The 72,089-nt window shown below is 44.9% G+C and overlaps 2 non-coding genes across 2 annotated transcripts; both read left to right on the plus strand.

Annotated features, from left to right (window-relative positions):
* The first annotated feature begins 21,774 nt into the window (after positions 1 to 21,774).
* trnac-aca lies at positions 21,775 to 21,848 on the plus strand. Its single transcript has one exon. It is a non-coding gene; the product is annotated as a tRNA-Cys (tRNA).
* A 334-nt stretch (positions 21,849 to 22,182) lies between these two features.
* trnai-aau lies at positions 22,183 to 22,255 on the plus strand. The gene has a single exon. It is a non-coding gene; the product is annotated as a tRNA-Ile (tRNA).
* The last annotated feature ends 49,834 nt before the right edge of the window (positions 22,256 to 72,089 follow it).

Genomic DNA, 72,089 nt, shown 5'->3' on the forward strand with positions numbered 1-72,089 from the left:
TTATTTTCGATCTGATTTATATGAATTTCCACCATGAAACCCAGGAATTGCAGGTTCAACTTTGTAATAGAATGACCACTGCGACATTACGTTGTAACTAAGAAAATGCAGGAGAATTGTTCATCAATGCATGATAACGCTAGTAAATGATCTACACCCTAATCATGTGCTTGAACATAGAACATAGATCATGACAGCGCAGTAGAGGCCCTTCGGCCCTTGATGTTGCGCCGAGCTGTGAAACCCCTCTAAAGCCCATCTACACTATTCTCTTATCGTCCATATGCCTATCGAATGACCTCTTAACCTTCTTCTCTCTAATGAAAACAGCATCAAATCCCTCAGCCTTCCCTCATAAGATATTCCCTCCATACCACACAACATTCTGGTAAATCTCTTCTGCACCCTTTCCAATGCTTCCACATCCTTCCTATAATGTGGCGACCAGAATTGCCCGCAATACTCCAAATGCGGCCGCACCAGAGTTTTATACAACTGCAACATGACCTCATGGCTCCGAAACACAATTCCTCTAACAATAAAAGCTAACACACTGTATGCCTTCTTAACAACCCTCTCAACCTGGGTGGCAACTTTCAGGGATCTATGTACATGGACACCGAGATCTCTCTGCTCATCCACACTACCATGAATCTTCCCATTAGCCCAGTACTCTGTCTTCCTGTTATTCCTTTCAAAATTAATCAGCTCCCACTTTTCTGCATGAAACTCCATTTGCCACCTGTCAGCCCAGCTCTGCAGCTTATCTATGTCCCTCTGAAACTTGTAACATCCTTCCGCACTGTCCACAACTCCACCGACTTTAGTGTCATCTGCAAATTTACTCACCCATGTTCTACGCCCTCCTCCAGGTCATTTATAAAAATGAGAAACAGCAGTGGCCCCAAAACAGATCTTTGTGGTATACCACTAGTAACTGGACCCTAGTCTGAACATTTCCCATCAACCACCACCCTTTGTCTTCTTCCAGCTAGCCAATTTCTGATCCAAACTGCTAAATCACCCTGAATCCCATGCCTCCGTATTTTCTGCAATAGCCTACCGTGGGGAACCATATCAAACGCTTTACTGAAATCAATATACACCATATCAACTGCTTTACCCTCGTCCAGCTGTTTGGTAACCTTTTCAAAGAACTTAATAAGTTTTGTGAGGCACGACCTAGTATTCACAAAACCATGTTGACTATCTCTAATCAAATTATTCCTTTCCAGATGATTATACATCCTATCTCTTATAAACCTTTCCAAGACTTTGCCCACAACAGAAGTAAGGCCCACTGGTCTATAGTTACCGGGGTTGTCTCTACTCCCCTTCTTGAACAAGGGGACAACATTTGCTATCCTCCAGTCTTCTGGCACTATTCCTGTAGACAAAGATGACTTAAAGATCAAAGCCAACGGCTCAGCAATCGCTTCCCTAGCTTCCCAGAGGATCCTAGGATAAATCCCGTCCGGCCCAGGGGACTTATCTATTTTCACACTTTCCAGAATTGCTAACACCTCTTCCTTATGAACCTCAAGCCCTTCTAGTCTAGTAGCCTGGATCTCAGTATTCTCCTGGACAACAGTGTCTTTTTCCTGTGTGAATACTGACAAAAAATATTCAATTTAGCACCTCTCCCATCTCCTCGGACTCCACGCACAACTTCCTGTTACTGTCCTTGACTAGCCCTACTCTTACCCTAGTCATTCTTTTATTCCTGACATACCCATAGAAAGCTTTAGGGTTATCCTTGACCCTACCTGCCAAAGACTTCTCGTGTCCTCACTTGGCTCTTCTTAGCTCTCTCTTTAGAGCCTTCCTAGCTAACTTGTAACTCTCAAGCGACCCGACTGAACCATCATGTCTCATCTTCACATAAGCCTCCTTCTTCCTCTTGACAAGTGTTTCAACTGCTTTAGTAGCCCATGGTTCCCTCACTCGACCACTTCCTCCCTGCCTAACAGGTACATACTTATCAAGGACACGCAGTATCTGTTCCTTGAACATGCTCCACATTTCCATTGTGTCCATCCCTTGCAGTTTTCCTCTCCAGGCGATGCATCCGAAGTCTTGCCTCATCGCATCATAATTGCCTTTCCCCCAGCAATAACTCTTGCCCTACATTTTATACCTATCCCTTTCCATCGCTAAAGTAAACGTAATCGAATTGTGGTCACTATCACCAAAATGCTCACCTACCTCCAAATCTAACACCTGTCCTGGTTCATTACCCAGTACCAAATCCAATACGGCCTCGCCTCTTGTTGGTCTATCTTCATACTGCATCAGGAAAGCCTCCTGCACACATTGGACAAAAACGGATCCATCTAAAGCACTCGAACTATAGTGTTTCCAGTCAATATTTGGAAAGTTAAAGTACCCCATAACAACTACCCTGTTAATTTCGCTCCTATCCAGAATCATCTTTGCAATCCTTTCCTCTACATCTCTGGAACTTTTTGGAGGCCTATAGAAAAGCCCTAACAGGGTGACCTCTCCTTTCCCGTTTCTGAACTCAGCCCATACTACCTCGGTATTCGAGTCCTCATCAAATGTCCTCTCAGCCACCGTAATACTGCCCTTGACTAACAATGTCACCACTCTCTTACCACCTTCCCCGAGCTTACTGAAATATCTAAACCCCGGCACCTGCAACAACCATTCCTCGCCCTGTTCTATCCATGTTTCCGAAATGGCCACAACATCGAAGTCCCTGGTACTAACCCATGCCACAAGCTCACCCACCTTATTCCGGATGCTTCTGGCATTGAAGTAGACGCACTTTAGACCACCTTCCTTCCTGCCGGTACACTCCTGCAACTTTGAAACCTTACTCATGACCTCACTACTCTCAGCTTCTTGTGTACTGGAGCTACAATTCAGGTTCCCAATCCCCTGCTGAACTAGTTTAAACTAGTTGTCTAGTGTTGTCCTTTGTTTGCCTCGATAATAAAGACATTTGGGTAAAACCTTTGACTCATACACTGGTTGAAAGTGTCTGAGAAGATTTTACAGATACAACATCGTATTTTTAACTGGGATCCAGGAGCTTCTAGAATTTTGCCCATATTTTTGATTTTCACGGACATATGAGCAAGTGATTCATCCAATGACCTCTTCGGCTCGCCTTCCAAACTCTGACGGTGTTTTCCTAATTCAGCCGCTCCAATGCGGCTGCTGTTGGCAGCGTGTTCAACGTTGGAGAAGGAGGACTCGTGCCCGCCATCTTGCAGCCCGCCGAGTCCTGCGAAGCCTCGGAGTCCCAGGAGTAAGTGCGGCCCGCTTCTCTTCCATTCTTCTTTCTCGGCATTATCTTGAAGTTTGTGTATTTATCTGTCGAGTATCATAGAATCTCCAGTGCAGAAGGAGGCCATTCAGCCCATCGAGTCAGCACTGGCTCTTGGAAAGAGCACGCTACCTTTTGTAAATCCATGCTGACTTTGTCCGATTACACCACTGCTTTCCAAATGCTGTGCTATGAAATCCTTGATAATGGACTCCAGCAACTTCCCTCCTACTGATGTCAGGCTCACTGGTCTATAGTTCCCTGTTTTCTCTCTACCTCCCTGTTTGAATAGCGGGGTTACATTCGCTACCCTCCAATCTGTAGGAACAATTCCAGAGTCGAAAGAATTTTGGAAAATGACCACCATTGGGTCTCCTATTTCCCGAGCCACTTCCTTAAGTAGTTTGGGATGAAGATTATCAGGTCCTGGAGATTTTATAGACGGATATAGATAGTCTAGGAGATTGGGCCAGAATTTGGCAGATGGAGTTTAATGTAGATAAGTGTCAGGTTATCCATTTAGACTGAAAAAATAGAAAGGACAATTATCTGAATGGAAAACAGATTCAAGATGTGTTGGACAGGGGGATCTGGGTGAATTTGTGAAACTCGCTGCCCCAGAGTGCGGTGGAATTTGAGTCATTAAATGGTTTCAAGAAGAAGATAGATATATTTCTGATTATAAAAATGGATTAAAGGGATTATGGGGAACAGATGGTGAGGTGGATTTTAGACCAGGAACAGATTGGCCATGATCTGATTGAATAGCGGAGCAGGCTCGAAGAGTAGAATTGTGTACTTGTACTAATTCTTATGTTCCTATGTACTATCCAGGATCAAATTAATGTATTACATCTGCTCCTGTGGATCATTTCAGTGGAAATATGCTCTCGCTCAAAGAGTATCAGCACACTGGAGTGAACATTGGAAGACTGGCCAGCCCACAGAGAAACCTTCTGACCCCCAACTTCACCCACTGTCAGAATGACAATGGTTCAATCCTGGATGTGATCAAGAACAGCAAAGATCAGCAGAATCCAACCCTTATAATCACTTGTGAACTCGCTGGTGTTTCTGCAGGTAGGATGTACTACTGAATCCTCTCCCACACCTGGAGCAGGTAAACGGCTTCTCCTTAGTGTGAACTCGCTGGTGTCTGAGCAGGTTGGATGAATTAACAAACCCCTTACCACACACAGAGCAGGTGAATGGTCGCTCCCCAGTATGAAATCGCTGGTGTGTTACCAAATTGCATGAATTAACAAACCCTTCCGACACACAGATCAAGTGAATGGTCTCTCCCCAGTGTGAAGTCGCTGGTGTGTCAGCCGGTTGGATGAATAGATAGATAGAACAGTGCAGCACAGAACAGGCCCTTCGGCCCTCGATGTTGTGCCGAGCAATGATCACCCTACTCAAACCCACCCTATCCCCGTATGAAATGAAATGAAAATCGCTTATTGTCACGAGTAGGCTTCAATGAAGTTACTATGAAAAGCCCCTAGTTGTCAGATTCCGGCGCCTGTCCGCGGAGGCTGGTACAGGAATCGAACCGTGCTGCTGGCCTGCTTGGTCTGCTTTAAAAGCCAGCGATTTAGCCCAGTGAGCTAAAGAGCCGCTCTGGCTGGTTAAACCAGTGTGCGTGAGTCTCCTCCGGGTGCTCCGGTTTCCTCCCACAGTCCAAAGATGTGCAGGTTAGGTGGATTGGCCATGGTAAATTGCCCTTAGTGTCCAAAATTGCCCTTAGTGTTGGGTGGGGTTATGGGGATAGGGTGGAGATGTTGACCTTGGGTAGGTGCTCTTGGGCTGGTTTAGCTCACAAGGCTAAATCGCTGGCTTATAAAGCAGACCCAGCAGGCTAGCAGCACGGTTCGATTCCCGTATCAGCCTCCCTGGACAGGCGCCGGAATATGGCGACTAGGGGCTTTTCACAGTAACTTCATTGAAGGCTACTCGTGACAATAAGCGATTTTCATTTTTCAGTTTCTTTCCAAGAGCCGGTGCAGATTCGATGGGCCGAATGGCCTCCTGCTGCACTGTAAATTCTATGAAAACGCAACGCTAATAACTAAATTATAGATGAATGCTCATTAATACTCACCTCTGGAACAATTTCACTGTTTTCAAACAGAAAACCTCCTATGGAGTCTGCAGCTGGAAATATATCAGAAGCACTGGAATGAGAGAAAAATCACAGTCTTCAAATCCTCTAACTCCCTGTAAAATGAGATTACAAGAATCATGTGTCAATTGTGGTCAGAGATTAACATTTTTTCTTTATCGCAGATTGCTTCATGTAAATCCTCCCCATCTATCTCCCTGTAATCTTAGTTTCCAAAGTCCAGGATATAAATTCATAAAACTCTCTCCATTTCCTGGCCTAGGATTAGGCCTAGGAAACCAGGGTCTGGTTTAGCTCACTCCGCTAAATCGCTGGCTTTTAAAGCAGACCAAGCAGGCCAGCACCACGGTTCGATTCCCGTACCAGCCTCTCCGGACAGGCGCCGGAATGTGGCGATTAGGGGCTTTTCACAGTAACTTCATTGAAGCCTACTCGTGACAATAAGCGATTTTCATTTCATTTCATTACTTAAACTGGGATACACTTACATTGGAAGCAGTTCAGACAAAGGTCACTCAGTTGATTCCTGGCATGAAGGGATTTGTTTTCTGAGGAAAAGCTGGACAGGGTCCGCATATACTGATTGTATTTTAGATTAATGAGAGGTAATCTTACAGCAGCAGAAAGTATTCTGAGGGTGCTTGACAGGTGCTGAAAGGATGTTTCTCCTCAACAGGGAATCTTCAACTGCAAGGGAAGTTTAAAAATGTGTCGAAGACAGAGATGAGGAGAAATTACTTCTCTCAGAGGGCCAGTAGTCGGTGGAATTCTCGACCCAGTGAGCAGTGGAGGCGTGGCCATTGAATTTATTCAAGGCTGTGTTATACACCATTTTTACCGGCAGGGGAGTAAAAGGTGAGGAAGGTTCATTGTCTGAAGGAAAATGGAGTTAACAGAATGATCAAATGAGCCACGATTGTCCGAATGGCCTCTTACTGTTAATAATTATGATAATCTTATTCTTCTGTTATTGGGATGGGCGCACATGCGCTTTGCAGTAGTCCCCCCTCACGCTGAAAAGAGGGCGCCCGTTCTCCCGGACCATTCAATCAATGAGTCAAACATTTTCTCTCCTGGTCACCAGAACCCTGAAGCTCCTCCTACTTTCCGTGACGGCACCAAGAATCTTATTCTTCTGTTATTGGGATGGGCGCACATGCGCTTTGCAGTAATCCCCCCTCACTCTGAAAAGAGGGCGCCCGTTCTCCCGGACCATTCAATCAATGAGTCAAACATTTTCTCTCCTGGTCACCAGAACCCTGAAGCTCCTCCTACTTTCCGTCACGGCACCAAGATCATGCGCTCCGCTCCCCGCTGAACGAGGATGGCGGCGATGGAACTGGGCCTGATCTGGATAAAAGCCCCGCAGATGCAAAGGCGGGGCCTGCAGGGTCTCTTCCTGCCGGGGGCCTTTCCCGGGTGTTTATGAAGCCTCCGCTCCCTCCCCTCCCCCCGGCTCCAGGCTCCATTCCTCCCTCCGCCGCTCACCCGCGGAAACAGCCCCTTCAGCACTCGCAGAGCTTCGAGCAGGATGGCAGTGCGCATGCTCCAGATACAACACTGTGCATGCGCACTGGGCTCCTGTGGAGTGAACAGGGCACATTCACAGCCACAATGGATGCTGGGTAATATCAGCACCATTGAAACCTCAAACAACTAATACAAAATAACAATTTTGCCATTTGACCTAAATAATCTTCAAAAATCAGAAATTGTGAATTGATGATCTATGTTACATTTTTCAGAGTTCTCCTGTGCCCATGTAGTGGTTTTAAAGCTTTTCTACTGTTTCTTCTCTCTCTAACCTGACGGTGCTAATTCTGGCTGGGTTCAATTGCAGAGTTATTAATTTCTCTCTCTGCTGAATATTCATTGTTTTTTGAATGATAATGCACAGAGGGCAACCATTTGGTTCATCATATCGGCTAGCAGTGTCCGAACCTGATAGAGTTTAATTGAATATGTCTGCAGACCTACAACAGTGACTTTAGTAACAAAGGGCCAAGGGAGGATGTGTTCAGAGTGGGTGAATTGTGGAATTACAAAGAAAAGGCATTGATATGCTGAATCTTCAGAATTATCACTTGACTGGGATGTTTCAGCATGAAAAACTCCCTTGTACTTGTCAGAGGCCATGCCCCATGGACCTGTTAGACTGGGCTGGGCTTTCTGTGATCAGGACTCAAGTTTTATGAAAAAGGTCTGTATCAGACTGGAGATGTGTGTTTGAATCCTTCCCCATAACAGTTTTAGTATCCTTAGTAAGTACACACCATGACAGTTGGCCTACAATACGGTAGCACAGTGGTTGGCACAGTTGCTTCACAGCTCCAGGGTCCCAGGTTCAATTCCCGGATTGGGTCACTGTCTGTGTAAAGTGTGCACGTTCTCCCCGTGCCTGCGTGGGTTTCCTCTGGGTGCTCCAGTTTCCTCCAACAGTCCAAAGATGTGCAGGTTAGGTGGATTGACCACGCTAAATTGCGCTTAGTATGCAAAAAAATTGGGTGGGGTTAATTCGTTACGGGAGGGTGGAGGTGTGGGCTTGGGTAGGGTGCCCTTTCCAAGGGCTGATGCAGACTCGACAGGCCGAATGGCCTTCTTCTGCACTGTTAATTCTATGATTCTATGAAATCTCATCTTGTTGTGATCACAGCCCCTTAGACAGTTACTGACAGAATTATTATGTATTCCGAAAGCTGCTTTGGTTCTAGCTTCCATAGTGAAAACCTATCTCTCTGGGAGAAAGAAACACAGCTTCTCCACAGCAGAGAGTAAATCACTCGCCCACCACTCCAATCTGTACATGATTTCAGATAATGCTGGTAAGTGTCCAGGGCAAACTTCTATTGGTAAGGTGAAGGGACAGCAGCAGGATTTAGTGAAGAAGGTAATAACCAGGCAAATTCACTCACCAGGAAAACTGCTCTGGAGGAGATTCAATGGGATCCACCCAAAACACAAGATTGGCATCCCAACCAAAACACAAGGTTGGCACCCCACCCAAAACACAAGGTTGGCACCCCACCCAAAACAAAATAATTGGCACCGGTACGACAGACTCCAGCTAAACCTCATTTAAAAACATGTCAGGACACTGACCCTGATGTAACTATGATCAAAGAGGCCGTACACCATAGCAAAGACTTTCCCTGATAGTAAGTCAGGACTCACTCTTCCTACTAGATTAGAGTTTCGACCACAAGGATGGTTTAAATTTGACGTTGGTCACATTTTAATGGCTTAGAAAAGAATCAGTATTGTTGATAGATTGGAGCAAGGCATTTTTCTCTTTTTGAGTCCATGATATTTTATATAATTACTATCGGTGGCTGAGGATGCAGCAGCATATCCATCGGCATCTGAATATGTGTCTCATTCTGGTGAGATGGTCCAGAGTTTTCATCCCTCTGCAAAACAGATGCTGAAACAAGCTGCTCCTTTGAAGGTCAGTTTGGTTTACTCCCTTCGCAAGGAACCAAAGACATGATCTACTCTGCGTGACAAACCCAAGAAAAATACAAGGAACAGCATCAATTACAGTTCTTGGTCTTTTTTGACCTCACAAAAGCACTTTGCACTGCCAAAAGTGATCTTTTATTCAGTATGTTGCTCAAATTGGATTGGATTTGTTTATTGTCACGTGCACCGAGGTACAGTGAAAAGTATTTTTCTGCAAGCAGCTCAACAGATCATTCAGTACATGGGAAGAAAAGAGAATTAAACAGGATTCAAGAAAATACATGAAAATACATAATAGGGCAACACAATATATACAATGTACTACATAAGAATTGTCATCAGATGAAGCATACATGGGTGTAGTGTTAATGAGGTCAGTCCAAAGAAGGTCATTTAGGAGTCTGGTGACAGTGGGGAAGAAGCTGTTTTTGAGTCTGTTCGTGCGTGTTCTCAGACTTCTGAATCTCCTGCCCGATGAAAGAAGTTGGAAAAGTGAGTAAGCCGCGTGGGAGGGATCCTTGATTGTGCTGCCTGCTTTCCCCCAGCAGCGGGAGGTGTAGATGGAATCAATGGATGGGAGGCAGGTTCGTGTGATGGACTGGGTGGTATTCACGACTCTCTGAATTTCCTTGCGGTCCTGGGCCGAGCAGTTGCCATACCAACTGTGATGCAGCCCGATAGGATGCTCTCTATCGTGTATCTGTAAAAGTTGGTAAGGGTTAATGTGGACATGCCGAATTTCCTTAGTTTCCTGAGGAAGTATAGGCGCTGTTGTGCTTTCTTGGTGATCGCGTCGACGTGAGTGGACCAGGATAGATTTTTGGTGATGTGCACCCCTAGGAATTTGAAACTGCTCACCATCTCTACCTCGGCTCCGTTGATGCTGACAGGGGTGTGTACAGTACTTTGCTTCCTGAAGTCGATGACCAGCTCTTTAGTTTTGCTGGCATTGAGGGAGAGATTGTTGTCGCTGCACCACTCCACTAGGTTCTCTATCTCCCTCCTGTATTCGGACTCGTCGTTATTCGAGATCCGGCCCACTATGGTCGTATCGTCAGCAAACTTGTAGATAGAGTTGGAACCAAGTTTTACCATGCAGTCGTGTGAGTACAGGGAGTAGAGTAAGGGGCTAAGTACGCAGCATTGCGGGGCACCTATATTGAGGACTATTATGGAGGAGGTGTTGGTGTTCATTCTTACTGACTGTGGTCTGTTGGTCAGAAAGTCAAGGATCCAGTTGCAGAGTGGAGAGCCAAGTCCTAGGTTTTGGAGCTTTGATATGAGCTTGGCTGGGATTATGGTGTTGAAGGCGGAGCTGTAGTCAATAAATAGGAGTCTGATGTAGGAGTCCTTGTTTTCGAGATGCTCTAGGGACGAGTGTAGGGCCAGGGAAATGGCGTCTGATGTGGACCGGTTGCGACGGTATGCGAATTGAAGTGGGTCAAGGCGTTCCGGGAGTAGCACTTGAAGCACTTCATTACAACTGACGTCAGGGCCACCGGGAGGTAGTCATTGAGGCACGTTGCCTGGTTCTTCTTTGGTACCAGTATGATAGTGGTCTTCTTGAAGCAGGTGGGGACCTCGGACTGGAGTAGGGATAGGTTAAAGATGTCTGAATACCTCTGCCAGCTGGTATGCGCAAGCTCTGAGTGCACGACCAGGGATCCCGTCCGGGTCTATCGCCTTCCATGGGTTCACTTTCAGGAAGGCCGATCTGACTTCGGAAACTGTGATGGTGGGTATGGGTGAATTATGGGTTGTTGGGGCACTCGATAGCGGATTGTTGGTTACCTGCTCGAACCGAGCGTAGAATGCATTAAGTTCATCGGGGAGGGGTGCGCTGCTGCAGAGATATTGCTCAGCGTCACTTTGTAGCCCGTTATGTTGTTTAGTCCTTTCCACAACCGCCGAGATTCTATCTGTGACTCTAGCTTAGTGTGATATTCTCTCTTGGCATCTCGGATGGCTTTGCGGAGGTCGTACCTGGATTTCTTGTATGGGACAGGGTCGTCTGCCTTGAACACCTCAGATCTGTCCTTCAGTAGGGAGTCAATCTCGCGGTTGAGCCATGGTTTCCGGTTAGGAAACGTACATACTGCTTTCTTTGCCATGCAGTCGTCCACACATTTGCTGATGAAGTCAAAATAAATGGCAGGCAGCATCTGTGGCGAGGTGAACAGATTTAACCTTTCTGATTGAAGACCTTCAAACCGAACAGTTTATTTAAAATGCGGCATTCGCCTTTTCATCGCATTTTTGCATTCAATTTCCTCGGGAGCCACTGGCCAATTCCCTATCTGCATTAATTAGATATAAAAAGAACAGTGAGCTGATAGACTTTTTGATTTTTGATTTGATTTATTGTCATATGTACCGAAGCACAGTGAAAAGTATTTTTATGCGGCCGAGGAATGTACACAGTACGTACATAGTAGAAACAAGAATAATCAACAGAGAACATTGACAAATGGTACATCGACAAAACAGTGATTGGTTACAGTGCGGAACAAGAAGCCAAACAACGCAACAAAACAAATATATGACTAAGAGCAGAAAGAAAACATAGAATAACATAGTTAGTAATCATATAAGATGAGGAAAATAGTTTTAGTAAGTCAGAACGCTGATAGGAGACAAAAGAAAAGGGACACGGGGAGAGAGCTCGCAGAGAGTCGCCATGTTCCGGCGCCCTGGTTGAATTGAAAACAAAGACGGTTTTAGCTGATTGGATGTCATCTGATGATGCTGTCAACAATGACTCAATCAGCAGAAACCCGGCTGTTACTCAACCCCATGTCAATTCTTGACTAAAACATTTTCAGTTTCAGTCGCTCTGCTCAAATCCACCGCCAGCTCTCTGCAAACATGCCGCCTGTTACTTTGTCTTTATTCCTCACAGCTGCAGCTATTTTAACAGGTAAGTTCTTAAATTACAAAGCTCTGTTTTTCACATCTTCTGCGGGCATTACAGTTAATCGAGTAGTTCACTCAACGCAGCTCGGTTTCACAATTAGAAATGCCATCGTTATTCACCATATCCCAACACTACACTGAGAGTAGGCGGGATTCCCGGAGTTACGCTGGGACTCTCGGCTCCATTGGTGCCCATGAGGGACTTTGACAGATACAAAAGTTCGAACCAAACCCAGCGACCGATTCCAGTTTCCCCTTCAAATTACAAGAGATGAAGAAGCGGAACTGATCTCCACAGAAGGTGCCAAATGTTCAGGAAATTAACTTTGATGTCATTGGTCGAAAAACCTTCCCATTACAGCCCCTGTGCTGTTGGAAACTTATTCATTTTTAACAGTACCGATATATTTCTCAGAATCATGTTTACGATTTAGGGGATTAACATAGTGAAGTGACAGCCTTCCATTTAATATTGCTCTGGGTTCTTACAGGATGTTGTCGAGGAGATTCAGTGTTACAGACACAGGCTGCAATAACAGTGATTGAAGGAGAGAATGTTCAGTTGTTCTGTAATTACACCACTGCAAGCAACAATATTCCTTATCTGCACTGGTACCATCAGTATCCCGGCGAATCCCTGAAGTTTCTAATAAGGAGAAGCAGATACACCGATAAGACAGATAGATTTCCAGGGGACCGTTTTTCAGTGAATCTCGATGAATCAATCCACGCCGTCTCGCAAGATGTGTCTAAAACAGAGCTGACAGACTCTGCGGTGTATTTCTGTGCGCTGAGCCCCAGAGAGACACAGAGCTGGGCTGAACCTGTACAATAGGTGTCAAAGTGTCACTCAGCATAACAGCGTTAGGCAAACATTACGATGAGGGGTGAGTCTGAATTGGTTCCCGAAATCATAGCGATATCCATGCTTCTAATTCTAACATGTGACTTTGCTCTTAACACATAAAGTATTAAAACATTTTAATGCAGATTAGTGAGTGGAAATGTAATATTTGGATGGCGCTTTTCTTTATGTCCCAAGGTATCGCTTCTCGGCCTTTTGGCTAAGATCGAGCGTAGATTGAGCCTTTTGGCTCAGATCTGGTATGTCTCCCTTGTGGGGACCATAAATTGGATTCAATTTGAATTGGTTTTTGGAGCAGGCAAGGAGCTGGATTAGGTGTTCGCCTCTGATCCACACTCTGAGCCCTGGCTTTGTAACTCAGATAAGGTAATTTAAAAAAACAAAAAAACTTTATGTCCCAAGATGCGACACCGTCACTGTGACAAAGAAGTGCAGAAAACTCATCAACCGATTCTGGCCTAGAAGATTATTTCAAACAGTGGGGTTTAATGAACTGTCTGTTTCAGGGACGTGATTGACCTGGACAACGTCCTTGCTCTTCTTGGAAAATATTGCCTTGTGATCCACCACGTTCTAAAATAGAGGAAAGACAGCGCCTTCGATTGAAAATCTCATCCGAGAGCGATGCACCGCTGCCTGACAACTGCACAAAGGTACCAGCATAGACATTGGGCTCACGTCTCTGTACAGGGAGCAGAAGTCTGAAGCTTTTGATTCAGAGACGAGGGGCCGAACATCAGAGCGTCGCCTGCCAAATGGCGTTAGCAGCTAAGCACTTGTGCTGTTAATTCTTAGATCCCTCTATCTTTATGATGAGAAACATGAGATGAGCAGCTAGCTGATTACAAGATTTTATAGAGTCCGACTAATGTCTGACAGGTAGTTGTCCACTCGCTCTCCCTGAATACCAGGCAGGTTTCCATCAGGAAAGATCCCGGATTCTTGTTCCTGACAGACTGCCGGGGGTCCTGTTAAGCAGAATGAATCTTAAAACAGAGTTTGGAGGGGATTCGAGAAATCGCAGGAGCTGACCACAACCAATCAAAGCAATCCGGGAACCGCAGATTCAAGTAAAGAAATGGAAATTATGAAATACACTTTACTGATCTCGGCAGAAACAAGTGGACAATGAATTTAACACAAAAACCAAATATCGAATGAATAGAGACAAAAGAAAATTTTATAGACTCCGGATGTCTGTAAAATCCTGCAACCACAGGAAGCACATTCCCAGTGTAATCACTGTCGCGATGTTCGAAATCTGCTTAACGCAGAGGACGGTGGAAATGTTTAATTCTCTGTCAGTAAGAGTTGTCATTCCGATCCTTGAGTAAAGGGCTTTCCTTATTGCCAAAGTGAGCCACATATTTTCCGGATAATTTGAAGACGTGGCAAATAACAACCAGAACATTTTGTAATGGAACGATGGACGCCCTTTTTCTGTTTCTCGCTCTTTATAGAATTTACAGTGCAGAAGGTGGCCATTCGGCCCATCGAGTCTGTACCGGCTCCTGGAAAGAGCACCCTAACCAAGGGTAACACCTCCACCCTATCCCCATAACCCAGTAACCCCACCCAACACTAAGGGCAATTTTGGACACTAAGGGCAATTTATCATGGCCAATCCACCTAACCTGCACATCTTTGGACTCTCTCTTATCTCTCTCTTTACGATAAATTGAGGATCTATATTGGTCAGCAACATATGCCGTCTCATTCAGACTACCCAGTGACTTTGGACTACAATAATGGACAGAGTTCACTCCCAGCCTCCTGTGCCATCCTACGCATCTCCCAGGTACTAGACCTCAGGTGGCGCTCGATGACCCTGGAATTCCCTCAGATTGGCCCATGACTTTTCCTGACAAAGTGCTGCAGTAGTTTCTATTGCCTCTTGCAGCATGGCTGACCAGAAAACTCTCCAGCTCTTACCACCTATCATTAGTCATATTGGAAGAACTTGCAAACAGATAATCGTCGTGTGTGGCCAGGCAAGGAGCACAACCTCTGCAGCCATAAAGCCCTGGAGTGGCATTGAAACGCAGAACTTCCGGCCCAGAAGACGTGCTTCAGTGCCTGAGAATCCGCATTTCACATTTTTATTCTTGCCCTAAATGTGGTTGTGGTGAAGCGTCACAGATATTTCCTGTAATCTCAGTTGCCACCTGTAACAGCGGTGAACTAACTGACAGCCCTACAGGCTTAAACCAAAGAGAAGATCTCGGAACGTTAACTAGCGGAATTCTGTCTGTGAAACATCGATTCTCAATGTATTCCCGAATATTGCTGCAGGATATTTGTGAATTATTATCATCAAAGTGTTATTATTGCTTTGGTTGCTGTATCTGATGCCTTGTTCGTTGTTTTTCTTTTGCTATATTTTCTATTTAATATTGAGCGATATCACTTGTCTCAGTTTTCTGACGTGCCTTCTTATTGCCAAAGTCCATGTTCATTTGAATAAATAGTTGAACTGAAAAAACTCATAAAACAACTGATAAGTTTGGACGTTCATTTGGAAAGAATTGAAGTCTTGAAAGCTCGGTAAACATCAAACAAAGATGCTAAATAATGTAAATAAGCCATGTATCAAAAAGTGATTAATATTGTTCTGTGGGTTAATCTGTTAGTTATATCACTGGAAATAACATTTTTAATTCCAATAAATCACGCGGATGAAAAACATTTGGTTCTACATTTTGTTGGGCTCATACTCATTTCCACTGCACACAAGCTGGTTGGCTCCACAGTTCTCAGGTTGAGTGAGTCCTTGTGCAGGTTCCTCATCTCTTTGTTTCACAGTGTCTCACTGCACTGTAAACACCGCAGCATCTGACAGCACAACCGTGTTAACACTGAGAGTGATGCAACCTTTCTCACTGTCCACAGATACTTTAAACCTTCCCTCAATTCTTTCATCTCTGAATGTGGAGACCAGATTCTCGGGAGCCTGATTGGAGAACTGCCGGTACCAGAATACACATTCATTTCTAGCAAAGTCGCGTTGATATGAAGCGAGATGGTCGTTCATTCTGTTACCCGATACATCGATATGTGAAATGTCCCCGAGTGACAAGGAATAGCTGTTAAAACAAGAATAACATTAACGTTATGACACATACAGGGTCAATTAACTAAAGCGTTTGAGTACATAGGGAGAATAAACTAATCTATCTGTGTATCTACATATATATTCGCCTGCCCGCCTGTCTGTCCGTCCATCTATCCACCTACTGACAATCTGTCTCGCTACATATTTGTTTATCTAACTTTCTCTCCCATATCTGTCTACCTGGCATCTGAGAAAGTTCATTGTTCCGCCTGCCTCTGTGGAACTAACAAAACAAATAATATATTTCGACATTCTGCATCAATAATAAAGCTGATGGATATTGTAACTATCCAGGTGAAGGCTTAAATATGGGAAAGTAATCATTCTGATAATCAACGTCATTTCTAAAGGTTCTGGTTTGTGGAAATGTAAACGGGGCAGCAGACACCCGGCAGTGAACAAGATATTGTACAGCCGAATCCGCTCTGTGTCTCGCTGTGTCTCCTTCGCACAGAGATACATTCCGGAGTCCTGGACCGCGCTGACATCTATACAGATGGTATTGGACTTCTTTGTTCTCTCCGAGGACAGGGTGTAGCGTCCTTTGGTCTCAGTCCCCTGGTAAATGGAGGCGATAAACGTGGGAGCCTCTGTCGGTGTCTGTCTGTACCAGGCTACGGTATCGCCTGTACCAATGGAGATCCTACAGTTCAGTTCAGCCCGATCCCCTTCCCGGGACACCACCTGCTCAGGGTGGGAGCTCTAATCCTCACACAGAACAGCTGGGAACAAAAGAAAATTCTCATAAGTACGCGGTGTTATAATATTGTTTTAAAAATGCATCAGATAAGAAAATAAACTCACCCAATATCAGCAGCATCAGCGCTCCAGCTGGAAACAGCTCTTTCCTGGGATTCCTGGTCACGATGATGGAAGTGGACAAAAGGCGGATCAATCCGGGTCTGATTTCCAGACTGGGACTTGCTGCCGAGTCCGGGACTCAATGTTGTGCGGGTGAGGAGAGGAGAGAGCTTTACATTCTTCCCCAGAATGTGAGACTGATCCTCACCGATTGGACTATTATTGGATGTCTTTATTTGACGTTACACACAGTGCCATTGAGCGATTGGTTGTTTCTGAATTCATAGAGCGCGTGAACTGTCACTGATTGCGAACCTCTCTGCTTCCTGTGTGTAACACCAGGCTAACATGATTCATATAGTCAGTGCCCTATTGGCTTTCTAACTGAACAGAGCAATTGATTATCTAAACGTCATAATGTTTTACAGCCCAAACAGAGGGAATTCGGTCCATTACTTCCGTACTGTCTCGCTGAAAGAATTATCCACTGTTTGTTTCAATACATTTCATTATTTTTACATTTCTATTTACTGGTCATATGTTTATCCACTTCTCTCTTAAGCTGACTGATGGATTCAGTTTTGGCACAGTTTCTCGTGCACTTGCTCCAGTTGCTCCAAGTCTCTGCTCAGGATTATTGTCTCTCATCCCTGCTTCACCTTTCCCAATCCCTCCCACACTCTGTGAAGTTAATACCAAATGAAATAAGAGCCACGGCACCGATTCATGTGTTTGAACAGCATTCCCAACAGTGATCTGTACCTATTTATACTGTCTGTATCTGTTCTAATATCTGCATCGCTGTTGATAAAACCTGGATCCTTTAACTCTTTAACGTCCTCAGTAACGTGTAGCCAAATTTCTGCATTTGAACCCTGAATACTTTCTCCTCTTTGACTCATTATATTTACTTCTTAGTTCCTTCCTCATTCCATCTACTTTATGTATTTATATGATAACAACAGACACAGCATTTACGGTTGTGCTTTAGATCATCAGCTCTGTTGTTCCGTGGTTATTCAATGCAGGAAATTATCTTCTGACGCAGACATACAGATTCCTGCACAACTGTATTGTTTACAGAACCAGTGATAGGAAGGGGCCAGAGGCAGCGATGTCTCCAACAAAACAATCGGTTCAGATCGAGAGCAGCAAACGGAAGCTGTTGCCGGGGACACCACAGACTCTAAACTGATCAAACTGTGCGGCGGTTACCAGCTGCCGTCACAAGTGCTGGAGCGGAAATAGCGACGGTTGAACCTGCAGAATCTGTGACCAACCTGCACCTGCTCACTGCACAAGAGTCTGAGAACAAACAGTGTGGGAGTGACATTAACGGCACAGAATCATAGAGATTTAGGGAACGGAATGAGGGTTCAATTTACCTGTGTTTATTTGGAAATGTTGTCCCAATCGCCTTTTACACCCCACATTACCCATGCTGCTTTCCCTTCTCAAGTTATTACAATTCGCTTTTGAAAGTTGCCGTTGAATCTTCTTTCTTCGGCATTCATGCGTGGAATTGCGGACGTTAACATACCTTAATGTAATAAATAACATTCACCTAATTTTCCATGAAATCGGGATGATTTTGTCTGCTGCTTTTGGAAACAATCACTTGTGATCTATACTACCAAAAATACATCATTTTATCAGATCAATTGAGATCGCTTCTAATTTCTTTGTTAAAAAGAAATGAAAGCAAGCTTCGCCAACCTTGTGCAAAGATTGCATTATGCCTTCTATTCTGATATATAACGTCCGCACTTTCTCCGACTTCTTAACAATGTTCATACTTAGTCCTGCACAGGATTTGGCCAGAGCCGACATAGAATTCTACAGATTTAGTGTCACTTGACATTTTGTATCATCTGACATGAACACCAACAGCACTAAAAGCTGAGTCTAAGAAACTCCAATTGGTGTTTCTGGGAACCATTCGTACCTTCTTGTGTGGTTCAGTGCTCGCGGAATTCTTTCAATCGCCGCATTCTAACAGCAATGAGATAAATCCGGCAGCAGAGGGCGCCATGTTCAAACAGGGGCGTGATGACGTCATGGGGTTTGCACTGTCAAAGCCGATAGGTTTGGGAGACTTGGTGATGTCATAATGGGTTTGGTAGCCTGGGTGATGTCACAATGGGCCTGGCCCCCTGCATTGTGTGGGTGGAACAATGAACTGAACAGAGCCCGGGTTCCCTCTCTCCTCTCAATCTCTGACTCACCCAATTCCCATTCACTCACAGAGATTCAGCCAGACATGTTTCTGGCGGTAAGTACTGGATAATGTTCACCATGTCAGATTAGCTGACAATAGATTGTAATAATTAATGATCAGAAATGTCTGTCTGGTGGGTAGAGTGGAGGTTCCACAAACCCACACATTTACAAACAAATTTAGGTCACTTATGTTTAAACTCTTGATATTTAATTCCTCCACTATCGCAGGCGGACAATGCGCAGATCCAGTAACTCAGTCACCGGTGACAAAACCCGTATCAGAAGGGGATTCGGTGCAATTCCATTGCCAATATTCAGAGCCGGACACTCGCTACATCCAATGGTATCATAAGGAAGCGGCACAGCCACCAATCTGGATTATTCGTAATGTATTAACTCTGAAGAAAGATGCAGTTTCAGGACGACATCTGGCGGCTGCTGACAAGCCTGAACAGTAACCGTACCTCAATATAACCGTTAAGGCAGCACGGTCGCATGGTGGTTAGCATCAATGCTTCACAGCTCCCGGGTCCACGGTTCGATTCCCGGCTGGGTCACTGCATGTGCGGAGTCTGCACGTCCTCCCCGTGTGTGCGTGGGTTTCCTCCCACAGTCCAAAAATGTGCGGGTTAGGTGGATTGGCCAGGCTAATTTGCCCTTAGTGTCCTAAAAATAATGTTAATGGGGGTTGTTGGGTTACTGGTGGATACGTGGGCTTGAGTAGGGTGATCATTGCTCAGCACAACATTGAGGGCCGAAGGGCCTGTTCTGTGCTGTACTGTTCAAATTAAGCGCCCTCAGTATGGAGGGCTGAGCGGTCAATTACTATGCAGTGAGGCATAGCGTTGGCTATGACCATAACGACCCGGAGAAAAACCTCAGCGAGTATTTACTGGACAGCCAAACTTTATTTAGTGTCATTGCTTGCGGGAATAATTTCACGAAGCAGTCAGGTCTATCTATCGCAGTTATACTGCTGTCTCTGTTCAAGTCAACAGAGAGGCAGTTTGGTAAATCATAAGTCTCATCTCCATGCGGCGATTTCCACAGTAAATTTAAACTTGAAATGCCCAGTACGAGCAGAGGTAGTGAAAACTATCTGATGTGGAGCTAATAATACCGAAAATTATGGATATTCTTTCCAAAACTTAACTCAGGTGGGCCCAAGGCCGCTGAGTCTCCGCCATCCCATCCTGTAATGAACCTGAAAATGTGAGAAAGTCTGCAATGCACAATAACTATTTCAACAGAGCATCACCGAGCAACACGATTATTATTATCGTGCAGGACCATGTGAAGTTTTGGTGTACGGTTTAGCCTTCAACAAAAATATAACATTTTCGATCGATGTCGACCATTTCTGCCCAATGTTAAGGCGCCATTCAGGTCAGGGGCAGACTTTACCAGCTAAGAGACGGAGAAGCAGGTTGAGTGCGTCCCAGGGGCTATGACGACACCAGCAGTTAGAAAACACCGGAAGCGCCGCAGATGTGAATTTGTGCGGCCCACACAGCTCCTCACATTCTCACACTTGCTGCACTCTCGCAGTTGTTGATTAATCTGCCATTGACTGCTCCTCCAGACATATCTTTTCTTTATTTGTTTCTTCCATTTCTCTGACAGAGAGGCTGGCACAGACACGGCGGCACGAATGGCCTCATTCTGTGGTGTAATCATTCTCTGATTCGACGCGAACCTCACCCTGTGCCCAGCGAACCCAGGGCCTTTTCTCATTTAATCTCCCCTATTAGAGCCTTTTCCTGTTGTTCTGTTTCCTGCCTCCGGGGGTTCACTTGGTTAAAACGTCCGACATTTCTAACCTGTCCCGGTTTTAATAAAAGGTGACGGTGAAAGACGAACTTTGTTTTCCTGTCGACAAATGCCGCCTGAGTCCCTGAGTAGTTCCAGTATGTACGGCTTTCTCCGCAGAGGTTACATCGACTTTCTATGGCAATGACAGTATGCTGCGGTTACTTCCCAGTGGCTCGTTGGTCTAGGGGTATGATTCTCGCTTCGGGTTTTTGAGTCTCGGAATTTGCGAGAGGTCCCGGGTTCAAATCCCAGACGAGCCCTTTAATGAGGTTTTCTATTGGTCAATGTTTTCTTCATTTCTTTGCAGCGAAGACGGCGGGATTCATTCACATTGGGGTTGCTTTGAGAAGCTGAGCTCACACTGCATGGAACCAATACGTTCCCAAGAGAACCAAGACATTTTCGAAAGGCTTGTCTATGAGTTCACACTTATCTCTATTCACTAATTCTGGTGGATTCAGGCACCTCTCTGTCTGTTTCATTTGTTTCAGTTCAACAACTTCAGACTGTGAACTCTCTCCTCCCCCCCACCACCCTGCTTCCCTTTCTTCTGCCATTAACACATTCTGACCGCTTGATGCTGCCATTTCGCTCCCCAAAGGCTGTCAGACCTGCTGAGACTGTCCAGTATTTTCTGTTCTTGTTTCCGTTTGAAGCATCCGCAGTAAATTGCATTTGTCATACATTTAGACATGTTTGAGATGGCGATTAAATATGTTCATTTGTAAATCGCTGAAATTCTGTTGTGGATGAACTAGCTGCTAATATCCGAGCTGTGCCAAGGTATGAAAATTTTTCACCTCTGATTGCCTGCCGAAAATTCAGTGCTTGGGCCTTAATATTCAATTCAGTTTAGTGGCTCATGTGAGACGAAATCTCATAGTCCTGGAACACACGAGATTCCGGCAACATTCAGGAACATTCGGCCTCTCAGCCGAACCATGCGAAGCTGCAATAAGGCCGTTGAGTTGAAGGTGACACAGGTCCGTTGGAGTGTGCGCTGCCAGCTGTTTCTGTAGTGTAGTGGTTGTCACATTCGCTTTACATGCGAATGGTCCCCAGTTCGAAACCGGTCAGAAACATCAAGGTGTTTCCAGATTTGTCCTATCGCTAAATATTACCTCAATCTCGTAACTGGTCTTCATCATCGAGGAATAACAAAAGCCTATAACTGCTGTGGGCCAGTGGCGCAATGGATAACGCGTCTGACTACAAATCAGGAGATTCCAGGTTTCGACACCTGGCTGGCTCGCAGTTCCTAGTTTTGGCGTCCCCTTTCGTTCAGTGGGTTGGACAGCTGGTTCCCGAAGCAGAGCAAAGTGAGCAGGGCATCATCAGTTCTCGTTTCAGCTGTGGTTACTTATGAAAGCCCTGCCCTCTCAATTTCACTTCAAGCAAAACATAACTTACCTCCAGTTCAGCAAAGTTCAATATCTGATCCTTTGATAAGTTGAGACATCAGTACTGTATTAAAGAAACTGCTTCTTGTAATAAGTTACATGGCCTCTCAGCGGAACCATTAGAAGCTGCAGCACCACATTGAGGTTCAACATTACACACGTCCACTGATGGCAAGGCTTCCAGCGGTTTCTGTAGTGTAGTGGTTATCACATTCGCCTAATACGCGAAAGGTCCCCGGTTCGAAACCGCGCAGAAAAATCCCTTGCGGCTCATTTTGTGTGATGAATGTTTACACAAAATACCTTTCTTCCTCAATCTCGCACGTTCGAGGAACATGAGATTTGGTCTCGCATGAGATATTAAAATTCCTGCAACAAAGTCAGAAATGCTGAATTTTCAAGACGCCAGGGAAAGAAAAGCCTTTCCTACTTTGCCACGATTCGGATATTAGCAGTTTGTTCATCCACCACAGAATCTATTGGATTTACAGATGCAGATGAACATATTTAATCTCCATTTCAAACATGCCTAAATGTACGATAAAAGCAACTTACTGCGGATGCGTCAATGGGAAACAAAAACAGAAAACACAGGACAGTGTCAGCAGGTCTGACAGCCTCTGTGGAGAGAGATGGCAAGTGTCGTTTCGAGTCTGGGTGACTCTTTGTTGATGCTGGACAACTGGATTTTGGTCAGGTGTAGACTGACGGTGTGTGTGGGGGAAGGGGCGGGGGGGGAAGGGGCGGGGGGGGGGGGGGGGTTGGGGGGAGCGTGAAGCATTTGGCTTCGAAAGACGGCCAGCGATGGGTGGAGGATATCAAAAATGTGTTTACCGAAAGAAAAAGGGAATGTAAATGTTTCTAATCTATGTTAAGAACTGTGCTGACAGAGGCGATTAGAAGATTAGAATGTGTTAATGGCAGAGGACAGTGAGGAACAGGGCCGGATTTCCCAAGCGGGATGCGATTGGCTAGGGGAATGGGGGGGGGGGGGGGGGGGGGGAGACAATGGGAGAGGAAGACATATCAATAGAAGCAATGAAAATAAGTTGATGGAAATAAACATGTGGGGAAGTGGGAAGAGTGATTACACGGTGCGAAGTTGTTGAGCGTACTGTAAAATCCACAAGGCTGTACCGTGCCTTTTCGGAGGATGGGGGCTGTTCCTCGGCGTTGTGCTGAGCTACATGGGAACATTGCAGCAGGCCAAGGTCGGACATGTGGCCATGAGAGCAGGACAGTGAGTTCAAATAGCAAGCCACAGGAGAGTCTGCCGCCAGCTTGTCGATGGAGCGAAGGTGTTTTGCAAAGCGGTCATCCAGTCGGCATTTAGTCTCTCCAATGCAGAGTAGATGGCATTGGGATCAGCAAATGCAACAGGTCAGATTGAAGGATGTCTTATAGTCATGTGTACTCAAAAGGACAGGCACAAACTGACTTAGAGGAAATCCCAGCTTTGGGAAAGAAAAATTCTCTTTCTGATGGAGAAACATGAAAAGCCACTGTGGGAATCCAGGCTCAAAGTTGATTTGTTATCACCCCTCCTTCCTTATATTTGAAAGGTATTTAGGCTGTAGCATGTGACACACCGAAGAACAAAGAGGTCTAATATAAGAAACACATAATTGTCCATTCTTAAACTCAACTTAGCAAAAGTCATGTACTGCTGTGGGCCAGTGGCGCAATGGATAACGCGTCTGACTACGAATCAAGAGATTCCAGGCCTGACTACCGGCTGGCTCTGAGTTCAGAATATTGGCGTGCGTTTCCACTCAGTGGGTTGGACAGCTGATTCTTGATGCAGACCAAAGTGAGCAGGGCATCATCAATTCTCCTATCGGGTGCAGTTATTTATGAAAGCCCTGCCCTCTCAATTTAACTTCCACTTCAAGCAAAACATAACTTATCTTCAGGTTAGTAAAGTTCGATATCTGATGATTTTATAAGTTGAGATATCGGTTTGATAGAAACGGCTGTCTTCTTGTAATAAATGACATGGCCTCTAGCCGAACCATAAGAAGCTGAAGCAACACAGTGAGGTTGAACATTGCACAAGTCCATTGATCGGTGCACTGCCAGCGGTTTCTGTAGTGTATTGGTTATCACATTCCCCTCACACGCGAAAAGTCCCCGCGTCGATAGCGGGTAGAAACATCAAGTGCTTCTCATGTTGTGTGAGGAATTTTTTGCACAATGTACTTGTTCCCCGATCTCGTATGTCCGAGGATTATGAGGTTTAGTCTCTCCTGAGACACTGAAATAATTTGAACATTAAGTCACAAGTATTGAATTTTCGACAGGCAATGAGAAGAAAGGGATCTTCCTATTTTGGATTTTCTGAGCGAGTTCATCCACAACAGAATTTTATGCATTTACAAATGCAGATGAACATATTTATTCACCACCACAAACATGTCTAAATGAACGACAAATGCAACATACTGGGGATGCTTCAATCAGAAACAAAAACAGAAAATTCGGGACATTTTCAGCAGGTCTGACAGCCTCTGGGGAGCGAAATGGCAGCTGCCGTTCCGAGTCTGGGTGACGCTTTGTCAAAGTTGGAGAACTGGAAATAGAGTCAGATTCAGACTATTGTGGCTGGGGCGGGGTGGCGTGCCGTATTGGGCCTCGACAGAGTGGTCAGCAACAGATGGAAAATGACGAAAATGTCTCGGACAAAAAGAAAAAGGAAATGTAAATGAGGCTAATCAAGGCTATGAAAGGTGCTGATGGCGCATCAAGCGGTCAGAATGTGTTAATGGCAGAACAAAGGTAAGCAGTGTGTCAGAGAACAATTACAAACAGGGATCAGATTGCTGAAGTAGGATGGTATGGGCTGGGGGGAGGGGGCAATGCTGAGGGTAAAACATATCAATGGAAGGAATGAAAATCAATTGATGGAAATAAATTGGTGGTGGAGGGGAAGGAGAGAGTTCACAGTCTGAAGTTGCTGATCTTAATAAACTGAAACAGACAGAGAGCTGCCTGAATCCACCAGAATTAGTCAATAGAGATAAGTGAATACTGTATCCACTCATAGCCAAGCTTTTCGAAAATGTTTCGATTTTCTCGGGAACGCCTTCATTCCCTGCAGCATGAGCTCAGCTTCTCAAAGCAAACCCAATGTGAATGAATCCCGCCGCAAAGAAATGAGCAAAACTGTCGCTTGGTTTAATGTTTAAATGTTTAATGTCAAGGGCATTCAGCCTCTGCTCTCCGTGTAAGCGTTCTCCAAGGCGGTCTTCAGGACACTCGACAACGCAGAATTGCCGAGCAAAAACTTATAGCTAAGTTCCACACGCATGAGTGCGGCCTCAACAGGGATCTTAGATTCATGTCGCATTACATCCACCCCCCCACCATCTGGCCTGGACTTGCAAAATCCTACCAACTGTTCTGGCTTGAGACAATTCACACCTCTTTAACCTGGGGTTACCCCCTATCTCTGGATCTGTAATGATTTGATTACCTGCAAATGCTCGCATTCCAAGCATTGTCCAGCATCTCTGACTTTGTCTATATAAATGTTTCTGGATCATACCTCTCCATTCACCTGAGGAAGGAGCAGTGCTCCGAAAGCTCGTGTTTGAAACAAACCTGTTGGACTTTAACCTGGTGTTGTAAGACTTCTTACCATCCTCAATGTGTTGCTGCAGCTTCTGATGGTTCGGCTGAGGGGCCATGTCGCTTATTGCAAGAAGAGCCATTTCTTCCAAACTGATGTCTCAACTTGTAAAACCATCAGATATCAAACTTTAATGATAGATAAGTTATGTTTTGCTTGAAGTGGAAGTTAAATTGGGAAGGCGGGGCTTTCATAAATAAGCTCATCCTTGCGAGAATTGATGATGCCCTGCTCACTTTGCTCTGCATCACGAATCAGCTGTCCAACCCACTGAGCTAAAGCGGAAGCCAAAACGGTAAATGCCAAGCCAGCCAGGAGTTGAAGCTGGAATCTCCTGATTCGTGATCAGGTCTGCAATATATTGCGCCACTGGCGCATCACGCTACTTTCTCATCAATTTGTTTTGTGAAATATTTACATTGTATTTTGAATTTGAAACAGAACTTTGCAGGAAAAACAAAATCAATACTGGAACAACAATAAAAAGAACTATATACAGTCTGTCACCATTCGACTCAGCGCGAAGTCCTCCCCCCTCTCGCCAGTCTCCCCGGGTCCCCTCAGCCTCCCTTGTGCCCTCGCTGGTCGGTCTGGGGTTGTCTTCCCCCTTCTCCTCTCCTTCCCCCTTTCTTTTCACCCCCTTAGGCTTCGACCGTGTCTCTCCTGTGGCTGGGGGTTTGTCCCCTTTCCCCCCGTTGCCTCTTTTGTGCCTCTCCAGCTCTTCCTCCTCTACCCCCCCCCCCCCCCCACCCCACTTTCCACGGGGTGTGTCTTCCTACGGTTCCTCCTTGTCTTTTTTCTTTTTCTTCTCTCTTTTGAAAAAAAACTTTCCAGTTTCCCAATTACTCGTTTCTGACCTCAAACAGGTTTTGGAACAGACCAACAAATGGCCCCCATGCAGTCAGCAAGCCTTCCTCCGATCCTCGCATGGGGTATTTTATCTTCTCCAGGTGGAGAAATTCCGAGAGGTCAGCGGGCCGGCCTGCAGCTGAGGGTGGAGCTGCTGATCGCCAGCCGAGCCGGATTCTCTGGCGGCGATTAGGGAAGTGAAAGCAAGGGCGTCGGCCTTCTTTCTCATCTGTAGGTCTGGCTGCTCCGACACCCCGAAGATTGCCATCTGTGAGCACGGCTTCACCCTCACCGCTACAACATTACACTTTCCCTCGAAGAAGGCTTTCCAGATCCCAGCACATTTGACCACATGTGGTCTCCAGGGCCCACTGGTACCCTACTCTCTCCTTACTGAGAGAATGTTTCATCTGAAAGTGCCTCATTTCCCTGTCCTATCGGCAGTTCCCATTTCTGCGTCAGTTCGTTCATCGTCGTCTGGTTCCCTATGTAGAAATCACTGATTGTCAGAGTATCCCGGCCCTGTCTCCATTTCTTAAAGATGGTGTCTAGCATGGCCGAGGGAATCTGTGGTTACCGCCGATGGGGGCCATGGGGACAAGCCGAAGTGCTGTCTTAATTGGCGCCATGTTTTCAGTGTAGCCGCTACCACCGGGCTGGATGTATATTTTGTCGGGATGGTAGTGCTAGCGGAGCTCGGGCCCGGAGGACTCCTCCATCCACACCGACTCCGAATTGGTTTCGGGTATCCATCCCCTCACTCTGTCCGCCGTTACAGGCCAGTGCTAGTACCACAGAGTTGGGAGTGGCAGGCTACCCTTGATGTTCCTCCTTTACAGCGTTGGTTTGGGAACTCTCTGGTTCACCCCCCTCTCCCCCCCCCCCGCCCCCCCCCCCTCCCCCCCCCCCCCCCCCCCCCCCCGCCTTCCAAACAGCCACAAACGCCATATTTAAGGGATCCAGATTCTGGAAGAAGGCCTTGGGGATGAAGATCAGAATGGATCTGAACAGGAAGAGGAACCTCCGCAGCAAGTTCATTTTGATCGCCTGCACACTCCCCGCCAGGGAGAGAGGGGTGCGTCCCACCTCTGTAGGTCTTGTTCAGCTTCCTCCACCAGGCTGGTCAGGTTCCACTTGTGGATCTGTGTCCAGTTTCTGGCTATTTGGATCCCAGGTATCGGAATCAATTTTGGGCTATTTTAAACGGGAGCCCCTCCAGCCTGTCTCTTCCCCCATTTGTGTTCACTGGGAATGCCTCACTGTTGCCCAGGTTGTGTTTATAACCAGAGAAGGTTATGTACTCTTTCAGTATCTGCATTATTGCCTATAGTGTTTCCTAAGGCTTTGAGACATAGAGGAGCAGGGTCATATAGATTAAGACGCTGTGCTCCCTGTCTCCTCTCTGGATGCCCTTCCAGCTTTTTGGTCCCGCAGGGCAATCGCCAAGGGTTTGATTGCTCGTGCAAACAGGAGCGGGGACAATGGGTATCCCTGCCTTGTGCCTCTTTGCAGCTTGGAGTATTCAGAGCTGGTGGTATTGGTTCAAACGCTCGCCTTAGTAGCGTTGAACAGGACTCTCACCCAGGCAGCGAAACCTGCACCGAGCCCAACCGTTCCAGTACCTCGAGGAGATAATTACATTCGACTCTGTCGAAGGCCTTTTCTGCATCCAGGGAGACGATCACCTCTGGTGTTCTCTCATCAGGGATGGGGGCGGTCATTATTACATTCAATAGCCGGCTGATGTTCGCAGTGAGTTGCCTACCTTTGACAAAGCCCGTTGGTGCCTCTGCGACCACCTGTGGTACACAACTCTCCAGCGTTTTGGCCAGGTCCTTTGTGAGTATTTTCGCGCGCGTCCGCATTTAACAGTGAATTGGGTCTATATGAACCACAATCAGTCGGGTCTTTGTCTTTTTTGGGGATCAATGAACTTGTGACCAGCGCTAGTTGTATTCGGCAGAGTGCCCCTTGCCAGTGAGTCCGCAAACATGTCTCTTAGCTGTGGGGCCAGGACAGGTGCGAAGTTTTTATAGACGTCTGCCTGGAACCCATCAGGTCCCAGCGCCTTCCCCGCCAGCTGATGCTCTCCATGATTTCTCCCAGATCTATTGGTGTGTCCAGCTCCCCCCCCCCCCCCCCCCCCCCCCCCGTCTGTTCTCCCCAACTGGCATTTCCAGTCCGTCGAGTAACTGTCCGTCAGGGGAGATCGAGGGTGCACAGTCCGCGGTAGAAGATACTCGCTTGACCACTTTTTGTTCTGCTACCAGTCTGCCTCTGCTATCCTTTACCTACTTCCCTCGTGGCTGCCTGCTTCCTCGGCTGGTGAGCCAGTATGCGGCAAGCCTTATCCCCATGTTCACAGAACGTCCCCCGTGTCTGGCGGAGTTGGTACACTGCTTTCCTAGTGGAGACCAGGTTAAAATTTGTAGCTTTTTCCTCTCTGCCCAACTCCACCAAAATGACCAGCAGCCTTTCTGGGATCAGAACAGAGTTCCCTCCACGGGATTTTCAAAACCATTTAAAACAACTGACCGTGCCTTCATCTGCTGCTGGACTGGATTTCCCTGCAGTTCAATCTGGCTGTGCAAAGAGAAAGGTTTTTACTTTGAAGTGTTAGGCAGAATCCATCAGGTGAGAGGTCACAGGTGTCACCCCCGAACTTCTGATCAAAGCAAAACTGAACTCAAGGTAAAGCCTCTTTGTCCTGCAGAACACTCCAGAACACTCAGCGCCAATAAACATCGAGTACCAGCAAAGTATCAATGTACAACAGCTTATTGGCCATCAGCCAAGTCAATCATAGGAGTCATCACTGTGTCAGACCAAACAACACATCCTGCAGGATTTTCCTGTTTCTAAATTAAAGATAAAGTCTATCTTAAAGACATAGGTCCCATTAACAGTCCAGGTACAAAAATTGAACGAGCAGAATAAATTAAATTAAAAAGAAGAATCAAGGGACAGACAGGAATTAACAGGAAGATCCTTAACATGGAGAGGACCAGTTGATTTGAGTCCTCAACTAAAGGTTATTGGCCCACAGCTGACGTCATGCCTGGGCGACTAGCCGATCACAGCACAGAAGAACATCCCTCGCTTTCCCAATGAGTGAAAACTGCCTCTGATCTGTGTTTACTCTTTGCCTCTGATCTGAGTTTTCTCTTTGCCTCTGATCTGAGTTTACTCTGTGATATGAGAATAGAAGCAGCAACATATTTCAAACAGTGTCACTGTTTACTGTCCAATCAGGAACCATGTGCTCCCTGTGTGCTTTACTGATAATCATGGTCTTGCTGCCCGGTGAGTCTGAGCTCAAATCCTCAGTGTGTGTTTCATGGGTTATATTTACTCACAGATTTCGCACACATTATATATCTTGTTACAGGAACCAGTGGCCAAAAATCAGTTTCCCAGGAGCTGCAGGAATTACTGGTTCAGGAAGGACAGCTAACAACATTGAATTTTAATACACAACAAACTACACTGTGTCAACTCTCTTCTGGTACATCCAGTATCGCGGGGAGTCTCAGAGATATTTATTGAGGTGGCACAGCAGGTGGCAGGGGCATAGGTCTCCAGATTGAGGTTCACCTGTGCACTATTAGGGATGGACCAATCGGGATTGCGGCCTGATGTCACTCAGCATTTTCCCAAAGCGACTGAAACAATTCATTTCCAACTCACCGTGTTCAAATTCACAATCAGCTCTGCAGTAATGTTGGACGTTGCTGCTTTCTCATTCGGGAATGCTCATTGATGCGGTTTCGGAAAGCGGCAGGAAAGGTCTAGTCGCCACATTTTAGGAAGGATGTGATTGCACTGGAGGGGGTACAGAGCCGATTCACTAGAATGTTACCTGGGTGCAACATTTAAGTTATGAAGAAAGGTTTGATAGACTTGGAATGTTTTCGATGGAGCAGAGAAGACTGAGGGGTGACCTGATCGAGGTGCACATAGACACGCCCTTAGTTGAAGGGTCACTTACGAGGGGACACACGTTCAAGGTGAGGGACAGGACGTTCGGGGGGATTTGAGGAAAATCATTTTCACCCAGAAGGTGGCATCAGTCTGGAATGGACTACCTGGGAGGTTGGTAGAGGCGGATTGCCTCACATCCTTTAAAAAGTACCTAGATGAGCACTTGGTACGTCATAACATTCAAACCTACGGGCCAAGTGCTGGCAAATGGGATTCGGTAGAGAGGTCAGATTTCTTTCATGCGTTGGCGCAGACTCTATGGGCTGAAGGGCCTCGTCTGCACTGTATTATGCCGTGAGTCTGTGGCGGATGGATTGGTGAATAGACATGTAGATTGTTTTATACTGCTTTGTACTCAAGCATTTCATTGAATCATCCCTGTGTGTACGGTTACTTTAATTCTACCCTTGTTTTAGCAGCTGTTCTTTGTTACTCGGGGCACTTGAGATATCGATGGGCCCGACCAACCGATGGGCAAGGACAGACCATTTCGATTCATCACAATGCTACATGCCCAACAAAGGACTTTGTATCCTGGTCCCAGCAGTTATTTAATCAGGCTCCCGATTATCTGATCTTCACAGTCATGGATGGAAGAGTTGAAGGAATGTTTAAAGTAACTGTGGACCGCGAGAAAAGTTCCATCGCTCAAACTGTTAATACGGTTGAGGTGTCAGACACTGCGGTGCATTAGAATAACGTGAGACACTGGGAATCAAAGACACGAGGAGCCTGTAGAATAATTCACTCGACATGGGGACTGTGGGGGACAACCAGTCAATGGGCATTAGAAGTGAGTGTGATACAACAAAATTGTTCTTAAAATGTTCTTCATCGAGAAAGCTATGAAATTAAAGAATCTAATTTGTTATTGATAATAATGTAATTTGCAGGTTCACCTTCAGTAGAAAAAATAAATAACTCACCTTGAAGCTTTGGCTTATTGAACTTTGATTGACATCTTACTGAATGTTCAGCAGCTTGTAAGCCTTCCAGTCTTTGTAAATTGACAATCCAAATTTAGCAATTGTGGATTCAGCAAAATGCATCTATTTATACAAATGAACATGTGCTGTGCAAATGTGGGAATAGCAAAACAATCAAAAAGGTCACCGATAATAACCCCAATTCAACCAAACCTATAATAATCTGACATAATGACAATCTAGCAATACAATCCAGCAGTATTCCGGAATAAATCGAGAATTGCTGTTTCACAGACGGAATGCCAGTAGATGGCGCTCCAAGACTTTGTTTTTGACGGAAACCTGTTCAGGCGTCAGGTCACCGCTGTTGCAGCTGACAGCTGAGAATTCGGGGCCAGAAGTTTGGCGCCGTTATTCTTGGTTGCAACGATTATGTATTTAGGGCAAGAGTCTCTCTCTCTAAATTCCGGATTCCATAGCACAGAATGAAGTCTTCTGGCGAAGTGATAATGACCGTACCTCTGGTTCAGAATCTCTCAGTTAAAGTCCTATATCAGGCCATGATGGCTGTAGAAGGCACATTCCAAACGTGATCAAACAGGTTGATTATCCGCTTGTAAATACTTCCAACAAACCTGCTGGCAGGCGATATGTGCAGGAGAGATTCGTGGTCAGCCATATTGCAGAATGCAACGGCAAACTACCGCAGCACTTTGTCAAGCTTAATCATGCCCGATCCAATGAAAGATTCTGATCCCCAACACCCTTCAAGAGTGATAAAGCAAATTATTGTAATATCACAGGGAAGTCCGAATAACAGGTTTAGCACAATGTTTCCAATCGATATCATTCCTTACTGTTTCATAGAGAGAAAGGGTTTTCATCTGTCCATTATTTCGCTCCCGAAAGTTCTCGTTCGTCTTTGCTACAAGGTCAAATTAAACGGAAGATAGCTGGACTCACAAATCCTTTTCTCCACGGTACGTTTATCGTTTCCGGCCGAGAATTAAACATTCCCACTGCCGTCTGTGTCAATAATATTTATAATATTTCCAACATCACAATAGCGACTTCATTGGAAACTTACTCCCTGAGGTTACCATGGCACCCGGGGTCAGTAAAACACCCTGCATCAACACGAATTGATTTTCTCTTAGCGACCGATATTGGATTCCTGGGGTTAAGTCTACTGTCCGCCCATTGTTTTTTTTAAAAATTTCCTTCTTTATTTCAAAATGTTTCTTACCCGGCTTCGGTTGATAAGTGATCACCAACTCTTGTGATTTCACGGATTTTCTCTCCAGTGTGCTCATCACTTTCCGCTCCACAGGACACTGGCAATGTGCCTGGAACAAATATTCGGGCAGTTTTTTCGGTGACCCTGACGGAAATTGACCTTCTATTAAGGGCGAGCCAATGGCTGAGAGACTGATGCCCCATCTGTCAGTCAGCGCCCTGATCAACTGCATAAACACATATCGACCTGCACGTCCTTTCATACTGTATGTTAATTAACTGAAATGTACAGATACCTAATAATTAACAGCTCTGAAAATATTATTTAACAGACGAATATCAACCCATTACATCCGAATTTAGAGTTTGGGCGTTCCAGCTCCTTTCTAGAGTCATGACCCTCAGGATCAATGGTGATACCCCAGTGCAGTCCTCGGGGAATGGTGAACTGTCAGGGAGCCCGGCTTTCAGCTGAGATGTGAATTCGATTATATTGTCCTCTCTGTCAGGTAGGCGGGACAATCCTGGAGAGTAGCTATCCACCATTCACCGTCACTGAAACGACAGACATCACTGTTTGAAGGATCATGCGGGGAGTCAATGGGCTGCTTAGTTTTCTTCATTACATTAGAACACTGTCTATGAAACAACTGGGAACATCACAAATGTCCTTTATTAATACTGTATTTTACTTCACTAAGCTGTCCACCTGAGTAGATATGATGTTATTTGTAAATATATTTATATATATAAAATATTATATATATATTTATATAAATATATATACATATATAGAAATTACAAGGTAACGGAAATTTAAGATTCAGTTCAGACTCGCCACTGATCAAAGTGTTTCCCTAACACACAGTTATCTTGATCGCCGCTCTGACAGTTTTTGTACAGGTTCAGCCCAGCTGTGTGTGTCTGTGGGTCTCAGTGCGCAGAAATACACCGCGGAGTCTGTCAGCTCCGTTTTCGACACTTTCAGGGGGACGGTGCTCTTCACATGATCAAACTCCGCTGAAAAACGGTCACCCAAAGATTTCTCTGCGTTCTCGCTGTATCTGTTTCTCTGCAGCAGAAACTCAATGGACCCGCTGGGATACTGACGGTACCAGAATAGGCCAGGGTTGTTGCTTGTAGATGTGTAATTACAGAAGAACTGAACATCACCTCCTTCACTCACAGTGACTGAACCCGGTGTCTGTGTAACAGAGTCTCCTCGACAATGTCCTGTGAGAGCCCAGAGATGTAGTAAATTACACAATGTTCACGTCACTCTGTCTATCACCCAGAAACTGCCTGTCACCCCCAGTAGTTAAATGAGAAATTAATCAGGACATTTAAACAGAAATACATTTCCCACAGCCGAGCGACTGTAACAGGAAGGTGGTCGAATCGATTCAGTGAAACATATTTTACTTAGCATCTTGGATCTTCCAATGAGATCAGTTTGTCCCTTTTCCTATATTCTGAATGAAAAACTGAAAATAGTCGATGTGTTCAGAAGATTCGTGTTTGTTAACGTCCCTCACTCGCCCTAGTGTGTTCTGGATTCCCAATTTAAATCTACCGCGTTCATTCCCTCGAGGAAGTTGATCAACCTCCGTGTTTGGAGAAGGTGAACATTGGATTCCTCCCAGCACCCCCACCGCGTTGAGTAAACAATGCGATTAAATGCAGTGCCTGCCAAAGGTGTAAAATTCAGAACTTGTGACCCTACCTGTTAAAAGAGCTGCCGCTGTGAGGAATAAACACAAATGCATGTTTGCAGAGAGCTCGCGGCGGATTTGAGAGAACTGGTTGAAGCTAATATGTTTTAGTCAATATTTGTACCTGCCGATTGGTTCGTTGCTGAGAGCATCATCGGTGGCATCCAATCACTTAAATCCGCTCTATTGTTTAATCCAACCAATGAGCTCACAGCTCATTTGACCGCGAACACAGTGGAACAAAGTAAATTTGTTATCCTCAACTCAGGGACAGCGATCAGAGCCAATATTAGTTCAATCTGTAATGCAGGGACAGGTGAACAATTTATGTTTATAGTAATAATAAAAATCGCTTATTGTCACAAGGATGAAGGAGCAGTGCTCCGAAAGGACCTGGTGTTGTAAGACTTTTTACTGCACAAGGCTAAATAGCTGGCTTTTAAAGCAGACCATGGCAGGCCAGCAGCGTGTGTTCAGTTCCTGTACCAGCCTCCCCGAACAGGCGCCGGAATGGGGTGCCCAGGGGCTTTTCACAATAACTTCATTTGAAGCCTGTTTGTGACAATAAGCGATTTTCTTTTCATTTTAAGTATGAAGTTACTGTGGAAAGCCCCTCGTCGCCACATTCCGGTGCCTGTACGGGTAAGCTTCGTTCTGCATCACAAACCAGCTGTCGAGCTCACTGAGCTAAACCCGCCCTTTAATAGTATGAGTATTAGTTCTGGAGACCACAATGAAGGACGCTCTGACAATGAGACGAAAGCCGACACAGGTGGCTAGTAGGTGCTGATGGATTGGCAGAAAATAGACGAACGCCACATTTTATTTCTATTTAATGATTGAGGGTGGGGGTATCTCTTTGATGTATTTGAACAGAATAGGGCGTGGACAACACAGGGCTCAGTGAATTTGAGGTGAGTTTGTTAGTACAAATATTTTGCAACATCTTTAATTTTAACAATAACGTATTCCCACAATAGAATCACATCGAACTCCTACAGTGCAGAAGGAGGCAATTCGGACAAACGAGTCTGCACCGACCCTCTGAAAGAGCGCCCAACGTATCCCCAATTACCCTTCCTAACCTTTTGGACACTAAGGAACAATTTAGCATGGCCAATCCTGACTTGCACATCTTTAGACTGTGGGAGGAAACCGGAGCACCCGGATGAAACTCACGGGGCGAAAGTGAAAACTCCACACAGATAGTCACCCTAGTCTGGAATCGAACGCGGGTCCCTGGCGCTGTGAGGCAGAAGTGCTAACCACTGTGCCACGCTGTGTTATCGTAGTAACTTATTAGTTATCCAACTAAATCACATTCTTCTATTGAAAATTGAAGTACTTAAAACTTTGAGTAAATTTACCTGTCAAGTCTCCTTCAACACCTTGTTACGATCCGGCGATCTCTCCGATCGAGAAGGTTAAGTACAGTAGATACATAGGAATACCAGAATCTTCAAGTTTCACTTCAAGTCACGCACCATTCTGACTTTGAAATATATCACAGTTTCTTTACATCTAAATTCAGGAATCCAGTTTACGAATTTTTTCTTTACGACATCGTGCAGAGGACAGAAAATTAGAATTGTAAATGAAAGAACGTGAAACATAACAAAAGCGAAATACACATGCCCGAGAATGACATAAAGAAAGAGGTTCTAAAATAATCCAGAATGCATTTTCCTTTCGTCTCACTGATATTTGATCCTATTTATGTAATTGAATTGTTTGAAACAGAGCTCTCAATAAAATGCCCCTGGAAACTGCGCATTAACGAACTTATAATTTATCGATGATGCAGACATTATGCAATTCACTGGATCACCGTCAGAGGGCGCAGTTGTCACATGTTTCTCGCTGTTCCAATTGGAAATGATTGAGACAATCATTATCGGACCATTGCTCTTAGCAGTGACGGGGGTGGGGGGTCGGCACTGACGTCATTGTATATTTTTCACATTGGTATCGGACTGAATGTCAATCCTTTCCGTTTATGTCTCACAATGAAACCAGAGTGACCAGATATCCATTTGGACGGCGCAGTAAATACAAGATGGATGAGAGAGGAAATAAAATAGGAAAAAAATGTACAAAAATATTCAGTGATTCTTGTGACAATATATATATTGTAAAGTAAATGAAGGGCTAACAATTTAATGTGAATGCATCCAACCACCAGATGGTGATCAAGAGCATCCACGTGAATCACGTGATACAATTGGTTCTGCAAGTAGGTGATTAGGCGGGACAGAGCGTAGTCTTGTTTTCAGAAGCTCTGTAGGTGGAATCGTAGTTTTAGTTTATCTGTAGTATTTATATCTTAGTAATCAATTCGAATCTATTTCGTTAATAAATAGGGCAGCACGGTAGCACAAGTGGATAGTACTGTGACATCACAGCGCCAGGGTCCCAGGTTCGATTCCCCGCTGGGTCATTGTCTGTGCGGAGTCTGCACATTCTCCCCGTGTCTGCGTGGGTTTCCTCCAGGTGCTCCAGTTTCCTTCCAAAGACGTGCACGTTAGGTGGATTGGCCATGCTAAATTGCCCTTAGTGTCCAAAAAGGTTAGGAGGGGTTATTGGGTTAGGGGGATAGGGTGGAAGTGAGAGCTTAAGTGGGTTGGTGCACACTCGATGGGCCAAACGGTCTCCTTCTGCACTGTATGTTCTATGGTCTAAATTAGCTTTGTTCAAAACATAACTTGATGCTCTTTGCGAGACACTACACTTCGAAGCCATCCTTCGAAGCCACAAAGCAAAGAACATCACAATTCTGAGACACTGAATGAAGGACAAACAATTACATTTTATGATCTTGGCCGTCGATGATCATTGGAGTCTGAAGTACGACATAGATTAAACCTTTCTGACCATTCACTCTCTCGCCACAGAGTAATTATTTAAGACATCATTGTTTTGAAACATACAGTCCCTGAATGGGACTTTGAATGACGTCTGGTGGCAACATCCAATGAGGTGAAAGGAAATTGGTGAGAATGTCAAACATCAGTCTTTCACTTCCGAACAGAAAGTAAAACTCACCTCTCTCCATCTCTTCCCACTATTGAGAGTCCTGGACTTGGCAGCAATTCCTGGCCTGGAAATCAGACTCTGATTGATCTGCCCTTTGCCGACCTTCTTCATCATGAGCGGAAACCCCACAAAGAACTGTTTCCTGTTGGAGCCCTGAAGCTGTTAACATAGTGTCAGTTCATTTATATTAAAAGACGCTTCATTTTAAAAAGAGTTAAACAATACCGTGTTGTGGTTGAGTGATGTTATTTTGTTTACAGCTGTTTAGTGTGAGGTTCAGTACTCTCAATCTGGGAAGGGGGGCATGTTGAACCGAATGTTGTTTCTCCAATGTTACTTGGATAGCGTAATGTATGGTAAAGGTGTAAAAGACAGAGTCGTACACTGGCTGAACCTACCGGCTAAAAGAGCTGCCGATGTGAGGAGTAATACAAAGTAGCTGGTGACATATTTGCAGAGTTCCTGGCACATTTCAACTGAACGGGTTGAAGCGGAAACTGTTTCAGTCAAGAGTTGAGGAGAGGGTGAGTAACACCCGGACCCTATTGATTGGTTCATTGTCGACGGTGTCATCAATTGGCATTCAATGATCTTCCTCTATCCAATTGTATTCTCTTCAACCAATGATCGCAACCTCCTTGGATGCTAAATTCCTACCATCAGAGCCCTGTGAAAGGAACAAAGTGATTTAATTCATCTTTGAAATGAGTAAGGTCACGCGGAATTAAACCCAAAGTTGACCCATTAAATGGTTCACCATGTAAGGAGGAGACAAGGAAAAAAAACTTCAAATCGTTCGGTTAGGAAAGCCGGAGCCTCAATTAAAGAAGCTGCTCTCGGCCTATCGATGCATCCCCCAGCCGACACAGGAAGCAACTGGGTCCTAAGAAAACTGAATACAGAAATACGGTAAATAGGCTAACACGATATTTTAAATCAAGTATACAGTGGTGGGGAAAAGGGGATTGACTGTGTAATACATGTGAACAAGATGGGAGTGTGTGTGCAACGCATTGGCGCAGCGATTTGGATTAACTGATCATCAGAAATATTCACAGCACACTCATAATAAAAATAACTTTCACGTATATTTATTGGTTAAAAGTCAGAGCGCCAAACGTCCATTCGATATTGATTCCTGAGTTCAAATTTAAGAGACTAAATAAACAGGTCATAGGTGAGACTGCACCACACAATACCACAATCTCTTCTTCGAGATGGTGCATGGGACAACCAGCACCTGACTGGTTCCTTCATACTTGCACCAACCTGACTTATATTATCACCATTTCACTGTCATTCGAACAGAGGACAGTCTTAGGACATAGGAAAACAGGAATTAGCAGCAGACATAAGCAATTCAGCCCTTCGAGCCTGCTCTGCTATTCAATCAGATCATGGCTGATCTGTTCCTGGACTCAAATCCAACTCCCCACCTGTTCCCATATCCCGGTAACCCGTTTTTAAAATCAGAAATATATACACATCCTTCTTGAAAACATTTAATGACTCAGACTCCACCGCACTGTTGGGAGGCGAGTTCCACAAATTCATCACACTCTGGAGATGCAATTCCTCCTCATCTCAACTCCACATCTCAACCTATATCTGTGACTTCTCGTTCTAAATTGTCCCACAAGAGGGAAGATTTCATCTAAGTTTAATTTATCAATCCCCTTTAGGATTGTAAATACCTCGAAGAGATTCTGAACTCCAGCGAGTATGAGCCCAAACTGTTTGATCTCTCCTCATACGTCAACCCTTTCATCCCTGGAATCAATCTGGTGAACCTCCTGTGAACTGCCTCCAAGGACACCACATCCTTCCTCAAATAAGGAGACCAAAACTGGACACAATACTCCAACTGTGCTCTCTCCAACACCCTGCACAATTGCAACATCACTTCTGTACTTTTATACTCCAATCCTTTTGCAAGAAACACAAACATTCCATTTATCTTTTTAATTACATGCTGTACCTGCATACTGACTTTCTACGATTCATGCACAAAGGCACTCAGGTCCCGCTGCCCAGTCGCATATTGAATCTGCTTTCCTTTTAAATAATAATTCGCTTACCTATTTTGTCGGCCAAAATGGATATCCTCACACTTTTCGCTGGATCAAATCCCGGGAACACGCTCACTTACAACAGTATGGGTATACCTCACTTACAACAGTATGGGTGTACCTCACTTACAACAGTATGGGTGTACCTCACTTCCAACACTATGGGTGTACCTCACTTACAACACTATGGGTGTACCTCACTTACAACGGTATGGTGTACCTCACTTACAACAGTATGGTGTACCTCACTTACAACAGAATGCGTGTACCTCACTTACAACAGTATGGGTGTACCTCACTTACAACAGTATGGGTGTACCTCATTTAAAACTATATGGGTGTACCTCACTTACAACTGTATGGGTGTACCTCACTTACAACAGTACGGGTGTACCTCACTTACAACTGTATGGGTGTACCTCACTTTCAAAAGTATAGGTGTACCTCACTTACACAGTACGGGTGTACCTCACTTACAACTGTATGGGTGTACCTCACTTACAACACTATGGGTGTACTTTATTTACAACTGTATGGGTATACCTCACTTACAACAGTATGGGTGTACCTCACTTACAACTGTATGGGTGTACCTCACTTACAACACTATGGGTGTACTTTATTTACAACTGTATGGGTGTACCTCACTTACAACTGTATGGGTGTACCTCACTTACAACTGTATTGGTGTACCTCACTTACAACTGTATGGGTATACCTCACTTACAACACCATGGGTGTACCTCACTTACAACATTATGGGTGTACTTTATTTACAACTGTATGGGTGTACTTTATTTACAACTGTATGGGTGTACTTCACTTACAACTGTATGGGTGTACCTCACTTACAACACTATGGGTGTACTTCATTTACAACTGTATTGGTATACCTCACTTACAACTGTATGGGTGTACCTCACTTACAACAGTATGGGTATACCTTGCTTACAACAGTATGTGTGTACCTCACTTACAACTGTATGGGTGTACCTCACTTACAACAGTATGGTGTACCTCACTTACAACTGTATGGGTGTACCTCACTTACAACAGTACGGGTATACCTCACTTACAACTGTATGGGTGTACTTCACTTACAACTGTATGGGTGTACCTCACTTACAACACTATGGGTGTACTTCATTTACAACTGTATTGGTGTACCTCACTTACAACTGTATGGGTGTACCTCACTTACAACAGTATGGGTATACCTCACTTACAACAGTATGTGTGTACCTCACTTACAACTGTATGTGTGTACCTCACTTACAACAGTATGGTGTACCTCACTTACAACAGTATGGGTATACCTCACTTACAACAGTATGGTGTACCTCACTTACAACTGTATGGGTGTACCTCACTTACAACAGTACGGGTATACCTCACTTACAACTGTATGGGTGTACCTCACTTACAACAGCATGGGTGTACCTCACTTACAACAGTATGGTGTACCTCACTTACAACAGCATGGGTGTACCTCACTTACAACAGTATGGTGTACCTCACTTACAACAGTATGGTGTACCTCACTTACAACAGTATGGGTGTACCTCACTTACAACTGTATGGGTGTACCTCACTTACAACTGTATGGGTGTACCTCACTTACAACTGTATGGGTGTACCTCACTTACAACAGTATGGTGTACCTCACTTACAACAGTATGTGTGTACCTCACTTAAAACAGTATGGGTATACCTATACACATGGAATGTAGTGGTTCAAGGAGGAAGTTCACCACCACCTTCTCAAAGGCAGGTAGAAATGGGCAACGATGTTCATTGTCATTAACCACTTTTTATAAAGCACCCAATCTGTAAACATTCCAACCATGAAACCATGAACTGAACTAACCTGCTCCTGCCTCCTGGTGGCGAGTGCTTGTAAACAGTATACAACTAATGGAGACAAAGTGGGCGTTCGGGGTAATTTGTGACTATTAACTACAGATCCAGAGGGGGCAGCACGGTGGCACAGTGGTTAGCATTGCTGCTTACGGCGCTGAGGATCCGGGTTTGAATCCCGACCCTGGGTCACTATCCGTGTGGAGTTTGCACGTTCTTCCCGTGTCTGCGTGGGTTTCACCCCCCCAACCCAAAGATCTGCAGGATAGGTGGATTGGCGAAGCTAAATTGCCCCTTAATTGGAAAAAATAATTGGCTACTCTAAATTTAAAAAAAAACTGCAGATACAGATGAAATCGTAAATTGACACCTAAAAATGGCTGACTGTATGAATAATTGTTTCGTTTAGGTCTTCACAGTTGATAGCTTTATAACAGACTTTGGCAGGAAGAGCTTCTGTCGTGTAAAGCAGCAAGAGTTTGTTTCCAAGGATTTAACTGTTTTTTTTATAACTGTAAGTCTTTACCAGCACCGCTTCTTCGTATATCACAATGCCTGAGAACAGCGGCTAAGTGATAGAATCTCCTTGCCTGATCTGAAAAAGATGTTCTACAGAGGAGTAGTTTCTAAATGGGAAACGGCTGAGGACATCAGTAGCACAAAGGGTCCGAATTCAATATTCTCTCAAGGTTAACGTGCAAATTCAGTCGGCAGTTAAGAAGGCAAATGCAATGTTACCATTCATGTCGAGAGGGCTACAGTACAAGAGCAGGGATGTACTCTGGGACTGCACGAGACTGTAGTGAGACCCCATTTGGAGTACTGTAGGTAGTTTTGGGCCCCGTGGCTAAGGACAGATGTTCTGGCCTTGGAAAGAGGGCAGGGCAGGTTCATAAGAATGATACCTGAAATGAAGAGCTTGTAATATGAAGAGCGGTTGAGGACTTATTTAAACCTACAGGATACGGAGAGGCTTGGATAGAGTGGACGTGGAGAGGATGTTTCCAACAGTAGGAAAAACTAGTACCCGAGGGCACAGCCTAAGACTGAAGGGACGATCCTTTGAAACTGAGATGAGGAAAATTATTTCAGCCAGAGGATTGTGCATCTGTGGAACTCTTGGTCGCAGAAGGCTGTGGAGGCCAAATAGCTGAGTGTCTTTAAGACAGATGTAGATAGGTTCTTGATTAATAAGGGGATCAGAGCTTATGGGGAAAAGGCAGGAGAATGGGGATGAGAAAGATATCAGCCATGATCGAATGGCGCGGCAGGCTGGATGGGCCGAATGGGCGAATTATGTTTCTATGTCTTATGGTCTTATGGAACGATCAACCAGTCGGGTGTTCAAAACTCAGATTCAAAACAGGTATGGAATAAGAGAAAAATCAAAATGCTTTTAATCCACCATTAACGTCATTACTACCATTTTGCGAACATTAATAGATTGTTGAGAACGATCAAAAGGAAAGTGGACATTATAAGAACATAAGAACTAGGAGCAGGAGTAGGCCATCTGGCCCCTCGAGCCTGCTCCACCATTCAATGAGATCATGCCTGATCTTTTGTGGACTCAGCTCCACTTTCCGGCCCGAACACCATAACCCTTAATCCCTTTATTCTTCAAAAAACGATCTATCTTTATCTTAAAAACATTTAATGAAGGAGCCTCAGCTGCTTCACTGGGCAAGGAATTCCATAGATTCACAACCCTTTGGGTGAAGACGTTCCTCCTAAACTCAGTCCTAAATCTACTTCCCCTTATTTTGAGGCTATGTCCCCTCGTTCTGCTTTCACCCGACAGTGGAAACAACTTGCCCGCATTCATCCTATCTATTCCTTTCATAATTTTATATGTTTCTATAAGACCCCCCCCCCCCCCGGCCCCATCCTTCAAAATTCCAACGAGTATAGTCCCAGTCTACTCAACCTCTCCTCCTAATCCAACCCCTTCAGATCTGGGATTAACCTCCTGAATCTCCTCTGCACACCCTCCAGTGCCAGTACGTCCTTTCTCAAGTAAGGAGACCAAAACTGAACACAATACTCTAGGTGTGGTCTCACTAACACCTTATACAATTGCAGCATAGCCTCCCTAGTCTTAAACTCCATCCCTCTAGCAATGAAGGACAAAACTCCATTCGCCTTCTTAATCACCTGTTGCACCTGTAAACCAACTTCCTGTGACTCATGCACCAGTACACCCAGGTCTCTCTGCACAGCAGCATGCTTTAATATTTTATCATTTAAATAATAATCCCGTTATCTCGGAAGGACTTACTCACTGCGATGTCAGAGAGTCACCAGGAATAGTAAGAGGTGATTCCCCATATCGCGCCCATTGCCTGTTTGACAAGAACTCCTCTACAGCAAGTACAGACTCCACCAACAGTACTTATGACCCAACAGCGATGGCAATCAGGGAATAGGGATAGTGATATCTTCACTACCAGAGCTGCGGTCAGGCTAGTCAAAGGGAAATGGTGGGATGTCCTATAACGGGCGCCGTTATCTTATGCAGTGTGTGATCGATAGTAATGATCGAGCTCTCCTCACTTTAGGTCTCAATGACACCTTTCTTCTTTCTGTGCAATAAATCATCCAAAGAGGCCAGTTTCCAGGCATTGTGACTCGCTGATTGTATATGTTTGTAGCAGCACCTACAGAATTGCCCGACTGAAACCTGCACCAACATCATGTATATCCCCCAATTTTACTCTAAATGTAATGGTTCCGACATACACCTGGACACGGGTTAAAAGCACACAATACAATTATAGGATAATAGGAAATACCTCTTAATCACAGAGAGTGCTGAATGTGTGAAATTAATTTCAGGGTGAATTGAAGATGACTGGACCCCTGGGTTGTTTAAGGAGATATTTGGAGGAACATTCGGTGAGGGAGTTGAAACATCTCCAAATGATTGATACAAAATTGGCCGCATGGCCTTCATCTTCCTTATTCCAACAAAGTTCAGCTAATCAAATGAACTGGGACACATAAGGAGTTGTAGAGTGTCTGAAATGTGGGCGGAAAGTCAAGCGATACTCAGCTGGAATGGCAACGGTTTTGAAGAGAGAAGTAATGTAAACACTTTAAAGGATCATCTTTATGAGAACAGAAGGAAAACTTTACAGCGGTGAGAGGTTTTAAAGATGAATAGTGGCAGGTAAAGGGCAGAAAGAGGAAAACAGCAGGTCTGTAATTCAGTGGAAGGCGGGAAATGGTGGCCCAAGGAAAAGATGTGGTCGTGTGACAAGTAAATTGGCAATTCTGGCGGAGATGTACTCATGACAAGTAGATTCATCACTGCCAGGTGTCACCCAGAAGGAACAGAGAAAGCATAAACAAAACTGCTGGTGAACTTAGGATCGCAACATGTTCAAGGCAATCTTGACTCTCGATGGTTAAAATTATTGGAATCTGTATCTTGCAGTTCCTTGTCAGCACCACCAGAGAGCAGCATTGGATTAACTGCAGGAACGATTTCCAGAAGCAAGCGATCAGTAACTTTCTTCAGAAAAAAGTAACTAGACGGGCAGTGCGGAAAAAGGATGTTATTTTAAAATCAATAGGGTTTGTTATGACATTCAACGTAATGTATTCTTATGCAATGCCACTGTTGGTGGCTTATAAATATCACACAATATAGTTCGCACTGCACCCGTGTGGGAAAGCACACGGCTTCAAATCATAAACTGAGACTTTGGAACTAATATCTGGGTTCTTGTCATGGCTCGAATGGTAAGTGTGGAATAAAACGTCTTCCAGAATGCGGGAGGGGCATCAAAAGAAATCGTTGCTGTTTCAGTTGAAATTCCGATGTCGAACCACCAAGAATAAGAGAGGTAGATCAGGGAGGCTGGAAGAGTCAGAGAGTTTTACAGAAAAGAAGCGGCCCTTCAGCCCATCGTGTTTGCGCCGGCCAACGAGCACTGTGTATTCTAACCCCATTTTAAAGCACTTGGTCCGCAGACTTGTATGTTCTGGTGTTTCAAGTTCTCATTGAACTGTTTTTTTTTAATGTAGCGAGAGTTCTGCCTCTCCCACCCTTGCAAGCAGCGAGTTCCAGATTCCAACAACCCTCTGAGTGAGAGTTTTTCCTCACATCCGCCTTAACTTTCCTGCCACTTACCTTAAATCTATGGCACCTTGATTAGTGTCCCCCGTTTCTACGTGGAAAACCTTCTTGCTATCCACCCGATCTATGGCCTTCATAATATTGTGAACTTCGATCAGGATCAGGTTCCTACCCTACTCCCACATCCCCACCCTCCGGCGGGGTAGGAAGACGGGAACGGTTATTTTTGTGTTTGCAGCTATTATTTGGACACCTTGGGTGGGATTCGCCATGTGTACTTGCAGCAGTACACACCACCAGAGGTCAGTGCGAAGCAGTGAGAAACATTGAATATGGGCGGCCCAATGTGAACTCAGAAGCACTGTAGGCAGCTGTTACTTTAAAACCTCAAGCAGGAAGTGTTTTTCTCTTTTGTTCGACAAAACGACACCTCTGAAGCGGGCCTTTGGCTTCTTGTTAGTTCTTCTGAATCTAATATCTATGCCCTGGTTCTAACCTGAACAAACTTAACAATAGGTTCAGCCGACATTTCAGGTGATTTAATAATGGTCCGAGTTAACAGAGTCTCTTTGCTGTTTTTCACTCTGATCTGCACCGTTGAGACTGGAGAAGGTGAGCTGCTGCAGCTCCCTCGGCGGATGGGTGTTCATGAAGCGGGAATCGTGTCCATGAACTGCACCAGCGCCGCTGTGATGAACAGGCAGCAGCCAAATCAGCCACCCCAGCATCTGGTGCTGGCCACAAGAGAAACCGATCAACACGGGAGGATCACTGCCTCAATCGGGGGAGAAAGCAAACTCAGTGTCCTGACTGTGAGAGAAACCCGAGTTACCGACACTGCCACCTATCTCTGCGCCGTGAGGCACAGTATCACAAGTAGATGGAGAGCTCGTACAGAAACCTACACTGAGTGGGAGCACTGCTCTACTGAGCTCGGAGAATCGGCGGTGTGATTGGCGCAGTAATAATATTACAGGTACCGGGGAATGAGTGCAAAAGCTCGAAAAACAAGTGGGAAAGATTTAAATCGGATCAGAGTTGAAGAAAGTTGGAAATAGACAGGGATAAATGAGGAACAAACAGGCGAACGAGATTACGTGCGTGATAAAGGGAAAACTAAAAAGTACAGGAATCGCACAGAACATATAATCAAAATACTGTGAAAAATAAATGAAATAATGTGAAAAACTAATGAACGTCAGTAACAGAGGTTAAAGATTATATCGTCATAACTGAAAATAAGGTTACATTTCCTCCTTTTCAACAAAATTCACATTCCCGTGATAGTTTGACAGTTTAATTCTCCGATAATGTTTCCTAATAATTGGTCCTTGGATATTGCCGCACGGGTAAATGAATAGTTTTCTCCTTGTTCTGCAACATTCTTTACCATCCTGCCCCAACTCCAGTGGTCCCGTGTTCCTCCCTGTTACCTTGAGAAATGTGTTCATTTTCTGCGAACCGTGACTAAGCCAGCAACATACTGTGAGCAAAAGGACACGATGCACCGGTTGTGGTCAAACGGACCCAGAAACGGAATGTGAAAATGAAGAAAGGGCTGCACATTCATTCAAACAATTGGCAAAGCATCCGGACAAGTTGGAACGCGAGTGAACGCACCATGAATTAATTTATTCAATTAATTTCAGCATGGATGCTGGTTAGAAGTTATTAATATAAGACTTCAGTTCCTGCTCAATTGTTTTTGTTCAATGTTGTGTTTTGTTAATTTATTAATTGCTCTATGACTCCCCACAGGCTGTGGACTTGTTTCTGTCTATCAGTGCGAGGGCGCCCTCTGCTGAGCAATAACTGGAACTGTCAGTGTGGGGTTTTTGTACGGCACCCGCTATATCTGCAGCAGTGTGGGCTCCATGGCACATAAATACACTGCGCTGTCGGAGGGAAGCGCCCTGGCGATATTTAAAGGGACTGTTTTGTTTCCTTTGTGTAAAACGGCAGAAAATCTTCCTGATAAACCTTGAGACGTACTTCCCGTGCTATATATCGTGAATAAATATTGGGGAGCTTTCCCGGGAGACTGGATGTACCAGAGAAGATTTCGATTACCAGCTGCCGAGTAACTGCAGTCCAATTTTACGGACTGTCCTTCCAGAACGGTTAATTCAGATGGATTCTGCGACACTGCATCGTTGCCATTGGTTCCTGCAACAAATTATAGCATCTGTTAAATATCTGGTGGCGAACCTTGGCGACAGACACTGACTATTTAAACAGAAACTCACCAGGTAGCAAGAGAAGAATTAGTAAAGAACATCGGGAGAACATGCCAGCTGCTTCAAAATTTCACAGAAGCCACAGAACTTAAAAAATATATCAACACATCCACTCCGACATGAAAAAGTAAACTCAGGTCATTGTGAGGCTTTATTTATTGAGAAACGAATGGGCGTTGTCCAATGGCATGATTGGTTGGTCTCTCAGTGCTGTCGGTATGATTGGCTGGTCTCTCAGTGCTGTCGGAATGATTGGCTGGTCTCTCAGTGCTGTCGGTATGATTAGCTGGTCTCTCGGTGCTGTCGGCATGATTGGCTGGTCTCTCAGTGCTGTCGGTATGATTGGCTGGTCGCTCAGTGCTGTCGGCATGATTGGCTGGTCGCTCAGTGCTGTCGGCATGATTGGCTGGTCTCTCAGTGCTGTCGGTATGATTGGCTGGTCTCTCAGTGCTGTCGGCATGATTGGCTGGTCTCTCAGTGCTGTCGGTATGATTGGCTGGTCTCTCAGTGCTGTCGGTATGATTGGCTGGTCTCTCAGTGCTGTCGGCATGATTGGCTGGTCTCTCAGTGCTGTCGGCATGATTGGCTGGTCTCTCAGTGCTGTCAGTAATTGGACACCAATCAATATTAGTTGTAGCCCAATGACATTTTCTCTCCCCCTCTTTCTGTCTTTTATTGTATCTCCGGCTCTCTGTTCGTCCCTCTGTCTGTTTGGCTCCTTTCAATCTTTAGGATTGTCTGTGAGCCAATCTCCTTTTTCCGCGTCACGGAGCCGAGTTCTCCCTCTACAATGTTAGGACTGAGCTCAGGGCGAACATCTTCACCCAAAGGGTTGTGAATCTATGGAATTCCCTGCCCAGTGACGCAGTTGAGGCTCCTTCTTTAAATGTTTTCCATGATAAAGACAGATAGTTTTTTGAAGAATAAAGGAATAAATGACAATGGTGTTCGGGCGGGAAAGTGGAGCTGAGTCCACAAAAGATCAGCCACGATCTCATTGAATGGCGGAGCAGGCTCGAGGGGCCAGATGACCTACTCCTGCTCCTAGTTCTTATGTTAATATTCCAGGAAAATGCAGAATGTAGATCATACAATTCCCCCCAGTCTCCCATTTTGACAAGTTGCTCAAACAATAGTGGGAGCAGTTATATTAGACAAAATGTACTAATCACAACTGCGAGAAAAAAAATTAAATTGTAGGAGGTAGATTCAAATCCCACAGGATGTCAGATAAGAATGATTTAGGAGCCATAATTATATCCTTCATTCGGACTTTTAAGAATTCGAATCTTTGCAGTATTTTCTGTTTTCAGCTCGTGCCGGCATCGAACCTAGGACTTGAGCACCGTGAGGTAGCTGTACTACCCATTAGGCCACCGTCTTGCCCTTGCTGAACATACTTATGCAACACGCTTCAAACTTCTTGAAGCCGCGAAATGAAAGGCGAAACCGCCAGAGGACGCTGTGGTAATACATTTCGCACAGTAGTAAACGGCAAATTGAAGATGAAACCAGTCACAGCCCCGCCCCAAACTCCCCTTGCTGTTCTTGTTATGATCCACATTGCCTGCCGTTTGTTATTAACATATTGTTGAAGTGGCTTCCTCTTCGACTTTGGTTTGGATTACCAGTGCAGTGGGGAAGCAATCTGTATCTTTGCTCCGACGGGTATGTTATTGGACTGGAGGGTCCCGGATTCAGGGAGCGTCATGCAGAAACAGCTCACACTGATCCTCATCATTATATCATTTCTCAGTAAGTATTTATTTTCCTGCAAAAAATATCCTCCCCAAGATGTCTAACCAAGTTACCGTTCTGATGAAATAATGATAGTCATGTTCATTGAGGTGATGACACTGACCATGATGATAATAGCTATGGTTTTCTGTCAGACTGGAGCCACGAAGCAGCAGTGGAACAACCGACCCGTGAAATGGCGGTGAGAGAGGAAAGTAATGTCACACTAACCTGCACCATGAAAGGAAGTGATCGTCGAAGTTATATGTTCTGGTACCGTCAACACTTCGGACAACCCCCACAGTATGTCATTCGTATTATAGGAGAGAAAGTGAGAAGACAACCCGACATCAGTGATCGATTCTCTTCGATGTTCGACACGAGTAGCAAGATTACAGAGCTAAGGATCAGCAGTGCAATGATCTCTGACTCTGCGGTGTATCTCTGTGCACTGAACCCACAGTGCTTCAAAGATAGAGCAGGTCCTGTACAAAACCTCCCGCTGGATTTTTCCAGTTGGTGCTCAGCAGAATGTTGTTTACCGACGAGCAACAGAATAAAAAGGTCAAATCTCCACCGTGGTCATCTTGGAATGTTTAAAAACAAACAATTGCCGCTTTACCTTCACTCTTATGGACAGTGGTTGAATGTGAAAATCTCCATGACTATGTTGTGGCAATATCGGCAACAACACGACAACAATAATAATCATATGGGGTGTGAAGGTGGTGGGCTAGAAATCCAGAGGTTAGGTTGCCAATTCCACCACGGCAGATGGTGGGATTCCAATGCATAACATCTGGAATTAAAAGGCCCATCATTGTGGTCAAAACTCTTTTGATGCAATAAAGTCCTGAACGGTCAGAAAATAACGAAACATGCCGTCCTTACCTCATGATCTACATGTGACTCCAAGCCCACAGCATTGAATGTCGTGAAATGAGCGAGAAACTCACTCCGCTGTGTAGAAATCACATTTAGGATTAGAAACATGAAAATGACTAGATCACTCGGCATCACCCCAGGCGGCAGAAAGAACATTGGCAAACCTTACGCTGCCGGCACTTTCTAACAGTTGAGGCGTGCACGACAATTGAGAAATCTCTCATAAAGGCCAATGAAGCCACAGGCTGACGCGGTCATACTCACAGAATCATTCTTGACCGATAATGTCTCGGATACAACAGCCGCCAATGCCAGGGAACCTCTGGTCTCATGGACAGAACAAACAGGCCAGAGGGGGTAGCGCAGCGGTCGATTGGCATGTGACTGTCCCTTGGGAATCAAAGTGTCTCGGGCAATATAGACCGTGTGGACTCATCCCTGACTCCACGATTCTAGATTCTAGTCCGTCATGTCTCTCCCGATATATTTGTTCTCAATGACTTGCACAGTGAACAGGTGCGGGGTGGTCACGGTGTTGGGGAGATTCAACAGTCGCTATTTCCGCTCCATCAGTTCCGAGTGCAGCTGAGAGTCACCGCACACTTCACTCAATATTGAGACTGCGATATCCCCGCCCACAGCTTCCGGTTGCTGCTCTCACTCTGACCCAATTGTGTTACTGGAGAGGTTGCTGCTGGTGGTTCATTCCTCTCATTGGTCGAATCGGTAGTGCAGTGTGACGGGGATCTGTATTTCTGTCTTATACAGAGGATTGATCTAATTGTAGAGCTACAAACTCAAGGAGGATCACGAGGAACCATCTCGCTTCGCTCATCATCGTTATCTCACTTCTCAGGAAGTATTTCCTTCCCAGCAACACTCCATTGTCTTCCTGACTGCTGTAACCCAGATGTTATTGTTGGTAAAATGACAGAGATTATGTTGTTGATGGTTTTATTGTTTAACATGAGGCTGACTCTGATTGTCATTATCGCTGTTACTTCTATTAGAAAGGAGCCATCAGGACACTGTGGAACAAAAGGAATCTGAAATAACGGTTACAGGGGAAAGTGAAGTCACATTAACCTGCACCTTGAAAACAAGTTCTCCTAACCCTTATGTGTATTGATACAGTCAGCAGCCCGGGAAAGCTCCAAGCTACATGCTTCGAGTTATTGGGCTGACTGTGCAAAGGAACACCGAACTCAATGATCGGTTTTCTTCTACGTTTGATGAAAAGAACGAGACTACTGAGCTAACGATCAGTAACACAATGATCTGCGACAGCGCCGTGTATTTCTGTGCCGTGAAGCCCACACTGCTGCCGAGATATGGTGGAACCCGTACAAGAAACCCACACTGGCAGTTCCACCCACTGCTCAGCAGGGGGCGCGTCCTCCTCGATAGTTCAGTTTCCATAGTGACAGTGACACAAATTGTAACAACACACAAAACTAAAAAGCATCAGTAATGAGGCCCACCTGCACAGTTATACCAGTTTCCGATTGCAACTCGCATTCAGAACATTTAAAAAAAAATTAAAGTACCCAATCATTTTTTCCAATTAAGGGGCAATTTAGCATGGTCAATCCACCTACCGTGCACATCTTTGGGTTGTGGGGGCGAAACCCACGCAAACATGGGAGAATGTGCAAACTCCACATGGTCAGTGACCCAGAGCCAGGATCGAACCTGGGTCCTCGGCGCCATGAGGCATACCACATGTAAGGCTAATGAATCGATCTTCGATACCTTAACTCCTGCTTCTTGTTCATATCTTGGAGTGCAAACTCACCCTCTCAGCAAATTATCAGGTGTCACTGAACTACAACAAATACAGCAACTTCGATTCATGTCGAGCTTTTCGCACAATAAACTGTCCCGATGGGTTTTACAGGAACGATGGACATATTCAGTCATATGATCAAAAGCTTGGTCAACGAGATTGGTTAGAAGGAGAGTCTTAAAGGAACACTGATTGCTCATCCAGAGTGTACATAATTATGAGAGACATGGATAGAGTAGATGGGAAGAAACTTTCCCCCGTAGTAATGGTGTCAATAACCAGTTGGCACAGATTAAGATTAAGGTAAGGAGTTGGAGATTTCGAGTGGCTTTGTGGGAGAACGTTTTCACCCAGACGGTGGTGGGAATCTGGAACTCACAGCCTTCATCTCCGATTTTAATCACTCCGCTATCGCTGGCCGTGCCTTCACCTGCCTGGACACAAAGCTCTGGAATTTCCTCCCTGGACCTCTCCACCCTTCCACTTTGAGTCATAGAGCCAAAGAGCTTTACAGCGCAAAATTAGGCCCTTTGCGCAGTGTGCATGCGCTGGCCATCAAACACCTTTCTATTCTAATTTAATATTCCAGCAGTTGGTCCATAGCCTTGCCTGCTATGGCGTTCGAAGTGCTCATCTAAATGCTTCTTCAATGTTGTGAGGTTTTCTGCCTCGATGATCCTTTCACGCATTCAGCCCCAGATTCCCATCACCCTCTGAGTCAAAATGGTTTCCTCAAATATCCTCTCAATCCTGCATCTTAACGTTAATCTATTCCCCCTGGTTATTCACCCTTCTACTAAGTGGAAAAGTTCGTTCCTATCGACCCAATCAACGCCCCTCATTATTTTCAGACATAAACATTAACAATAAGGAAGGCAGTGTCTAAATAGCTGCAATTTAGATTTCTGGGACTCATTTGTGGCTTGGTCTGTATTTCGGTAAACCCACAATCAACTCAACATCCGTATTGACAAAGAGCCACCGGGATTCCAAACGTTAGCTCCCTTCTCTCTCCACAGATGCTGCCAGACCTGCTGAAATTGTCCAGTTTTTGAGATTCCAGCAATAATTTACTTTTATTTACATTATCGATCGACAGATCGATTTTTATTCAAACCTAAACCCGGCATCCTGTGCTCCCCATGTCACGGACTGATAATGCTGGCAGTGTTGTTAGATGAGTCTCTGCTATTCTACATTTCACGTGTAAGTAGCGCAGGAATTCTTTGTTCTTTTGGTTTATCGCCAGTCGCTCTTGAGGGGGCAGTTATGCGTCAACCGCAGAGAATTACTCTGGGTCTCTGGATTTCTAGTTTAGTGACAATGCCACTTTGCCACCACCTCCCTCTGCTCTATTCTGCATTTCATTACTCACCGGGTGCCGAGGAGTCGGTGTCCCTGGGCTCAGCTGAGTTAAGGCTTCTGGAAGAACAGTCCGTACTTTCTGGTTATACTAACTCCACATCTGAGATCGTCCCTCTGCTGCTTGGTGGATATTCCGGGATTAAGGTTACTGTAAATATCTCAGCATGAGAAGCCTCAACATTCTCCAAACTTCTCTATTGTTTATCGGCACAAGGGCGGAAGCACCAAAAGAACGTCCTGCTAAATCCACCTGACAGCGTTTGAAAAGTGAAAATCAAATTCTTCGCGCAGAAGGGACCTTAGTAGAGCTGTAAATACTCCCTGAGGTTTTTGTACGGTGCTCCAGCTGCTCTCTAACGCTGTGCCTCACTGCACAGTAATAGACCGCCCCGTCATCCACACTGAGGCCGCTTATATTGAGGGAATCTTTCTGTTTAGACTTGTCAGCAACCGCCAGATATCGTCCTGAAAGCTCAACTTTCTTCGACGCTAAGTTGTTAGCGATGATCCACATCGGTTGTTGTACCGGTTTCTGCTGATACCATAGCATGAAGTACATATCCTTGTCTGTATATTCACAATTCAACTGCGCAGAATCCCCTTCTGATGCGGTTATTGTCACCGGTAACTGAGTTACTGGATCTGCGTACAGTCCGCCTGTGAAGGGAAAGGATTAAATATCAAGAGCTGCTGTAAATTTGCTTGTATCTGAGTGAGATTGTGAAACCTCCCAATTGCACTTCATATAGATATTTTCGATCATAATTATATTGCCATCGCTGTATATTAACATGTTAATCTGCATCGATGTTTATTATCCAGTACTTACCGTGCCACAGCGCCGCCAGTATTATCAGATGATGTGGAGATGCCGGCGTTGGACTGGGGTGAGCACAGTAAGAAGTCTTACAACACCAGGTTAAAGTCCAACAGGTTTGTTTCAAACACGAGCTTTCGGAGCACGGCTCACCTGAAGAAGGAGCCGTGCTCCGAAAGCTCGTGTTTGAAACAAACCTGTTGGACTTTAACCTGGTGTTGTAAGACTTCTTACTGTATTATCAGAAACATGCCAGACTGAATCTCTCTTAGAGACTGTGGAGAGAGGGAGCCCGGGCTCTGCTCAGCTCATTGCAAGGGGGAGGGGTTTGGGAGGAGGGGGAGGGGTGGGGGTTATTGTGACCTCACTGGTCTCCCAGCCATACATGTTTAGAGAAAACATTACGTGGTTTGTGACGCCCGTGCTTGAATTCGACGCCTTCTGCTGGAAAATTCTGTTGAATCGAATTTTCCTGTTGAGTGGGTTCAGGGTTTGCTGCAAAACATACCAAGATTCAAATGCTACCCAGCAATAGAAATTGGAGCTATTTAGATACTGTCTTTGTTACTGTTAATGTTTATGCCAGAAAATTAAGCTAAATCTGTGGAAACCATGGTTCAGCAGGCCATTCAAGGGGAGGAAGTAAATAGGCAAGTTGTAGTTGTAGGGGATTCTATTATCAGAGGGATAGATAGCATCCTTTGTGAGCAGGATAGAGGGTCCCGCATGGTATGTTGCCTGCCCGGTGCTAGGGTGCGGGGCATCTCTGACCGGCTTGAAAGGATATTGGAGAGGGAGGGGGAGGATCCAGTTGTTGTGGTCCATGTCGGTACCAACAACATAGGCAAGTCTAGGAAAGAGGACCTGTTTAGAGATTATAAAGAGCTAGGATTCAAATTAAAAAACTGGTCCTGAAGGGTCATAATCTCCGGATTACTGCCCGAGCCACGTGCAAATTGGCATAGGGAGGCAAGAACAAGGGAAGTTAACACGTGGCTGAAAGAGTGGTGTGGGAAAGAGGGGTTCCTTTTCATGGGACACTGGCATCAGTTTTGGGACAGGGGGGACCTATACCGTTGGGATGGTCTCCACCTGAACCGAGCTGGGACCAGTGTTCTGGCGAAAAGAGTAAATAGGGTGGTCAATAGGACTTTAAACTAGAGATTGGGGGGGGGGGGGCAGTCAGGGAACCAAGAGGTGAAGGAATCAGTGGGAAGCGTAGCTGTTTAGGATTACAAAAAATCATGAAAAGACAGAGCTCAGGAGAGGTTACGATAGTCCCCATCTCACAAAATATGACACAGTGTATGGAAAGGCTCAGTAAACCAAGGTCCACCACACTAAGAAAACAAAAAGGGACAGTCAATAGGGAATTAAAGGTGCTATACTTAAATGCCCGCAGTGTACGGAACAAGGTAGATGAGCTTGTGGCCCAGATTGTGACTGGCAGGTATGATGTGGTAGGCATCACAGAGACGTGGTTGCAGGGGGTTCAGGACTGGCAGTTAAACATCCAGGGATTTACAACCTATCGAAAAGACAGAGAGGTGGGTAGAGGGGGCGGGGTTGCCTTGTTAATTAGAAATGAAATTAAATCAATAGCACTAAACGACATAGGGTCAGACGATGTGGAGTCTGTGTGGGTAGAGTTGAGGAACCACAAAGGCAAAAAAAAACCATAATGGGAGTTATGTACAGGCCTCCTGACAGTGGTCAGGACCAGGGGCACAAAATGCACCACGAAATAGAAAGGGCATGTCAGAAAGGCAAGGTCACAGTGATCATGGGGGACTTCAATATGCAGGTGGACTGGGTAAATAATGTTGCCAGTGGACCCAATGAAAGGGAATTCATTGAATGTTTACAGGATGGCTTTTTGGAACAGCTTGTGATGGAGCCCACGAGGGAACAGGCTATTCTGGACTTAGTGTTATGTAATGAGCCAGAATTGATAAAAGATCTTAAAGTAAGGGAACACTTAGGAAGCAGTGATCATAATATGGTAGAATTCAGTCTGCAATTTGAAAGAAGGAAGGTAGAATCAGATGTAAAGGTTTTACAGTTCAATAAAGGTAATTACAGGCGCATGAGGGAGGAACTGACGAAAATCGACTGGAAGCAGAGCCTAGTGGGAAAGACAGTAGAACAGCAATGGCAGGAGTTTCTGGGAGTAATTGAGGACACAGTGCAGAGGTTCATCCCAATGAAAAGAAAGGTTATCAGAGGGAGGATTAGGCAGCCATGGCTGACAAAGGAAGTCAGGGAATGCATCAAGGCAAAAGAGAGAGCCTATAATGTGGCAAAGAGTAGTGGGAAGTCAGAAGATTGGGAAGGCTACAAAAACAAACAGAGGATAACAAAGAGAGAAATAAGGAAGGAGAGGATCAAATATGAAGGTAGGCTAGCCAGTAACATTAGGAATGATAGTAAAAGTTTCTTTAAATACATTAAAAACAAACGGGAGGCAAAAGTAGACATTGGGCCGCTCCAAAATGATGCTGGTAATCTAGCGATGGGAGACAAGGAAATAGCTGAGGAACTTAATAAGTACTTTGCGTCAGTCTTCACAGTAGAAGACATGAGTAATATCCCAACAATTCAGGAAAGTCAGGGGGCAGAGTTGAATATGGTTGCCATCACAAAGGAGAAGGTGCTAGAGAAACTAAAAGGTCTGAAAATTGATAAATCTCCGGGCCCAGATGGGCCACATCCTAGAGTTCTAAAGGAGATAGCTGAAGAAATAGTGGAGGCGTTAGTTATGATCTTTCAAAAGTCACTGGAATCAGGGAAAGTCCCAGAGGATTGGAAAATCGCTGTTGTAACCCCCCTGTTCAAGAAGGGAACAAGAAAAAAGATGGAAAATTATAGGCCAATTAGCCTAACCTCGGTTGTTGGCAAAATTCTAGAATCCATCGTTAAGGATGAGATTTCTAAATTCTTGGAAGTGCAGGGTCGGATTAGGACAAGTCAGCATGGATTTAGTAAGGGGAGGTCGTGCCTGACAAACCTGTTAGAGTTCTTTGAAGAGTTAACAAATAGGTTAGACCAAGGAGAGCCAATGGATGTTATCTATCTTGACTTCCAAAAGGCCTTTGACAAGGTGCCTCACGGGAGACTGCTGAGTAAAATAAGGGCCCATGGTATTCGAGGCAAGGTACTAACATGGATTGACGATTGGCTGTCAGACAGAAGGCAGAGAGTTGGGATAAAAGGTTCTTTTTCGGAATGGCAACCGGTGACAAGTGGTGTCCCACAGGGTTCAGTGTTGGGGCCACAGCTGTTCTCTTTATATATTAACGATCTAGATGACGGGACTGGGGGCATTCTGGCCAAGTTTGCCGATGATACAAAGATAGGTGGAGGGGCAGGTAGTATTGAGGAGGTGGGGAGGCTGCAGAAAGATTTAGACAGTTTAGGAGAATGGTCCAAGAAGTGGCTGATGAAATTCAACGTGGGCAAGTGCGAGGTCTTGCACTTTGGAAAAAAGAATAGAGGCATGGACTATTTTCTAAAAGGTGACAAAATTCATAATGCTAAAGTGCAAAGGGACTTGGGAGTCCTAGTCCAGGATTCTCGAAAGGTAAACTTGCAGGTTGAGTCCGTAATTAAGAAAGCAAATGTAATGTTGTCATTTATCTCAAGAGGCTTGGAATATAAAAGCAGGGATGTACTTCTGAGGCTTTATAAAGCACTAGTTAGGCCCCATTTAGAATACTGTGAGCAATTTTGGGCCCCACACCTCAGGAAGGACATACTGGCACTGGAGCGGGTCCAGCGGAGATTCATACGGATGATCCCAGGAATGGTAGGCCTAACATACGATGAACGTCTGAGGATCGTGGGATTATATTCATTGGAGTTTAGGAGGTTGAGGGGAGATCTAATAGAAACGTACAAGATAATGAATGGCTTGGATAGGATGGACGTAGGGAAGTTGTTTCCATTAGCAGGGGAGACTAGGACGCGGGGGCACAGCCTTAGAATAAAAGGGAGTCACTTTAGAACAGAGATGAGGAGAAATTTCTTCAGCCAGAGAGTGGTAGGTCTGTGGAATTCATTGCCACAGAGGGCGGTGGAGGCCGGGACGTTGAGTGTCTTTAAGACAGAAATGGATAAATTCTTGATTTCTCGAGGAATTAAGGGCTATGGGGAGAGAGCGGGTAAATGGAGTTGAAATCAACCATGATTGAATGGTGGAGTGGACTCGATGGGCCGAATGGCCTTACTTCCGCTCCTATGTCTTATGGTCTTATGGTCTTAAACCATCGCTGGAATCTTCTGTCTGAATCCTGGGTATGTCAAATGTTAAAAGGACAAGACGACCGAGCTAACAATCAGGAGCACAATGATTAAAATTAAACTGTTAGCAGATACAATAAGAGAGGGTTACTGAATTAGAGGGGGCTGGGGGAGATAGTTCAGTTTAATTTCGTTCAGGCGAGTCCAGCGAGTGGAGGAGGATGGACTGGGGAACTGTGTGTGTGTTCGCCATGTTGGCTGGGAATAGTTGTTGGTTGGGGGGGGGGGGGGGGGGTATTCACTGAGTTATGTTTACAGTTGTAATTGTCGTTCTGAAATCATAAATGCCTTAATAAAATGTTTTTCAAAAACAAGTAAGACGATAATTTCCGACCGCGCCGTGTATTTATGTGGGCAGCACGGTAGCACAGTGGTTAGCACTGTTGCTTCACAGATCTAAGGTCCCAGGTATGAATCCCGGCTTCGGTTACTTTTTGTGCGGAGTCTGCACGTTCTCCCCGTATCTGCGTGGGTTTCCTCCGGCTGCTCCGGTTTCCTCCCACAGCCCAAAGATGTGCAAGTTCGGTGCATTGGCCATGCTAAATGCCCACAAAGGTTGTGTTACGTTTCGGGAATGCGATAGAGGTGTGTGCTTGGGTAGAGTGCTCTTTCCTGGGACCGGTGCGAACTCGATGGGCCGGTGGCCTGCTTCTACACTGTGGATTCTATGAGTCTATGAAATAGGTGCAGGGAGGGTCAGTTCAATCTGGTTCCTTCTCGCTGGATGGAAGTGCCTTCCCTCTATTTTGTTCTCAGTGACTCGAGCAATGAGCAGGTGCAGGTTACCCCTCGCTATTTCCGCTCCCTCACTTGCGAATGCAGCTGACGACCGCCGCACATTTTTTATCAGCTTTGAGTCTGCGGTGTCCCCGGTCATAGTTTCCGTTTGTTGATCCCGCTCTGACAGCGTGGTGATATTCTAAACATTGTTGTCACTGGGCGATTCCTGTCATTGGTTTGAGCAGTGGACCTGAATCGGCATTTCTGCTCTGACAGATAATTGCCTGAGAGCAACTAATTCAGGAACTATCACGGGAACCGCCACTCAGCTCTCCTCAACATCTCACCTCACGGAGGAAACCCCATTCTCCCCGCATTGTGGAACCTGATATTATTGTTAATTGAATAACAATGATGATGGTGGGGCTGGCCGTTATGAAATGAAAATCACTTATTGTCACGAGTAGGCTTCAATGACTGTGGAAAGCCCCTAGTCGCCACATTCCGGCGCCTGTCCGGGGAGGCTGGTACGGGAATCGAACCGTGTTGCTGGTCTGCTTGGTCTTCTTTAAAAGCCAGCGATTTAGCCCAGTGAGCTAAACCAGCCCCTATGCTGGGTAATATGAGGCTGGTGTTGAATTTTATTTGATTAGTTTTGATTGTTTATGTCAGCCTGGAGCCACCAGGACCCTGGGGAACAGCGGGGAGGCTGAAATCCGGTTGAAGAGACAGTGACGTCACACGACAGTTGCCAGTCGATACAATAGATCCTGACAGATACAGTCAGCATCCGGGTAGCCTGCACCGTTCATGTTTCGGCTGTTTGGCGGGAATCTGCAGCAGAAAGGTATAAATTATCTTAATGTGACTAAGATACAGATAAATAACTGTATACAACCAGATATTGTTAGCGACCGAGGCACAGCACAGTTGAGCTGTGTGACTGTAGGAACAAGAAGGATCTACAATAGTGTAAACAACTCAACGCAGCAGCAGGTGCGCGGAACTGATGATCAGACGTTTTTTTCATTTCCGCAGAGACGGCCAATCCCCTGATTGCCAGCGACACTCGGGTGAAAGGCAACGTCAGTATTATTGGCCTCTATAACAGTGCAGTAAAAATCTAAGGACGATACAAATACAAGGCTGTGGCGTTCCAGGGCCTTCATGACTTGTGGATGTATTCGAGCTCCGGCAGTTTTATAGCCCTCACCGTGGGGCTCACCCTTCTGAAGCACGTCCCTTATCTAAGTGACTCTCCAGCAACAGGCAAGAGATGAGTTTTCGATCGAAAAATCGATTTTATACTGAAGCCTAAAGCAGATCCCATGGTCCTGCATGATAACAATAATAGTGCTGCTCCGTCAGTCTGTTAAAGTTCTTATTCTGAATTCCATGTGTGAAATACAACAGCAGAGATTGACACACTCTTTTGTTACAGGAACTAACGGGGTAGACTCAGCGGCCTTGGGCTCATCTGAGTTAACTGTTCTGGAAGAACAATCTTTAACTTCCAGCTACATTATCTCCACATCTGAGAGCTGTTATTACCGCTGCTGGTAGCCGGGTATCCCACGTTTTAATTTACCATGTACATTGCTGCATGGAAATGAGTCGCGTATTTTCCCAAACTGCTCATCTGTTCACCCGCAAAAGAGCAGAGGCACCAATATAACTGAATGATGAATAGACCTGACTGTGTTGCTGAATCCAGGATCAAACAATACCCACAGACAGGAGCAGCAAAGCAGATTTAGTGAAGCTGTGACTACTCGCCGAGGTTTTTGTACGGGGCACCAGCTGTTATCTAACGCTGTGCCTCACTGCACAGTAATAGACCGCCCCGTCCTCCACACTGAGATCGCTGATATTGAGGTAACCGTTCTGTTTAGACTTGTCAGCAGCCGCTAGATATCGTCCTGAAACTGCATCATCCTTGAGATCTAATAATTTGCTAATAATCCGGATTGGTGGCTGTGTCGCTTTCTTATGATACCATTGCATGTACTGCATATTCGAGTCTGTATATTCACAATCCAGCCGCACCGAAACCCCTTCTGACACGGTTTTTGTCATCGGTGATTGAGTTACTGGATCTGCACTTCGCCCGCCTGCGAAGGGAAATAAATGAAACATCGATAGGTTAAACATAATTCACCTAAATTTGTTTGTATATCTGTGAGTTTGTGGAAACTCAACTATGTGGATATTTCTGATCGTTAATTATATTCAATGTAATTGCAATCCAGAAACTGCTAATCTGGCTTGACGACCATTATCCATTACTTACCGTCCAACAGGGCCGCCAGTATGAACAGAAACATGTTTGACTGAACCTCTCTGAGTGAATGGGACTGGGATGAGGCAGAGATTGAGAGGAGAGAGGGAACCCGCGCTCTGTTCAGCTCATTGATCCACCCACACACTGCAGGGGACCAGGCCCATTCTGACATCACTCAGACCACGACGTCTATTGGTTTTGACGGTGCCCTCACGGAACTTCATCATCCCCATGTTTGAAGTTGGCGCCCTCTGGTGCCGGAGTAGTTTCATTCCTGTTTGAATGCAGCCACTGAATGGATTGAGGGTGCATTGAAATACACAAAAAGACATGAATGTCTCCCAGAAATCTAAACTAGATCTGCTAGGAAACAGTTTTTACTACTGTTGATGTTTGTGTCAGAAACGGACACTAAATCGATGAAATCTTTGCTGTCCGTTTCTTTCCAAATCTTGTGCACGACAAATGAGGAGTAGTATTAGGACGTTGGAGAAAGATGTTATATATTTAAATATTAACAGGGACGAGGGCCGTTTATGCAAAGACCAGAGAATTCTGAGTTCATTTGCTTGTAAGAATAGAGGTAGAAGGAAGACTCAAATCGTTTTGCTGTAATTGTTCCCATTAGCAGCAGATCCAATGACAAATCATCCCGATTTGATAGAAAAATATGATAGAGAATTATGTATTTATTCATAATATTCCGATTTGTTAACATCTAGAACACAACGCGAAAATGATGAAAGAAGATTCAATAAGAACTGCCAAAAGGTGACTGTCATAATCTGAGAATGGAAAGCAATATTGAAAATGTGGGGTGCGAAAGACGATTGGGACAGCATTTTCAAATAGGCATGTGCCGAATGTTCATTCCGTTCCCTAATTTTTGATACTTCTGGGCGATTCATGCCAGTCCCCCACTAATTGTTCTCACTCACATGAGCAGTGAACAGGTGCAGGATGCTCACAAGTCTCCAGAGATTCAACCGTCGCTATTTCCGCTCCGGCAATCCCGCCTGCAGATGATACCAGCCGCACATTCTGACTACTTTAGAATCTGCGGTGTCCCGGGTCGCAGCCTCCGTTTGCTGTTCTCATTTCCATTCTGAAACGATTGTGCTGTTGGGGAAATTGCTGCACATGACCCATTCGTGGCATCGGATAGGAATTGAACAAACGAATGTGATATAAAGTAGGATTATTAGTTAGAATAATGTAGATGATAGAGCCGGTCTGATGGTAGTGAGTTCACAGACAAATAACAAAGGAATTCAGCAAAGCATGGCCAGAAAGGTGGAGGGGAGCCTCGTGCAGAGGATGGTGAAAAGGATGCTGGGTAACAAGAGGCCCATGGTTGAGGAATCCGAAGTGAACCATTCAGGATATATGGCCAGGTCAGGAGGTGTATAGGATGACCTATGGGAATCTTGTATGTGAAACGTGATGCCTTTTGAATATGTGCAGAGATTTCTTTGTCTTGGTCCTCAGTCGGTTCTGGGAGCTTCAAGAGACTGTATGTGTTCTGAATCTCTATAGAGAGGGTCAGCCTTGCAAGTTGATTAAAAATAAATAATACTATACCTACAGATTCCTCTCAAGTTTTATTGAGACCAGACTGTCAGCAAAATAATCAGGATTATCACAAGCACATGGAAGGAGAGCATATGGGGGATAGTGTGTGTGAGAGAGAGAGAGAAAGATTTGAAGCAAAACTCTGAGCAGAAGGTCAAGAAAGAGAAAGATACTGAAATAGGTTTAGCCTCACTGGGTAACGATTACATTTGGTTAACTGTAAATGTGAGCCTCTGCTTGGGTGTCTGTACGAAAGTGTTTGCACGTGCGTCTGGTGTGTGTGTAAGTGCATCGATGGAAGGCCAACCTCAAGCGGATTAGCACAGAAAGAGCTTTGAGTGTTCATGCAGTAATAGGGCACCAGCATCACTGACTGGTTCATTGTTAGTCCCATTTCTGAGAGAGCAGCCAATCCTCTTCCTCGGCAGCTGTCCCTCAGATTCACAATAAGCGAAACATGCCCAATTCTATGTTCACTCTTCAATGTCAGTCTATAACATTCAGAATATTTAAAACATTCTGATTTGTTAGCTGAAATCTAAACCACCTGCCATATTTCTCCTATGTCCTTTCCCGCTAACCATGGTCGTGTTGCCCGGTGAGTGGATTTTTGAATCGTTTCTTCCTATGTTCCATTGTTTGCAATTACTGTGATGTCTGACAAAGGTTGGTCTTTGTTTTAGAATTAGTGGATGGATTCAATGTCCCAGAGATGATTCAGGAAGGACAGACCGTAACACAAAACTGCAATTACTATACATCGGATAGCTATCCCTCCCTCTTTGGTACATTCACTATTCTACAGAAGCTCCGGGATCCTTAATGAGGAGGTATGGAAAGGGGTAGCGGGCTAGTTCTCCAGAATAACAAGAGCGGTTTATTTTTGCTGATTTCGACCAGGACAATGAAACAGTCCCTTTACATCTTAGTTAAGCTTCTGTCCCTGACTCTGCCGCGTATCTCTGTGAGCCTAGATGCATTCAGTCCGTAGAAAAACCGGCAAGGCACTCTCATCACCTCTCACTGAAACGGATCACGAAAGTGAAGCTCAGATTCATATCACAGATCAAACCCAATTTGTAAAATAGCTGTCAGCAGAACCCAAACTGAGTGGCGTTGCCTGAGAAGGCAACGCTGTTGAGCATAAAACTGAGTCCTACACCAGATACACTGTAGAGTCCAGAAATGTGTCCCTGGGAATGTGGATAACAGGGTGAAGGTATGAGGGAGTTCAGCATTGCTGTTCCACCACAAGTAGGAGAGTGCGCATGCGTCAGTGCTTCCGTCTGAGGAAAGTCAGACTGCAGTCTCTGTGACGTCAGTCTGTACTATCTGTGACGTCAGTCTGTCGATTCTTTGTGACGTCAGAGTTACCCCGTTCCATGGAGCTGATCCTAACATTAAACCCTGTTTTTAAAAAGAATAAACAAAGAAAAGGCGTAGGAAAGACTAATTAACCGATACGTTTATTTCGAGCTGCATCTACCTGTCATTTTAAAGATTCTATTTTGTTTATTTTTTCAGCCGCTTCTGGAACCAGTATCCTGACGTTTTCATTGGTTTGTTGGCAGTATTTGGTTTGAGAGGCTGACAGCGCTGCTCATATTACGGGTTAATCTGCCCGAGATTCTGTAGAACCCCCAAACAGACAGGAGAAATGAGCTACTGTCCAAGGTAAACGTACGGGGGTAAGACTGCTTTCCATCACAATTCCCACAGACAGAAAGCAGTAATAGACGGCACAGTCAGGTGCCGCCCCTTGAAGCTTCAACTGGTGAATTGAGTTGAGGTCTCGAATTCTACCGAGAAATATGGTTTGGCAAAACTTTCATTTACCCACCCAGAATTCCTGCAGTGCAACTTCGCGCGCTGTGTATCTGGTGCTCTTGTGCCAGAATAAATAATGAAGCTGATGTTGCATACACCTTTTTCAGTTTTCCCTTCTACAACTGTCTTTAGATCTAAGGACAGCTACTGACAAGCAGAGCCTCCATGACCTGGGTCTAAAAGCATATTCAAACAAGGAATTATCAGACCGGCGGGTGTTTAATATTCTGATTCATACCCTATTTTGGAAATTGGAGAAAATGCGGAAGGTGTTTAGTCCACAATTACCTGTCAGAAATATTCCCACAATATCCTGATGCTACGTCACATTCTGCTCGCTATCCGCTCTGTCAAAGGAGTGTTGAGTATTTGAAGACACCGATCCTGATCCTACCATCAATAATCTGCTGTAAGGTCTTAGGATTCTATCGCCTCACTGCCATTTGCTCGCTGTGCGGTTGTGAAACGGATGAATAGTGAAGTGACTGCGAGTAAAGAGAAACATATCGGGATCGGTCTCGGCTACAGTGTCCTGTCCTTTTCGGGAGCTGGTTCTGTTGGAGGAGATGGGTGAGAAGAAAAACCTTCTTTAGACACTTTAAGACAGAAACCCTGGGTTATGAAAGATGGTGGAAAATATGATAGATATAAAAAGACACTCCAAAAGGCCATGAACATCGAGGGAGATTGATGCATGGGGTGTGTTTTAACATCGATGTTCCTAATTTGTAAATGTTAATCTTTTCATTAAAACAATCCGGACAACTAAAACACGCTGTTCATATAGAGTTTGTGCGCGGTCGTGATCAAAATGATCGGTATACTAACGGGAAGACGGAGGAAAATGTCCACAATAAATCAGACAGGCACAGAAATAACATCAAAAGGAAAAAACGAGGTGACACCAGAAATCTATTTGTGACTCTCATTTTTATTATAACTGTGAGCTGAAAGCGACTACTTTAATTCCCTAAGTGGCCCTTGCCTGGTTTTGTTGGGTGCCCCGTCTTGCTCAGAAATTATGAAAAGTCTCGTTGGCTTTCACTGTGGAGGTTGAATATTTATCGGCGAGAGAACGCCCTCTGGTGGGCACTACTGTGTGGGGTTATTGTACGGCATCTGCTATATCTCTGTGCAGTGTGGGCAACATGGCACAGAAATACACGGCACAGTCGGAGAGAAGGGCCCCGGCGATAGTTAAGGAACCGTTGTGTTTTCTTTATGCAAAACCGCCAAGATCCTCGCTGGTAAATTTGGCGAAATATTTACATCCCCAGAGCTATATATTGCCATTAAATATTTTGGAGCTTTCCCGGGATACTGGATGTACCAGAACAGAGTTCGAAGAGCAGCTGTCGAGTATCTACAATCCAGTGTTACGTTCTGTCCTTCCAGAACCTTTAATTCAGATCGATCCTGGAACACTGCGTCTTCGCCATTTGTTCCTGTAACAAGACACATAATGTTTCAAACGTCTGGGAGTGAACATAACATATGGAACATGTGTATGTGTGATATTGAATATTATAGTAAATATTGACTCACTGGGCAGGATGATGAGAATCACCATAAAGCAATATGAGGAGAACATGGTGCCCGGTTTACAGTTGGAAAGAAATAAAATCATGCTTGAAATAAGTTGCAGTTCTAGTCTGATATTAAAGAGTAATCTCCAATCAGCTGCAGATTTCACGCAATGTGATTCTGATGGGCGTTTCCCAAGGTCAGGATTGGCTAGTCCCTCAGTTCTCGTGAGAGTCGGGCACCAATCGTTCTTGCTCCTGGGCTAACGAACTCCTTCAGCATTTTCGCTGCCTTGGTGTCTCTCAGCTTTCTCTTCGTGTCTGTCTCTCTCTGCTGTTCGGCTTCTCTGTCGGTATCTTGCCTCTCTTTCTCTCTCTCTGTCAGAGACACTTTCACTGTCTCGTTTTCGTTCCTTCGCGTGGCATTCAAGTTCAGAAGGTAGAAAATCAAATTCATCTCAAATTCCCGTTTCAACCAATTCACGAACCAAGGTACAGTGAAGGGACCCGGTGCCGTGATGTGGAAACAAAAGGTCGGAGAAACGAAGAGAGACAAACGAACAAATAACAACAAAAACAGAGAGAGAAACAAAGGAACATAGTGAGAAAAAAGCATGAAGTGGATTCAGGAATTCAAAATGGGAAGAAAAATAAGACATAAATAATATCTATTTAAATATTAAATAATTGAGAAAATGATATAATCAATTGAATATAACACAACACGTCAAAATAAGTTACTTCACTGCAATTTAAACATAATTTAAAATTAATTCCTGTGTATATTAACCTGCATTAATAATAGTAATAAAAAGGAACCCGTAACCGCTCCCGCCGCAGTCAACAGACAAATATGATGCTGGAGCTCTTTGGTGGGAGGAACTTTAAATTATACAAGATGATAACTACAGTTCAGACGCCAGAATAAAATGAAGGCAGCAAACGTCTAATGTATGTTAAATACATGTATGTTAAATTACAAGTTTCAGATACTAAACTAATAGCGTATATCCCCGTTCTGTGCATATGCCACGAACAACACAGAGACCATTTCCCTGAGTGCCACAGTAGAATGTTAATCAAACTCGACTCCCTTCACTACCACCTCTGCCCCCCCCCCCCCCCCCCCCCCTCTCCTTATACCCTTCCGGGCAGCCAGTTCAGTTTCATTAATGACAGAGACTAAAATCAATAGAACATCTTCATCTGCATCCAGCACTTTTTATTCTTCCAGGGAACAGTTTTCAGGACAATTATTGATTAAACAGTCGCTGAGGTCAATTAGAGATCAAATTTACCGTTCTGATTTTTACCGTTCTGTTAGTGATCAGCGAAATGTACGGTTAGATTTCAGCCTCTGCAATAAAACCAAACTTGTGATTTACAAAAATAATATCAGGCCAATCAGACACAGCTCTGGAGGCGATGTTCCTGTCATGTGTTCCGCAGGAAGTGACATCAGTCAAGCTTTGACAAAGAGTCATCCGACTCGAAACGTCAGCTCGTTTCTCTCCAGACAGATGCTGCCAGACTTGCTGAGATTTTCCAGCATTTTCCCTTTCGTTACTGGCACATCAAAGATGTTTTGACGTCCTTTCCCCCACCGCCGCCCCCCCCCCCCCTCGTCGCCGCCCCCCACTCCGCACTTGTAAAAGAACAAACATATTTTCTCCTTGGATTTGCGAAGTGATTTACAACTGCCGCACCGGTATGATAGTCACAGAGACCGGATCCAGTGTATCAATAACAGAGGCTGCCGGGCCCGGGGTCAGACTGGGGTCAGGTATAATAATAATCATAGAGGCCGGCTCCAGTGTATCAATAACAGAGACTGCCGGGTCCGGGGTCAGACTGGGGTCTGGTATAATAATAATCACAGAGACCGGTTCCAGTGTATCAGTAACAGAGGCTGCCGGGCCCGGGGTCAGACTGGGATCTGGTATAATAATAATCACAGAGACCGGCTCCAGTGTATCAATAACACAGACTGCCGGGCCCGGGGTCAGACTGGGGTCTGGGATAATAATAATCACAGAGACCGGCTCCAGTGTATCAATAACAGAGACTGGTGATAATCTTCGATTAAAGGAGGCAGTGGATCTCATGAACAGTTGATTTTAAGAGGAAGTGAAACTATCAGAAAGCAAGGATTCTTTGGGCCCTACCCCAGGCTTCATTATCAAGCTGAGTGACAGGGATGTGTGCGGGAAAAGTGGATTGGAAACTTCATTGAGTGAGGCGCGTGTGATTGACTCCACCTAGGATCGTTTATACCCAATGGGAGGACCATTATGGCACCTATATTGGTGCATCTGTCGGGGGAAACAAAAGCATCTGTTTCTGATCATTCTTACCAACAGTTCTCCATTTACACAGACACGCAAGAGCCCGTTCCGGCAGCTTCTGAACCCAATATTTCTTTGGTAAATTTAAAGTATCCATTTATTTATATTTAGCACGGCCAATCCACCTAACCTTCACAGATTTGGGTTGTGGGGGTGAAACCCACACAGTCACGGGAAGAAGGTGCAAACTCCACACGGACAGTGACCCAGGACCGGGATCGAACTCGGGTCTTCAGAGGCGTAGGCAGCAGTGCTAACCACTGCGCCACCCTACCGTCCCAGCTTATGGACACATATGTTTAAATCATCAGTTTCGGACACAAAGACTAAAAGCCAAAGCCTCATCACAGGAAGAATTAGTGCCACAAATGTTAACGATAATTGTTCTTTTTCGAAACAAGTGCTATTCGAAAATGAAAAATGAAAATCACTTATTGTCACGAGTAGGCTTCAATGAAGTTACTGTGGAAAGCCCCTAGTCGCCGCATTCCGGCGCCTGCCCGGGGATCGAACCGTGCTGCTGGTCTGCTTGGTAAGCCAGAGATTTAGCCCAGTGAGCTAAACCAGCCCCTATCCACTGTTACTTTGTCCAAAGTAGTGGATTGTAAACAGCAACGAACCTCTGAAAGATTCGTGGCAATTATCTGCACACACCCAGGTTCTGCCTAAAGACAGGATTAGCACAAGAGCAAAGCTGTACAATCATTGTATTTTATTCGGCCTCAATGAATGACAGAGGGAGATACAGAAAAGGTGCTGGGACAATGATTAGAGATGAACCATCTAACTGTTCCCTTCCCTCTCATCCTTCAGATCTTAATACTTTCAAATATTTATCCATCATTTTCCAAAGTTACTGTTAAATCTGATTCCATCATACTTTCCCGATGTGTGTTCCAGTTTATAACAACTCGCTGTGTAAAAACAATCCTCCTGTTCAATACGGTACATCTGTGTCCTCTGGTTACAGACCCTCCTACCAGTTGTAATAGTCTCTCTTTAATTACTAGATTTAAACCTTGATGGTTTTGTTTTAGCAGTTTAATTAAATAGACACACATAAAGATGGAGAAAGATACAGAGAGAGGATGTGAAACTGAGCGAAGAAATTAGAAAGAGAGACACAACTGAGAAACAGTAAAAACAAATTACACCCAGAGCGGGAGAATGATACAATAGTGAAATGGAACAAGATATCATTCCTGGCTTCAGAGAACCGGGGAAACTCAGTGACTGATCCACTGACCATCCAGTTATGTCCTGGAATGGAATCTTTGAACAGATCACAACAGGTTCATTTGTAAATGTCACCACAATGTGATCTGTGTGACTCTGCCCTGACTCTGTGGGCACATATAGGCCGCACTGACAGATGTTCTCACCAGATTGTGGTCCCTGGATTTATTTTCTGCTCAGAAGTGAGATGTGCGGTTTGGAACCAGCAGCAGAGAAACAGGAAGTTGTGTTACCTGAGAATGAAACAGCAGGCGTCAGTTTCATGTTATCACCGTGAACAGTCTTCCTGCCTGTGAGGGTGAACTCACTCTGACAGCATCAAGAACACCCACACAGATTGCTGCCGCTCTCAGCATTACATTCACCTCCATTCCCATTCCCTTGTAAAAGTTATATTATTTGTTTAGAAACACAGTAACCGATCGGGAGGTGCACAGATGATCTTCACTGGTCATAATACAAATAATAATCTGGAGAGATGAAGGGAAATTAAAGCAACAATCTGTTAACAGAGGTTATACTAATGTAGAAAGTTTGAAGTCACTTGGTGTCAGAGCGAGAGAGATGGGGGGGGGGGGGGGAGGGGGGGAGTGAGAGGGGAGGAAAGGGAGAGAGGTTAAGTGAATGATCCATTGCCTTTTTGGCACGGAATTTTCCTCTGATGACGTTTTGGTGCTTAATTATTTGCCTTCAGCAAAAAAAGATTTATACACGAGGTGCCATTTAAACACTAGGTTCCAGACTCGGCTGCTGTGTGCCTGTGTGAGTGAGTGAAGTCTGAGAGAGAGAAGAGGGTTCAACTGATTTAGGTGCAGCCTGAGACAGAGAAAGCGAGCTGGACCGATATGTAAGTAATTTGAAAGATATATTTGCCTTTTCAATTGAATGGACAGCTTGATATTACTGTCTAGATCACTCAGGACAATACATTACAAGTACATATTGAGTGCAGCATAGGATGTGGAAGGTAATCTCAATAAAATGTCGTCCTGTGCTGAAACATAATTGCAATTATTGGCAACGCCATTTTGCAAACATGAATAATGATGTGTTCCAGACTAATCGGCCCATATAGACACACAGGCGCGTACATAGACACACCTATCCACACACAGATACGCGCACACACACACACACGTACAGACATATAGGGGCTGGTTTAGCTCACTGAGCTAAATCGCTGGCTTTTCCAGCAGGCCAGCAGCACGGTTTCGATTCCCATACCAGCCTCCCCAGACAGGCGCCGGAATGTGGCGACTAGGGGGCTTTTCACAGTAACTTCATTGAAGCCTACTCGTGACAATAAGCGATTTTCAGTTTTCATTTCATTCCATACACACACAGTTTCAGACTCTGTCTCTCACAATCAGTGACCACAACAAAAGCAAACAGAAATCCATTCAGCCAAAAGGGCGAAGGACAATTCGGACCATGAAAGGAAACAGCGGGTAATTGCCACAGATGAACACAAGGCTGAATTAGCCATCCTGCAACACACTGGAGTGTGTGACAGTGTTGTGCAATGTGAAGTTCAATATGGCCCCTGTGTTTCATTTCCTCAGCCTGGTGATGAAGTGAATATCTCAAGATTCGCTCCAACCTTGCAGCAAAATATACACACCCATTACCAGACCAATCACACATACCAAATAGTTATTCATTATGCTTTTGTAAGTGAATTAAGTCTGAGAGAGAACAGGAGATATTAATTAATCGATGTGTAGTCTGAAATAAAGAGATGAGAACAGATCGGCAGGAGTTTTTAAAGATGTATTTGCCTTTGCAACGAACTTCCATAACAGCTAATACTGATTGATACGACAAAATGCATTCTTCCAAACACAAGTGAGTATCACAAGGCAGTGGTTGCAGTGGTATTGTCGCTGGACTAGTATTCCAGAGACCCAGAGTCAAGCTCTGGGGACCCGGGCTCCCACCACGGCAGGTGGTGAAATTTGAATCAAGAAAACTCTGGAATTAAAAGTTTAATGATGACCATGAAACCATTGTTCTGTCTAATCAAAACCCATCTGGTTCACTGATGTCCTTCAGGGAAGGACACCTGTCGCCCTTACTAGTCTGGCCTACATA

The sequence above is a fragment of the Scyliorhinus canicula genome, unplaced genomic scaffold (genome assembly GCF_902713615.1).
Source record: "Scyliorhinus canicula unplaced genomic scaffold, sScyCan1.1, whole genome shotgun sequence".
Lineage (NCBI taxonomy): Eukaryota > Metazoa > Chordata > Chondrichthyes > Carcharhiniformes > Scyliorhinidae > Scyliorhinus > Scyliorhinus canicula.